The sequence below is a fragment of the Zea mays genome, chromosome 9, assembly GCF_902167145.1.
Source record: "Zea mays cultivar B73 chromosome 9, Zm-B73-REFERENCE-NAM-5.0, whole genome shotgun sequence".
Lineage (NCBI taxonomy): Eukaryota > Viridiplantae > Streptophyta > Magnoliopsida > Poales > Poaceae > Zea > Zea mays.
The window spans coordinates 48,153,461-48,210,829 of record NC_050104.1 but is presented as its reverse complement, the minus strand read 5'-3'; the positions used below and the strand labels follow the sequence as shown (position 1 = coordinate 48,210,829).

The window sequence follows — 57,369 nt, the reverse complement described above, 5'->3', positions numbered from 1 at the left end:
TGGGAACGAGAAGATGATTTGAAAGCGAACTACCCCAAACTCTTTGCTGGCTAACCTTGAATCTCAAGGCGAGATTCTTTTAAGGGAGATAGATCTGTAACACCATGAATTTTGTGATATAAAAATTTCTTTGCTCTATACTCAAAATTCAGGTGTTACTCTCTCCTTTCTTTGATTCTTTTCCCCTTTCTAAAATAATGGAGAGTTATTTTGTTATATAGTGAAGTGAGCCCTAGTGGTGCTTTAGTTGTTGCATCCATGCTGTTGAATAGTGTTCTAAGTGCAAGAAGTGTTTAAACATGTTAATATATCTTGTAGAAGTTTTCGGTAAATTTTTATATTTCGATGCATAGGGTTGTACCGAGCAAAACCTTTCTTCATTATTGGATACGTGAGTTCTTACACGAAAATCACCAGGGAATGGGTTTATAAGGACGGGCCCTACTGGGCTAGACCACAGATGGTGCCAGAGACCGGGTTTACATAGGCAGGCCTTATCGGGCCGGGACCCGAGCAGCTTGACTTAAGGGCAAGATTTTTTCTCTGTTGTCCCCTAGGTACTTTGATTTCCTATGAGGTAGTTTCAATTGTTTGAGGGAAACGCAAGACCAGAGGCTAGTCCTGAGCACGGCTTGGGATCGGAACTTAGCGGTGTACCCATGGGATTCTTATTTTGTTGTGCTTAATCCTTCGAATCATATATCCAAACCTTACTAAGCCTATTTTTAGGACCATCCCTTGAATCTGGACAAGGTTCAAAACCCTACTTACCTAGCCAATGGTACTTGGTCAGTTGTTCTGGGCCGGTGGAAGGTGTAGGCTTACGGTACAGAACCAGGCTAAGCGGCTACCTAGCTTCGGACCACCCCTGGGAACATGAACCCTTTCCCTTAGGTCGGGTTCCTAGTGATTCATTACTTATCCATCATCATGTAGGGCGTCAAAATAGGTGCAAGGTTGGATACATAACCCGGATTTCATGATTACAACAGAAGTTTGGAACTGCGGAAGGGGTGGAGGAGAGCATCTTGCCCAAACAGGAAAAGAAATCGATGGACGATAGTAAATCCTTCCTTTATTACCGGATACATGTGATATGCATGATGAACACCAGAGACCGGGTTTACAAGGGTGCCCCTACCAAGTTGGACCACAGATGGTGCCAAAGACCGGATTTACATAGGCGGGCCTTACCGAACTGGACCACAAATAAATGCTTATCCTATCACAAAGGAAGAGTTCATTCTCATGCTACTTTGTAAGTAGGGGATATAGGGCTAACCTAAACCTCCTAGGCTCCATTGCTTGTCGGATCCCAAGGGTAAGCAGCAGCCTGTTATGCCTTGTCGATAGCCAATGACAGAGCTTGACGGAGGCCGTTGGCTGCTACCCAAGACACCATGGAGCTTGTGGTCGACGAGTTAGGTGTTGGCACCTGTATCATATCACTCCGGAGCGTGTGGACTACCTTCGTCGTGGCGAGGTTGATGTAGGTGTAGCCGCCGTTGGCCCCCTTTTCAGCTTCACTGGGGTGTTGTTGCCCTTCATACTTGAAGGGTAAGCGGCACCCTAGGATGTCTTGGTGATAGCCAGAGGCAGAGCATGTTGGAAGTCGACGATGGCTACCTCGAATGCCATGAGTCCTGGGCTACTAGTTGACAAAGTAAACCCTGAATGCCATGGGTCTGTGCCGTGGCCGACGAGTTGAGCTTTCGCGATACAAATCCTAGCAGTAAGCCGACGTAGTAGACAATGCTGATCTTAGCACTGCCCTACCCTTGAAACACCACCGGTGTGAGTGGTGAGCCCCACTATGACCATCACTGATGGCTACCACTGGCGAGGTCATGGACAGAGCTTGGTTGAATGCGGCGGTCGCTGCGGGACAATGCAGACCTTGGCCTTGCCTTTGTAAGGCCCCTAGGCGAGTGGGAGTGATCTCCGCAGCCGGTAGACCACCTCCATCATGATGAGGTTGATGAAGGCACAACCTTTACTAGCTTGTTTGTCGGGCTCCTCCAGTACAGTTGGAGACTGAGCACGCCATAGGGCTCGGCCAGCGGCCAGCGAGGCCTCTTCACACACCAGCGAGTCAGGGCATAGGACAGCGCAGCAGACCACGCGATCCATGGTACAACCCATGGGATCCTACCAATGGATTTTTGTAAGGAGGCCATGTTAACAAAGGCATAGCCCTTGTCGTCATGGATTCCTGCAACCCATTGGTTGGTAGAAGAAGTCATCCCTGAGGTCGGGGGAGACAACTCCACATACCATGGAACATAGTGGCCGACTGATGGAGCCACTCTCGTCTATGCTTGGCTGCTGGCCGACGACGAGAGCCTCTAGCACTTCCATCTCAGACTGGAGCTCGATAGAGGTGACCTCAGGTAAGGTAGAGACTAGTGGGAAGGTGGCAGCGATAACCTGCTCTGTTGTGGGCGAGGCTCCTACCGACCTCCGCTTGATGGCAGCTGCACGCCTGTTGAGACGTCGTCTGAGGTTGATGGAAAACCTCTTGAGATGTCGCTTCTCCGCCTTGCACCAAATGTCGGCAGATTTGCCCTGGCCCCGATCTCCGGTGGATGAGTGGGATGTCATATCCATCAAGGGCCGGGCCTAGAACCCTGGCCCCCTACCTAGCGTGCCAAATGTCAGAGGGTAAATCCTCCGGCCGGATGGCAGAATGCACCCACCGCCCTTTGATGAGAAGGGGGCCTTGAGGTTCACCTGACCAAAATAGATGGACACAAGAACACAAGGGTTTAAAGTGGTTCAGGTCGCTGGAGCATAGTATCATACATCCATTGTGAGTTGTATTACTTGAGAGCTTGGGTGTTTTGGGTATGAATGTGAATCGACCTCCCGTCTGCATCGCAAGTTCCCTCCATTTTGTAGTCCAAGGGGGCACATTACAAGTGAACTAGGCCCCAACAAGTGGCCTAGGCGCTACTATTACACGAAGCATGAGGCATTGGGTAGAGCTAGCGATGCTAGTTGTTTTGGGTGCGCATCTTCCCTTGGTCGTCGTGCTGGATCCTGACATATTATTATCCTACCCAGTCTAATCGGGACACAGGCGTAGTTCTTGGTATAGGTTATGGTATAGCCTGATACGCTGTCGTGCGTAGGGGTGTATGGACGGCATCGTCCTGTCTTCTCCACCTGTCTCCTCATGCCTCAGTAACGCATGTGGAACAATAGAGGCCATAATGAAGGGCGCCCAAGTGGCGCATTGAGTCAATGGTCTTTCCTTGGCAACGCGCGGGTAATAGTGTATCCCATACGTTGCAGACTGGGCACATCGCACATTTAATCTGGGGGATACGTCGCTTGCCACTAGAGTGGATAAGCACACATCTTGCTCGCATCTAATGCTGGCAGTCCCCATGTCAGAGGCTTCATGTTAGGCGCCTCCTGGCGGCTTACATCAGGTGATCCTGGCCACGCGTCGGCACCGGACCTCCACTTGGCTAGGAAGCAGGATTGGGAACGTGTGGCGACGTGATACCCCTGGACCATATCTAATTAGGGATCCCAAACATGCTTTAGGGGTTCGAGCCCTAGGCATAATGGTCCAGATACATGGTGGTACCGGACCTCACTTGGCTTGAGGTCCGGATGGCACATGCAGGGACCAGAACTGATCCTGTAGCCATAAAGTACATTTAATCCTTCATCATGGAGCTCCTCTGCCCCCCTCTCCCTAGACCAGATGAGCCCATGTGAAAGTCCAAGATTCGCCTGTAGGGATCTAGACCTACGATCAAGGTTGATGATTACTCTGGGGCTTGTGGTGACTGTCACACCCGGTTTTAGAAGGCAAACCGAATGCGAACCATGCACGTGCCAGGATAAGCAATTCACGTACACAACAGTTACATAACTGGACATCATCACACAGTGCTCAAATAATAACATAAAAGGGTAATAATAGTCGATTACATCATATGTCTGAGACATCCACATAGTCTTTACAATAATCAATGTGCGAAAACGAAACGTAGATACACGCGGCCTTCACAGGCAGCCAACTGGGGGTTGCCGCTAACCCACGCCTAAAACTCGTCATAATCTTGGAATTCCTGGAAGTCTTCCTCCACAGCTTCATCTTCTCCTGAGTAGTGGTTGCAACGTGGACAACCTGGGGAAGGGGGGGTTTGGTGTGCAGAGCAAGGGTGAGTACACATCAACATACTCAGCAAATGTCCTGTTTTGGCTGTAGTGGACTAGCTTTATGTGGGGGGCAAGTCAAGCCGTTGCTTTTAGTTGGTCAGATTATTATTACTAGTAGAGAGAGCCAAGTTTTAGTATTAACCCACGTTGTTAACCCAAAAGTACCCTTTCCAAACAGAAAGAATACCACTTACCATTACCATAGTCAATACCAAAACCATCATTCTCATCACCACCTGTAATCCAAACATCTCTGATCAAGTATCTCTAATCAATGGAGCTCCCTTGGCCACTCATAACCGTGAGCACGGCTGATATATCAGTTTTCAAACACTCTGCAGAGGTTGCACACTTTACCCACAAGCTGTGATTCCCTTTCTGCCCGGAGATCATGTAGCCTTTACAAAGATTCCCCGAGGCTGTAGCCACCCGTTAGGTTTCCTAAATGCACCGCACTCCTCCCCAAGGGGCGAACCAACCTTGGTAGAGTGAGCCACATACACCGAGCCCCATTAACGGCACGACGGCTAAGCGATCTACACCCCGGTTCCTCTAATTATTAAGCTAAGGGCGTCCCATTCCACTCTCATGGTTGCACAGTTTTCCCAGGCGGTCATCCAACGAACAGGTCCTTACGGAGTGGCACTCGAGAAACCGCTCGAGTCCCCTTAAATACCACAAGTATATCCTCATAAATAAGAAGGAAAACAACGTATCATAGATAAATCTCATCATGTTCATTAATTAATGTTAAGCACTAGCATAAAGCTAAACCATAATAATCCAACCCAAATAGGTAAGCAAGGACATGGATAACAAAAGCTAGTCAATCCTTAAGTATAAACTGTATAAATGCGAAAAGTGAATTATAGAATTGTATAGGACATAGATGGGTCAAGGGACACTTGCCTCCACCAACCAGCTGCTGCTCAGGGGCTTCTCCTGTGAGTTCTTCGGACTTCTCAACCAGACCGTTATCTATGCGAGCGCAAACATACATCCATCCATTTGAATTAGGAAATAAACATTACACCATACAAGAGAGCATATAAGTCAAATATGCATAAAATATGACATACGATTTTGCATTCGCAACTGCTAGAAAGGGAAGAAGGAAGGTCTCACAGTGGTTAAAGCTATAGTCGAAGTGTATTACGGGTAGGTGTATAATTAATCATTACTTCATCTAGTTCTACCTAGCCGTACTAACAAGTATTAATCACATGCACTAATAGAGTTACAACTATTTCCAATTGGTTGACATTAAACAAAGTCAATGATTAACTACATGAGATAACTAACGTGATCAATTTCTAAGTAGAGTTCAATTTCATTAATATAAATAACATGATCAACGCGCATAAAATACATGGGGGGTAGACGGATGGCTAGGGGTAGACGGGCACGTCTAGGGGTAGACGGGCACGCCACAAACGTGGCAGGGCGCTACGCGTCGCGCCAAGAGCATGGGGAGCCGCGCCAAGACACCGCGCGCACCACGCGAGCACGCGTGCGCGCAAGGCCGCGCTGACACGCCGCGAATGAGTCGCGCACACACCGGGGTCGAGCCGCGCCACGCAGGGGCACCCCGGCCTCGCAAGCCAAAGCTGCGCTGTGCAGGGGCCACGTCGTGCAGGGGTGCCACGGTCGCGCTAGGGTCGCGCTGCGCAGGGGCGCGCGCGCAGGGGCGGGGGCTGAGCCGTGCCACGGCGAGGCCGTGCCGGGGCGGGGAATGGGGCCGGGGCGGGGAGCTGCACCGGGCGGGGGCGCATGCCAGGGCGGGGGATGCTGCGCCGGGGCGAGGGGGCCACGCCGGGCGGGGGCGCGCGCCGGGGTGGGGTAAGCCGCACCGGGGCGAGGGGGCCACGCCGGGCAGGGACGGGGCCGAGCCGCGCACAGGGGCGCCGAGGCCGGGCCACCGTGCCGGGACGGGCGAGCGCGCCGCGCTGAGGGGCGTCGGGGCCGGGTCGCGCCAAGGCCGGCCGCACCAAGGCCGGGCGAGACGGGCGCGCCGCGCCGAGACGGGGGCTGAGCCGCACGGGGACGGGGCCGAGCCACGCGCCATGGCCGCCGAGGCTGGGCCGCGCCATGGCCTCGCCGGGGAAGGGAAGGAGGGGGGCGAGGGGAAGAGGAGGGAGGGGGCTCACCGCGCGGGGGCGAGGGCGGCACTGGGGCGGGGTTCCGAGCGGCGGGCGAGCGGAGGAGGGAGACGAGCTGCGCGAGGGAGAGGGAGACGTGCGCGAGGGGGTAGAGGGGAGAGAGAGAGGGAGAGGGCGGTTTGGGGAGGGCTGGGGCTGACGGGCGGGCCCCACCAGGGGGTGGCGGCGGCCGTTCCGCCCACGCGCGCGGCGCGCGCAGGACGCGGGGAGGGGGCTTGGGGCGGTTGGGCCACCGCGGCGCCAAGCCTGCCCAAGACGGGGGTGGGCCACGCGGGGGGAGGAAAGGAGGAGGGGGATTGGGCGCGCACCTGGCGGGGCTGCGCGCCTGGCTGGGCCGCACGGGGCCCACGACGGGGAGGGGAGGGGCGCCGGCTAGGCCGCGGCTGGAAGCCAGCCCAAAAAAGGGGGAGAGAGAGAAATTCCCGCTTTTTATTCTTCTCCTAATTTTCCCATTTTAATATATTTTCAAATGCATGCTTTCACAAATTCACTCAACAAACAAAATAGATGCATGGACCGGTATGGTGCAACAACCAAAAGATTTAACTCTAGTGTTTTACTTACACGAGATCTCGAGCTAAATCTCGCTAGAATATTTGAAGAAGAACAAGGCATAGCGAGAAGAAAAAGAAAGAGGAACGGTAACACCCAAATTTGGTGAGTGTTGGAGAAAGAAAAATTCAACTCTCAAATTTGGGGTGTTACAAACCTATCCCCCTCAAAAGAATCTCGCCCTCGAGGATTCAAGGTTGGCTAGCAAAGAGCTCAGGATATTTGGCCATCAGATCATCTTCACGCTCCCAAGTTGCCTCTTCTTCGGAGTGATGACCCCATCCGACTTTGCACATTCTGATAGTCTTCCTTCGGGTGACTCTGTCTGCATTCTCAATGATTTGCGTTGGCTTCTCAATATAGGTCAAGTCTTCTTGGACTTCGAGACCCTCCACTGGCAACTGCTCTTCTGGCACACGCAGACACTTCTTCAACTGAGACACATGAAAGACATCATGTCCGAAAGACAAATTTTCTGGTAGGCTGAGCTGATAGGCCACTTCTCCACGCCTTGCGAGAATCTGATACGGACCGATGTAGCGGGGTGCTAGCTTGCCTTTGACTCCGAATCTTCTGACTCCTCTGATAGGCGATACTTTCAAATAGACAAAATCTCCAACCTCGAAACTCAACTCTCTTCTTCTTGTGTCTGCATAACTTCGCTGCCTTGATTGCACTATCTTCAGGTTCTCCCGAACCATCTTAATGTTCTCTTCAGCTTCAAGTAAAATGTCTGGCCCAAACACTTGCTTTTCCCCAGGCTGATCCCATTGCAACGGAGTTCTACAACTCCTTCCATAAAGCGCCTGAAATGGTGACATCTTCAAGCTGGCCTGGTAACTGTTGTTATAGGAGAACTCTGCATAAGGCAATCTCTTCTCCCATCTGGACTGATCTTGCAACACGCAAGCTCTCAACATGTCTTCGAGGATTTGATTAGTTCTTTCAGTCTGACCGTCTGTCTGTGGATGGTAGGCTGAACTGAAATTCAGATGTGTACCCAAGGCTTCATGCAACTGCTGCCAGAAATGAGAGGTGAACTGCGTTCCTCTATCTGACACTATCTTATTTGGCACACCATGAAGACAAACGATCCAGGACATGTACAACTCTGCCAATACTACACTGTTGTAGTTGGTCTTGATAGGTATGAAGTGGGCTGACTTGGTTAAGCGGTCCACTACTACCCAGATGGAATAGTAGCCGGCTCGAGTGCGAGGCAATCCGACTATGAAATCCATACCGATTTCATCCCATTTCCACTGAGGAATTCGCAACGGTTGCAACAACCCAGCTGGCCTCTGATGCTCTGCCTTGATCCGTCGACAGCTATCACACATAGCCACATGCTCTGCGATTTCCCTCTTCATTTTGTACCACCAAAATTTCTTCTTCAGATCTTGATACATCTTCTCACTTCTAGGGTATATAGAATAAGCTGTCTCATGAGCTTCCTTGAGGATCAATTCCCGAATAGACTGGACATTGGGAACACACAAGCGGTCCTTGAACCATATCACACCTTCTGCATCTTCTCGAAAATCTTTACCTCTGCCTTCTAGAATTAGTTGCCGGACTTCACTAATCTTCTCATCATTCTTCTGTGCTTCTTTGATTTCTCGCTCTAGGGTGGGCTCTGACTCAACTGTTACTCCTCGCATATTGTTCAGAAATCTGAGACTCAACCTGTCAAACTCTTTGGCCAACTCATAAGACATCGGATGAGCGACCATCATATTGACTTGACTCTTCCTGCTCAAAGCATCTGCCACTACGTTTGCTTTGCCTCGATAGTAATGAATCTCCAATTCATAGTCTTTGATCAACTCTAACCATCTTCGTTGCCTCATATTCAGCTCTGGCTGAGTGAATATGTACTTCAGACTCTTGTGGTCTTTGTAAACATCACATTTCTGCCCATACAGATAGTGCCTCCATGACTTCAGTGCGTGAACCACTGCTGCCAACTCTAGGTCATGAATTGGATAATTCTTCTCATGAACCTTCAGCTGTCGAGACGAGTAAGCCACAACTCTTCCCTCTTGAATTAACACGCATCCCAAACCAGTGTAACAAGCGTCGCAATACACCGAGAAGGGCTTGTGCACATCAGGCAAGACTAAGATAGGTGCCGTAGTCAACTTCTCTTTCAGCGCTTCAAAGGCTTCTTGGCATTTCTGGGTCCACTTGAACTCAACCTTGTTGCCTAGCAAAGCTGTCATTGGTTTCACAATCTTCGAAAACCTTTCAATGAATCGCCGATAATATTCGGCCATTCCAATGAAGCTCTTGATTCCTCGGGCATCTGTTGGCGCTTTCCAGTTCAAAATGTCTGCCACTTTCTTCAGATCCACAGCCAATCCTTCTTTGTTTATTATGTGACCCAAGAACAGGACTTCATCAATCTAGAACTTGCACTTGCTCAACTTTGCATATAGCTGGTGCTCTCGCAATCTCTGCAATACCATCCTCAAATGATCTGCATGCTCTTCTTTGCTTTGAGAGTATATAAGAATATCATCAATAAATACCACCACAAACTTGTCGAGATAATCCATGAATACACTGTTCATCAGATTCATAAAGAAGGCTGGTGCATTCGTTAGGCCCAAAGACATCACAGTGAATTCATACAACCCATACTTGGTAATGAATGCCGTCTTCGGAATGTTTGAAGGTCGAATCCTGAGCTGGTGATAACCTGACCTCAGATCTATCTTTGAAAACACGCTAGCTCCTCTCAACTGATCGAACAAATCTTCTATTCTGGGCAAAGGGTACTTGTTCTTGATTGTGACCTCATTCAAAGCTCGATAATCGATGCACATCCTTCTAGTGCCATCTTTCTTTTCCACGAATAGGACAGGGGCGGCCCAAGGCGAGGTGCTTGGCCGGATGTAACCTTTCTCTGACAGCTCATCGATCTGCTTCTTGAGTTTAACCAACTCTGGCCCAGATACTCTGTAAGCTCTCTTAAAGATGGGGGCGGTTCCAGGAAGAAGCTCTATGGCGAACTCAACTTTTCGCTTGGGTGGCATGCCTGGTAAGTCCTTTGGGAATACATCTGGGAATTCTGACACAACTTTTATAATCTCAAGTGGATCTGCTTCACTGCTATCAATAGCCATCTGATAACAACTTCATTTCCTTGGCTTAGGCGGGACTAACTCGGTCACCACTTCCTCTCCTAGTGGGGACATCAACTTGATTGTCCTCTTATCACAACTGATAACTGTCTGATACTTATCTAGCCAATTCATCCCTAGGATGACATCTATTCCCTGAGTACCCATTACTATGAGGTTAGCGGGAAACACTATCCCCCTTATTTCCACACTTACATTCAAGCAAATGCTATCGGCTCGAATTCTACCACCGGCTGAGTCAATTTGAATGGGTGTTGACATGGTAGTTATTGGAAGATTATATGCTTCTACCCATGATGCAGTTATAAAAGAATGTGTTGCTCCAGTATCAAATAACACTTCTGCAATATGGGAGTCGACTGGAAACATACCTACTATCATCCTGTGTGTTTCCTGAACTGCTTCAGCCTCTAAGTGATTCAATCTCCCATGGATGTAGCGCGGCTGGGAGCGGTTGCCTGCTCCAGGCTGGGGCACATTCTGCTTTGTTGGGGCACTGGGGCCTGACTGCTGCTGGGCTGACTTCTTCGGACATTGCATCACCCAATGGCCTTGCTCTCCACAATGGAAACATGCTCTGCTTCCGCCTTGAACTGGTGCTGCTTGACTGTTCTGTTGGGTTGCTGGGGCAGGAAGACGAGGTGCCTGCTGATTCTCCCTCTGGAACTGACCTCCTCCTGACTGATTGTTCTAGCGATTCTGTTGCTGGTGCTGAGGGTACTGCCTTTGGAACTGCTGCTGCTAAGGTGGGCGCTGGTTCTGCCTGAAGTGCTGAGGTGGGTTACCTGAGAAACGAGGGCGATTGCTGCTTCTAGGCTGGGGCCCACTGATCTTGCGCTTGCGATCCTCCATCTCTTTGTGCTTCCTCTCTGTCATGATCGCTCTATCAATCAGGTGCTGAAACGTGGGGAAAGTATGATTCATCAGCTGATACTGCAGAGGATCGACCAAGCCTCTCAGGAAATGATACTACCTCTTGGAGTCGGTGTTGACATCTTCAGGAGCATAGCGGGACAGCTGCAGAAACCTGTCTCGGTACTCACTAACAGACATTGACCCTTGCTTGAGTGCCAGGAACTCCTCCTTCTTCACTGTCATCAGACCTGCAGGAACATGGTACTGACGGAAGCTATCTCTGAATTCTTCCCAGGTGATGGCGTCGGGGTTGGCATGGGTGGCGAGGTAAGACTCCCACCAAGACTGGGCTGCTCCTCTCAATAGATGGGGACCATACAGAACTTTCTCCCTGTCATCACACTGAGCAGTGTGCAACTGCCGCTCCACAGTGCACAGCCAGTCTTCAGCATCCATGGGGTCAGAAGAGTGAGCGAACACTGGAGGATGACCTCTCATGAATTCAGCACGCTTGTCCCTGGGCATCTGAGGCATCTGAGGCTGAGATGGTGGCTGCTGCTGCTGCTGCTGAATGGCGGCCAGAGTCTGACCAATGGCTTGAACTGCCTGAGTCTGCATTAGGAACATCTGCTCGATGGTCATCGGGGGCGGTGGTGGCAGCTGCTAACGGGGTGCCTCATTCTGCGAGACTGCCTGCTCCTGCTGAGCACACCTTCCTCCTCTGTGCCTGTTTTCTGACGTCTGCAGAATGCAATCACACATCAGAACTGATCTTGCAACTTGCAACATAAGAAAAGAGTATAGAGTTCTTCCACAATACTGAACAGATGAACATCTTCACTGATCTCCAACATAGACCAACACAGCTTCTCAGATAAAGAGGAAATTGGAATAAAAAGGCTTCCCAACTAGATAGCTAACTTCATTAACATTTAACAGGTAAACCAAGGTGCAGGGGATGCCCACACTCTGGTGATAGTCATTACAAAGATCTAAATCCAACATAGTTCATCATGACAAACATAAAAGCACAGGATAAGCAAACTACCCTGTCTAACTAAGACTAACTAAAAGTAAGACTGAGACTAAGACTAAGACTTCTATATTAAGCATCTATTACAGGACCAAACACTGACGATCTATGGTTCTAAATGTATCTTGGTCCTGCAGTCGGGGTTGCCATAAGCATCGTGTCCACGTCGAGGTGAGCGATACGGGTGCTGAGTCCCGACAGGAGCGGGGGAGCCATCCTCCAGGTGACGATGCTCCGCTCGCTCAGCCTGCAGCTAGGCGATCTCAGCACGAGCCCTACTCAGCTCATCTAATGCATGGTCCAGCTCTGTGTTTAGCACGGCGGCTAGGTTGACTGTGCTGCTCAACCTAGGATTGTCCTCACCAACAGGTGAGACAATCACGCCTCCTGTGCTGCCAGATGGACGGCGGGGGTAATACTTCAAGTTAAGACCGTTGGCTACCCCACCGAGCACTGAGCAGTAGTGTGAAAGCGCACGCCGTGCGACATCTTGCATGGCCGCCTCGGCTAAGTCCCGCTCAGAGATGGAATAGTGCTCTGAGCAGATCTCTACACCACGGAGACTATTCTCCGGACGATGCACCAAGCAGGTCGCCTCCCAGCGGTTCGGGTAAACCCCGCGACTGTGCTGGAAGACCACACAGTGATACTCGATGGACCAAGTACGCCGGTCGAGTGCCTGGCGTAGCAGGGTGTCAAGCGCGTCGTGGAAGTGACACCCGCGAGCGGCGTCGCGAGTGATGGGTCGAGCGACCCATCCTTCCGGCTCCTGGTCGGTGGAAAGGTCGATGCTGAAGCTCGAGTTGTCGTCGCCGCCTCCATCATCAGGGTCTCCTCCAGCAGCTACTCCAGCGGCTGGGGCGCTCAGTGGTGGTGTAGGGGGCGCCTCCAGTGGGAGCACAGGGGAGAAGCTCCTCACGGACTCTATCTCCTACTAAAGCAAGAAAGAAGAGCCCTGCTGCTCCAGCTCTTGTCGTCGACGCTCCTGCTCCTCATGCAGGCAGTGGTGCAGCCTCTCCAAGTGGCTAGACTGACCAGTCACCAGACGATGAAGCGGACGCTCAGCGAGACGAGAGGGTAAGAAGGGGATGACAGACTTCCGTGCGGTGTGTCTAAGACGAGCCATCTACAAAAGACACCGTAAGCATAAGGGTGAGAACAGAACTAATATGACCAGCAAGTAAACCATAAATAAATAAATAAGGAATGAGAATAAACAAAAATTTTAGCAAGGTATAATATATATAGTAGAACATAAGTTTGGTCGATATGACCAACTTTTGAAGGGGTATAAAAGTCAAGGTGATAATAGGGGTCTATAATCCTTAGAACGACCATTCTACTCTAGGTTAGTGGTCCTACAGTCAGCACGGCTTTGATACCACCTATGTCACACCCGGTTTTAGAAGGCAAACCGAATGCGAACCATGTACGTGCCAGGATTAGCAATTCACATACACATCAGTTACATAACTGGACATCATCACACAGTGCTCAAATAATAACATAAAAGGGTAATAATAGTTGATTACATCATATGTCTGAGACATCCACATAGTCTTTACAATAATTAAAGTGCGAAAACGAAACGTAGATACACGCGGCCTTCACAGGCAGCCGACTGGGGGTTGCCGCTAACCCACGCCTAAAACTTGTCATAATCTTGGAATTCCTAGAAGTCTTCCTCCACAGCTTCATCTTCTCCTGAGCAGTGGTTGCAACATGGACAACCTAGGGAAGGGGGGGGGGGTTTGGTGTGTAGAGCAAGGGTGAGTGAACTAGCTTTTATGTGGGGTGTAAGTCAAGTTGTTGCTTTTAGTTAGTCAAATTATTATTACTAGTAGAGAGAGCCAAGTTTTAGTATTAACCCACGTTGTTAACCCAAAAGTACCCTTTCCAAACGGAAAGAATACCACTTACCATTACCATAGTCAATACCAAAACCATCATTCTCATCACCACCTGTAATCCAAACATCTCTGATCAAGTATCTCTAATCAATGGAGCTCCCTTGGCCGCTCATAACCACGAGCACGGCTGATATATCAGTTTTCAAACACTCTACAGAGGTTGCGCACTTTACCCACAAGCCGTGATTCCCTTTCTGTCCGAGATCATGACTCTCCATTGATCACTACCAAGGTGACCCAACAGATAATCACTACGTAGCCTTTATAAAGATTCCTCGGGGCTACACCCATTAGGTTTCCTAAATGCACCGCACTCCTCCCCTAGGGGCAAACCAACCTTGGCAGAGTGAGCCGCATACACCGAGCCCCATTAACGGCACGACGGCTAAGCGAACTACACCCCGGTTCCTCTAATTATTAAGCTAAGGGCGTCCCATTCCACCCTCATGGTTGCATTGTTTTCCTGGGAGGTCATCCAACGAACAGGTCCTTACGGAGAGGCACTCGAGAAACCGCTCGAGTCCCCTTAAATGCCACAAGTATATCATCATAAATAAGAAGGAAAACAACGTATCATAAATAAATCTCATCATGTTCATTGATTAATGTTAAGCACTAGCATAAAGCTAAACCATAATAATCCAACCCAAATAGGTAAGCAAGGACATGGATAACAAAAGCTAGTCAATCCTTAAGTATAAACTGTGTAAATGAGGAAAGTGAATTATAGAATTGTATTGGACATAGATGGGTCAAGGGACACTTGCCTCCACCAACCAGCTGCTGCTTAGGGGCTTCTCCTGCGAGTTCTTCGGACTCCTCAACCAGACCATTATCTATGTGAGCGCAAACATACATCCATCCATTTGAATTAGGAAATAAACAGTACACCATACAAGAGAGCAGATAAGTCAAATATGCATAAAATATGACATACGATTTTGCATTCGCAACTGCTAGAAAGGGAAGAAGGAAGGTCTCGCAGTGGTTAAAGCTATAGTCGAAGCGTATTACGAGTAGGTGTATAATTAATCATTACTTGCACTAATAGAGTTACAACTATTTCCAATTGGTCGACATTAAACAAAGTCAATAATTAACTACATGAGATAACTAATGTGATCAATTTATGAGTAGAGTTCAATTTCATTAATATAAATAACATGATCAACGCACATAAAATACACGGGGGGGGGGGGGTAGATGGGTGGCTAGGGGTAGACGGGCACGCCACGAACGTGGCAGGGCGCTACGCGTCGCGCCGAGAGCATGGCGAGCCGCGCCAAGACACCGTGCGCACCACGCGAGCACGCGCGCTTGCAAGGCCGCGCTGACGCGCCGCGAACGAGTCGCGCACACGCCGGGGCCGAGCCGCGGGGCAGGGGGCTGAGCCACGCAGGGGCACCGCGGCCGCGCTGCGCAGGGGCCACGCCGTGCAGGGGCGCCACGACCGCGCCAGGGTCGCGCTGCGAAGGGGCGCGCGCTAGGGCGGAGGAAGCCGCGCCGGGGCGAGGGGGCCGCGCCGGGGCAGGGGGAAGCCGCGCCGGGGCGAGGGGGGCTGCGCCGGGCGGGGGCACGTGCCGGGGCGGGGTAAGCCGGGCGGGGGCACGCGTCGGGGTGGGGTAAGCCGCGCCGGGCAGGGACGGGGCCGAGCCGCGCGCAGGGGTGCCGAGGCCGGGCCACCGCCCCGGGACGGGCGAGCACGCCGCGACGAGGGGTGCCGAGCCGCGACGAGGCCGGGCGAGACAGGCGCGCCGCGTTGAGAGGGGGGTGAGCCGCGCGAGGACGGGGCCGAGCCGCGCGCCATGGCCGGGCAAGGCGAGCACGCCGCGCCGGGGCCGCCGAGGCCGGGCCACGCCATGGCCGCGCCGGGGAAGGGAAGGAGGGGGGCGAGGGGAAGAGGAGGGAGGGGGCTCACCGCGCGGGGGCGAGGGTGGCACCGGGGCGGGGTTCGGAGCGGCAGTCGGGCGGAGGAGGGAGACAAGCTACGTGAGGGAGACGTGCACGAGGGGGTAGAGGGGGGAGAGAGAGAGGGAGAGGGCAGTTTGGGGAGGGGTGGGACTGACGGGCGGGCCCCACTAGGGGGTGGCAGCGGCGGCGGTTCCGCCCACGCGCGTGGCGCGCGCAGGACACGGGGAGGGGGGTTGCGGCGGTTTGGCCGCTGCGGCGCCATGGCGGCCCAAGGCGGGGGTAGGCCACGCGGGGGGAGGAAAGGAGGAGGGGGAATGGGCTGCGCGGGGCCCACGACGGGAATGGGAGGGGCACCGGCTAGGCCGTGGCTGGAAGCCGGCCCAAAAAAGGGGAGAGATAGAGAAATTCCCCCTTTTTTATTCTTCTCCTAATTTTCCCATTTTAATCTATTTTCAAATGCATGCTTTCACAAATTCATTCAATGAACAAAATAGATGCATGGACCGGCATGGTGCAACAACCAAAAGATTTAACTCTAGCGTTTTACTTACACGAGATCTCGAGCTAAATCTCGCTAGAATATTTGAAGAAGAACAAGGCATAGCGAGAATAAAAAGAAAGAGGAAAGGTAACGCCCGAATTTGGTGAGTGCTGGAGAAAGAAAAATTCAACTCTCAAATTCGGGGCGTTACAGTGACCATAGCCCAGCCTAGGATACGAGCCCAGGTGGCCCATGGCCACATATGGTGGGCCCTAACCTTGGTCAGGCTGGCCACTTGGTAATCCCATGGCTATGGGCAGCCATAAGGGTCTCACCTTGACCTAGCAGGAGTGGGTACCCCATATTTAGGGTACCGACAACAACCATTCTCAAGTGTGGAGAGTTGAGAAACACAGTGTATGTATTAGTTTAGTGAGACCGCTTCATTGTGCTTGCTCTAGGTTATACCTAGGTAATTAGAGTGGGGTAAGACACCCTCAAACCCCTCGATTCCTTCATGCGTTATTCTAATTGTACCGAGTGGGACGAGAGTCTTGCGAGACCACATCAACCGTGTTTGTGGTGTGGCCACCACCATGTACCGGAGGAAATGAGGCCCATAATATTTCAGCTAGAAGCTTGATAGTGAGACCTCGGGGAGCATCTGAGAGAGGACGGAAGTGGAGCACCAGTTGCACGTGGAAAAGCTTCGTGGCTATCTATGGAGTTACCTATCTAGGTGCTTGACCCTCGCATGAGATTCTCTTTGAGTAGAGGCACCAAAAAGGATTAGTAAAAACCTTACATGTTTCTTGATACCTCGATAAACATACTGGGGTATCTACAGGAGTTTGCATCTCTATCTCATTTAAGTTTCCACATTTATAATGCTTCCTTTAGTTGTGTGCTTTACCATTCCTAGGTTAGATTATTGGATAATTGGCAGGGCTAGAACTTAGGTTGTATAACTCCGCTTTGCATTAGAGATAGAAACACTTAGACAAAACCTTAGTAGCACTAGCTTGTTTGGTTATCTGTATAGGTTTTTGTTTAAGGGAGAAAATTTGAGGACTAGATTAGTGCGAGGAATAGAAGTCCTAATGCACCCCTCTCTTAGGCATCCACGAACCTTTCAGGAAAGAGCCAGGGAGGCATGCCAGGCCATGCCAGGGTGGCAACTATGAGAGCATGGAGCAAGAAACCCCTATCATGGAGTTTCCATCTCCTCACATTGCTTCTCATAGCTCAATAAAACTTGACTGAGAGGGTAAACCGCCCTCGCGGTATTATATTAATAGAAGGCCACGACAATGATCCCGATCGAGAAACCCCTAAGCTTTGGCCTGCTATCACTAATGGGTTGGGTCAAGCTGTCCACTCTGCAAAGGCCCACTCAGGCTTGAGGGTGGCGCATAGCCGAGTCATAACCCAATAATGGATGATAAACAATGAGGAGAATTTTTGCGCATAGCCAGAGATCAAACCCGTGATCTGGTGTCAGTTGATGTATGAATATTTCAAACTTTTTCAGGACTTTGGCAATCATTTCATACATCGGAAAACGAAGCCCATTCTGGAAAAAGCTTTTGAACACAACCACTTCATCATTGTTTGGGTCAGGAATGGTTTCACTACCAGCAAATCTGGTCATATCATCCTCTTTCTTACCAATATACCCAAACCTTTTTAGCACATCAAGATCCTTGGGTTTCATAGTGGATTCACCAAATTTAATGTGGCTCGACTTGTTTGGCCGAAGTATGCTGGGATCTTCTTTGTCGCTGCTAGCTTCAGCGTCAGAACCACTCCCCTTTGGAAATGAACTGGCACCGCGAGGGGCTAATGTTGGGGGCCTTCTTCTGAAGGTACTCAAAACACTAACTCTACAACTATTACTCTAGCTTGGCTCACATGTCGCAGGAGCAATGCTGAAGGTCAGCTTCAACTGAAGCCTGCTAACAAACGTGGGCACGAAGACAACAACTTCAAACAAACAATGTGCGTGCAAGATTGACGAAGCTGAGCAAGATTATGAGAAGTCTTCAAAACTTATTCATCAAGACATCAAGAGGAAAAGTAACATTACCCTCAATATATCTAAGAGCTTAAATGTATAGGCTTAATGGCATGATTGTAATTTCGTCGAAGATGTACCCCGTACCTATAATTAGAGGAAGATTGTTCACGCTTTTTGGCTGAGGGTGGAATTCATCGATCTACCTAAGAAGTTATACTTTCTTTACCTTCTTCTTGTAACCTTACAAAGTTTAAGGTATTCATGTAATCTTTATAATAAACATAGAAGGAGGAAATGAAAGTATTATCTGCTAAGTTTGAATCATATGATTTATGTTTAGCTTGTGTTTTATACTACCGTCAATGTTCTTTACAATTCATTTATTCATTTCCCTTCATCTTCATCATTTTACTCTATATTCTCTTTGGGGAGTGACTAAAAAATCTAATTATGTTGCTTTAACTCTTGGTGTACTAAAATCAAATGATTAACAATAGATATCAAATATGATTGTGTACCGTCGCAGACTCGCAGCGCACTATCATTGAATTAGTATTATTAAAATCCCAGATGTGCGCTGGGCTCGCCCGTACCGGGCCCCAAACTGGGCTGCTGCTCACATGTTCTCTCTATGCCGCTTCCTCACGCCAACCGATACTGATTTTTGGTAGTTAAAGGCTTAAAGCTGCCAGGCCCACTAAATGAAACACCAAAATATAGTCCAAGATATTGAAAACACTAGGACCTATCAGTGAACAGGTGATGTCGTTGTTGTATTTTTTTTCCCAAAATAATGTGGATTCTTTACTCTTGCTATAAATGCACTCACTGTCATAAAATGTTTGGTTTAGGTACTGCAAGGACCACGTGCAAATTACAAAATAACCCGTCTGAAAATTTCCCTTATGCGTAGTTCTAATTTTCCAAGCTCTAGCATTTCAAAAAAAAAAAACAAGAGAAAGATTCTAACCCCAATTCCTGTAAGTCAGGACCACTATAGTTTTGGTACACGTAGAGTCAAGGTAACAACTAGTTCAGAATTAGTGGGGTTCCATCATCTAAGTTTATTGATTTTAGACTTGGTGGGATTTTATCTTTTATTTGACATTATGGCACATCAACATATTTGAAATCTTGGCAGTTTAATCATAAAGAGAGTTTTATAGAGATACATCTAGATGAAACATGCTATCACGTACGTTTATCATACAAAAGTTAATACAATACTTTTTGGTAACAAGCGTCATGTCATTCACCATCGAGACTCTGACTGGCCTAGCAGTGTTCGGTTGGTGTCGCTTGTCATGTCTAACCTTAATAAACGGTGACTATCATAAAAGATGTGATGAGTAAAATCAAAGCTATTATGACATTATCTTGACAAATTTTTGAACACGAACCAAACACACCACGCCCCACGTATCTTTTGAACGTTTGAAAGGGACCGCTCTTCGTTTTGCAATATCTCACAACAGCTGGTTACTCTTGTGTCAAACGTGTGCTAAAGAAGTAGTGCAACACCGACGGACCTTGATCACTGGCCCCTGGTTTTGTTGTTCCCTGGCTGCCAGTCTTGGGATCCTCGCTGCACTCCTCCCGTCCCGCCTTTTGATTCCGTCGAGAGCACGAGAAAGTGTTAGTAGTAGTAGTGAGCTTGTCATTATGCTGCAGTAATTTATGCCGATTATAAATTTATAATTATAAACTGGCATCTGTCAGGGGCAGCGCGCAGTGGGGGGAAGTGGAATGCAGGCAACTCACTCGTTTTCAACGGTTGGTAAACAAAGCGCAAAACTGAACAACCGAGTGGCATGGCACCAGCCAGCTCCACGGAAAAGCAACTCCAGCAAGCAAGCAAGCTCCCTCTCTCTCTCTCATCGCGTGGTGTGTACAGTACAGTAGTGCCCTGTGCTCCTGCTGTCCCGCAGCCGCAGTGCTGGAGCTCAAGCACCAAGGCATCCAGCCGGCGCCCACAGGACACTGCTAGCCCCATTCAAGAATCTTCCAGCTTTCCCAAACAGAACCAACCTTCGGCCATGGCTTCTTCTTGATCTGTGGTGCGCGTGGGTCTCCGTCTCCCCTACCGGTGTCGCAATCTGCAGTATTTTTTCCCCTTCGGTGCTAGGGAAAAGAGAGAGAAAATCTCACATCTTTTGACTGCAGACATACTAGTTTGATGCAAGGTCAGTTTTTCTCTGTCCTCCATCTATTTTCTCTAGTCTGCTGGTGACATTTCTGGATTATATAGGCGCATTCTGATACGAGATTAGGTATATATATATATATATATCTCTGGATATATATGTGTTTCTTGAGATTGTTGACGCGGATCTAACTAGAACTCCAATCTCGAATATTCAACAATGTCCCAATCTGGGTTTTACATTAGGTTCTTGGTTTTTTCTATCGCAGCTTTGTAGATTGTCTTGGCTGCACTGTCCTAGAGCAAGTTTCTGTCACAAGTGAGATATTTCTGCGGGTTCCAAAAAGGAAGCAACGACGAATTGAACCATCTGCAGCTTCTTCCGTTGCATTGCCTCGTACTGCATACATCTGCAGCTTCTTCCGTTGAATTGAGCCAACAATGGGTAGGGGGAGAGGCAGAGGGAGGAAACAGCTCACCAACGGCAGGACTCACGCGGACAAGAGGAGCAGCGGCGAGGAGGTCGCCGCGCCTGCAAGGAAGAGGAGGGGGCGGCCCCAGAAGCGTGTAGCCGCTGAGAAGACCATTGAGGCAGAGATGAAAAAACTGGTGGAGGAGGCCGATGATGGCGACGAGGACTACGTGGTGGGAGCAGGGGATGGTGGTGCCAAGCCGAAGGGCTCCAGAACAGAGCATGCTTCCGCAGGAGCCGGTGGCACTGGCAACAAGAGGAACAGGGTGCACAATGAAGAAGAGGGCTCTAGTCTCCTTGACATGGACGAGAACAGCTCCAGCACTCGGTCCAGCAATGACGAGTCCACCAGATCCAATGGCTTCCGCCAGTCTGGAAGCCGCCGGAAGAGCACCCCACGGCGAGCGGCGGAGGCAGGGCTATAGTCAGAAGTTGGAGTTGGAATGCAGCAGATTCTTTGGTATCGTTTAGGCAGATGCTCTTCAGTTTTGTCGCACATTCATATTTTTAGTTGCAATGTTCAATTTTTTGTCGTCTTGGTGTTTGCTAGGCCTACATCTACATGAGTGTAAAAACATATATATAATACTGATTGCAAGCCATCTGAATTTTGTGCTTATGTTAATGAAGAAAATGTAAGAACAAACCACGAAGGGTGTGACTGGTTTGCTGAATATCTCTTGGATGGGAGATGACGGTCGGCGTTTGGTTCGCAGACGAGGTGAATACAGATAAAAATATTTTCATGCTGAATATCTGTGTCAAAAAGAATCGATCAGCGAGCTCATGCATATTTTTCTAATATTTATCATTAGTAAATAATTTAGTACTATTGGTGTGCTATATTATTGCTTAGATATTATGCTATCAAGATTAACTTTGATAAGTGCTAATATAATAATTAACAGATATTTTATTTGCAAATTACGATACTTATAATGTTTATTAATATATTTTACTTGTAATTAGTGATCGTTCGTGACATGATTAGTGTTAGATATAATTATTTAGTGTATACTTAATTATTATTTAAACAATATAAATACATTTAGTTAAATATTCTTGTCTAAACCGAAAAATAGGTTGTTCCACCTGTTCTATCTAGACAAACAAAATAAACATCCATAAATAACCTAATGTCACCTCTTCTTGTCCTCAAAGGCTCAAACCAAATCTATACTACTTATTAAGACTCTAAGGGGTAGGCTGCCTCATTCCTGGTTCTGCCATTCCCATTCCTGTTTCTACCGTTCTCATTCCCATTCCCGGTTCTTTCTCCACCCCGATGCCCCTTCCCCTCCCCCGTGTGATCCCCTCTCCAGATCGATGTCTGCCCCGGCCGTAACCCCCGCGGCTCACCGCAAAACCGCCGCGAGATCTTGGAGCTCGGCCTCTGACGATGACTACGACTACCTCGCCAACCTCCGCGAGCTCTGTCCCCCTCCCTCTCCTCCACCGGCGGCGGGGGATCCTCGGTCATGTTCCTCCCGAGGCGCCGGCCCACGCGCTTCGGCCTCCGCGTGGTCATCAAGGTCCTGCCATCGCCTCGCCTCCTCCTTGCCGCCGTGCGGTTGAGCGCCGACGACGTTCGGGCTCCGGCGGTTCCTGCAGGAGCAGCCGGCATTCCGCCCCGCCGTGCCGCCCGACTGCTTCATGCCCCTGGCCGACCGGATCCGGGACCTCGGGGTCGGCATCGCGTTCCTGCGGATCAACCTCGACGGCCTCGTGCCGCCCGCGCCGGCGCTGGCGCCGGCCAAGCGGGAGCCGGATGCGGCGCTGTCCGCGGCGAGCCTCACGGTGGAGGAGGCGCGCAAGATGCTGCGAGCCACGCAGATGGAGGCAGCGCACGCGCGGATTCGGGAGTCCGGCGTCGGCGCCGTGCCGTACGCGCGACTTCCTGCGCCTCTGCTGCGACGCCGCCGGCCCGGACGCGGGCCGCTCCGTCGCGCGCGCGCTCGACGAGTCCGGATCCTCTCCCTCCTCCACCTTGGCTTCGCGCGCGTCGCCACCCCCCCATCCCCTCACGAGCCGCCCCACCATCTCGGTCCTCGTCGGCGATATCCTCTCCCTCCTCCACCTCGGCTTCGCGCCGCCGCCGGCTCTTGCTCTCGCCTCCCTCCATTCCCCTAAAACGCACAACAGAGTCCAGATTGCAGTTCATTCGGCCCATTCGGTCGTCACATCAGCCCCGCGCCACGCCACCAGCCGCCTCACGACAGGACCCAGATGCCAAAGAAGATGGGCGTGAACTCTAAGGCAGAGGCGGTCTGCGAGCGCCGCTCCACCGTGGAGGTCGACTGGCGCGACCGCCGAGAGCGCGTCGTGGAGGAGCAGTACTGGGCCGCCTCCCCGCCTTCCTTGCTGTTGTATGCATAGATTTCTCCTCTTCCACTACCGACCCGAGCCATCCCATCCGCCCCGCATCCTTGCATCGGACCTCATAAGTTTGAACCAACAATCAGCTGCGGGGCCACCACCTCCTGAGGTCATACTCCTACGCTGTAGCCTGGGTAGTGGTCTCAACATCCACGGGATTGTCACAGTTGATTCAACTATGGTAAGTTGCCAGGCTAGGCAATCATTCAACCTCTTTTTTTACTTCACATCACAGTTTCATCTCTTACCTCTTCATTTTCAGGTGCCTGAAATTAGCAACTCAGCTGTGGAGCTCAATGGGGTTCTCCTAAATCATGCTTTAGTTACATTTCGTGAGCTACTTCTAAAATGCGCTCAGCACTACTCATGGTATGGTACATCTTTCCCATTTATTACATTGTCATCTGGTGAATCTTGATATCCCAAACTAATGATAACATTCAAGTAATCAATAGGTATGTATTAAGGGCAATTTATGTAACAAAGGGAAGCAAATTGCTTCCTCCATCTTTTGCCTCAATTTTTTATGACTCTGCTTCATCTGTTCTTGATGTCTTCTTCGACCCTTCTGATGGATCGCTCAACGTCCCTGGCCTTACCATAGGTAAACAATAAATATATGTTCAAATATTTGTAGGAATACTCCATGGTTATTGACTGTTAGGAAAAATACTCCATTGGAGCTCTGGTCTTGTAGTTTGGAAGATGTTCACTATGATAATTGTACAATAGTTATTAGTGTGTTCATTGATGTTGTGTTATTTGAACTACTGTAGTATTATGGCTATGGATGATCGGTTATCAGGTTGCATCTAAAAATAGGGACTTCTTTTCTCTGTTATAGATTTGAACTGTTTGTTTTACTTATTTCTGGATTATGCAGGCATGTTTAAATTTATAAGCAAGAACATGAAGTCGGGTGGTTTTTCTGGAACAAAACGGTACCTTGGTGATCTCGGGAAAACTGTGAGCTTCCGAAACATACCATCAATGTTTTCTTCCAACGGGTCAATATAATGTTGGGTCTTCTGTAGGTTAAAACTGCAAGTTCGAACGCTCTCTTTGCTGCTGTCACAGAAATTTCAGATAGTGTTGTTAGAGGAGCGGAAACAAATGGTTTGAATGGCATGGTATTACTCCTGTTTTAATTGATGAGTTCATGCCACTTTTCCTTTTTTTGGTTTCCTTATTTTAAACATACACGTGCAGTTAGACTAGGTGTAGGTGAAATGACTTCCTCTTTGCATTAAAACATTATGAAGCATTTTCCCCTTTTTGTATATAGGTTACTGGTTTCCCAACACTGTTTTTTTGCTATTTTTGCATGCAGATGCTCGAGGAGGATGTGGCAGTTCCAGTCTCATCTGCTAATGAAGCTCCAAAGGATACTACAAAGATGGACACAGATGATGCACCAAGTGATCCTGTCTCTGGAACTGATGTGAATGTGCATGAGCCTGATACTACTGAGGCTGCTCCTGCAGCTGAAAATGGAGCAGAAAATCCCGAGGAAAAATCTGTTCCAATGGAAACTGATGCAAAGGTGTGATATATTCTTCACAAATTTTGGAAAAATCATATTTTGTTTGCAGCATGCTGATGGATTTGATGATTTTTAGATTGTTGCGACCTTCCATAATGGGGGTTTTCTGTTTATTCTGACTGCTTGTCGTATCTTGAGATGGCATAGCAGGCGGGCTATCATTCTTGTTGTGATCATGTGTTAGAAATTTACGGATTAGTTTCATGCAAGTTATATACTTGCTCTCTTGTTAGGTTCATGAATGCTTTGGATGAGAAGTTAGTAATTTGTTGATTTGCTTCTTATATATATTTTATTTAGGTTGAGCCATCAGAAAGGAAAGTTAAGAGAACTTCTGTTCCGGTCCATGCATTGGTCTATGGTGCCTTGGCTGTAGCTGACCTGCAGAAGGCTGTAGAGAAAGAGTATGAGATGGCTCTTCAGGACAGAGTAATGGAAGAAACCAAAGAGAAGAAAAATGTTGTGGAAGCTTATGTCTATGACATGCGTAACAAGGTATGTGGAGATGCATGCCTTGATGGTTTTCCTTGTGAATATAAACAGTATCTAATGTTCTTTTTTATTGTATTTAGCTCTACGATAGATACAACGATTTTGTGACACCTGAGGAGAAGGAAGGGTTGATTGGAAAGCTTCGGGAGGTTGAAGATTGGCTGTATGAAGATGGTGAGGATGAGACAAAGGGAGTCTATGGGGCTGTTTGGTTGGTGGCTAAATATGCCACACTTTGCCTAAGGTTAGTCGTTCGAATTGAAAAACTAACCTTAGGCAGAAAAGTTAGGCAAAGTGTGGCAAGTTAGGCACCAAACCAAACATGCCCTATATTTCTAAACTGGAAGATCTTAAGAAGGTATTTCTATATGCACTGAATTACAGCATTGCTTGGTCAACGCCCGCGGAGACTTCTTGCATGCTTGTGAATTTAGATGACACAAGTTTTCTTCAATTGCAGATTGGTGACCCAATTGAGGCACGGTACAAGGAGTCAACAGAAAGGGGTTCCTCTGTAGATCAACTGGTCTACTGCATCAACAGTTTCAGAGAGGCTGCTTTGTCCAGTGACCAAAAGTTTGGCCATATCGACATATCTGAGAAACAGAAGGTAGGGCAGAGTGCCATTTAGTAATCTTCAGTTTCAGTAGCGCTAGACTGTTCCTTGTTATGGTCGTCATGCCCTGTGATTTATTGCCAAGCATGTGTTGTAGAAGAGGTAAATCTCTACTACTTATTAAGTTAGTAATCTCTACTACTTATTAAGTTAGTAAGGGGTAGGCTGCCCATTCTCTGTTCTGCCATTCCCTACCATTCACGTATGTAGAGATGCTATGATTAGGCTCAGAGTGAAAATAAGGTTTCAGAATTAGTTATTTTCAATCTCAAAGGTTAAGATAACTCAAAACATACCTGATGATTATAGAAATGAAGAACTCGTACAACAAACCAACTAGCATCTATATTATAAAAAAAATATTTCCTGTTTTAGTTGTTGATATTTATTATGCCTCATAAATATTAAATTTATTTTTATAGATATTTGATAAGTTTGATGTCATCATAATATCGTATTCTCTGAAGTGTGTGCCATTCAAATTGAGTATTGTTGTTTGAGACCTTTGGTACGTATTTATTTTATAAAAATGAGAGCAAAATTGTGTACCTGATGTTATATGCAGCTATGTTTAATATAGTCCTAATATCTTCAACTCGGCAACATGGCTATGATCAAGGTCTGGCACATGGTCAGCTCCTTCAAGGTCCTATACAATATAGTCCTGACAACATTGAAATATTAAATGTCAAGCAACCTATTTAATGCAGGTTTTATGGGCTAAGTGAGATAAGGAAGAATGATGAAGGTAAGTTCTCTTTGTAACGAGTTCAATCAGTGCATTCACAATTGAGCCAAGTTTGTCCAGTTAGCCTTCTTATCTGCTTGTTGTGCACTACAATCTGTTCTGTTCTGTGAACTCGATGTTATCTGGTCATCTGATGCTACCTATCCTGATTATTTTGGAAGTGCATAGGAGTTTTTCTCTCGAGTTTGGTATGGAGCCATGGATAGAGAATTCTCAAATAATTTTGAGCCATGGATAGAGAATTCTCCGAGACGCTAGACACGCCACCGCATCGTCTGCGCCGCGAGATCGAGAATGTCCATCTCTATGCGGCTCGCGATCCCTGCTCCTGCCGTCACCGACGCCGCGCCGACACGGCTGAGGGTGCGAGTGGCAGCGACGGGGAACGACGGCTCTCTCCCCGTCGCGCGCGCCGCCGTGCAGGCGGAGACGGGCGCGCTCAGGTGAGGCTGAGGCCGAGGGCGCGACGGCTGTGCGTTCTCGGCGAAACTAAACCTGCAACTTTCATGGGACCATTGATCAGACGCGCATTTCTGCAGGGGATGCGCCTCGCTGCCATCGAAGCCGCTGGGAGCGGCCCAGCCGTGCCGGAGCAGGGGGGCGCCGTCGTGTGTCACTCGTCGGCGCACCTCAGCGTGCGCACCATCCAGTGGATCTCCGCCGGAACCATCGCGTGAGTGCCTCACCTGCCTCCTATCCTGACACCCAAAACGTCCAAACCAAAAGTCCCTTTCTGTCCACTCCGCTCTCTCTCTTTTTTTAGGCATCGTGTGACTGTGATGGGCACGAGCTATCTTACACGTTCAGAAAATATGATTTATTGTTATTTTGCCTTCTTATTAAGGATCCTGAGCTATTTGCCTTCTTATTAGTCGAGTTTGGCATGTTGGTAGCTGTATACGCCTGTCAGATGTGTAATGTTGTGACATGTGGTCTCATTATTCATGTTGCAAGGGTAGTACATCAGGCGCTATATTTTTTTGCTGATGAATCTCAGGTGCTACATTGGCATATGCCGTCACCACTCTGGCAGTAGCTAGCACTTCCAACTCGTAGTGCTCAAACCAGTGAAAAACAAATGTCAACCTAATTAGGCCTTGTTCGATTATTCCTACGCCACGCCACATGGATTGGATGAGATTGGAAAAAATAGTAGAGATTTTGACTTGCTATAGATTTAAATCCACCAAATCCTCTTCAATCCACATGGATTGAGATGAAACCGCACGCCCTTATGGTATTCATTTCCCACATGGAAAGATACGAGTCCAATGTCTTCAAACATAATTTCATTTGGTCTTCCAAGTATTGTTTGTCCTCTTGGGGTGACCACTTAGCATGTGTGTATTTACCTCATGCTTGTGATCTTCCAAATATTAGACCTGCTCATACTGTGAAGAGGATGAACTAACATGTAAAAAGTGGAATTAATCATGATTCAGATCTTTGATGAGCTATCATATAGATATAGTTGGTCATGCGATTCATGCTGCCTTTCCCTAGCATGACACTGGACAGTCTTTTGAAAAGAAGGGAATCGCCACATACACTTCGAAATGTAACTTCTTCCTAACCATTTTAGGACTTCCAGGGAACACCTGGGATTATGGAACATATTCACTGCAAATAACAGCATAACTCTGCAGATTCTTATTTGAACAATGTTAACTATTCTTTATCTTTTGCAGAGTGCTATTAGTTGCTAAAGGCACTGCCATACACAAATCTTTCCTTGTGCCATTTTTTGCTCTTCAGACACCTTGCTGCATAATCTCATGGATCAAGTAAGATACTTCTACTTATGGAAAGAATTATTCGATGCATGTGTTTCTTATCTTCCTTTATCTAGAATACAATATATATGCTTCTTATTTTTGGTGAAAGTACTATACTGTTCCTAATTATAATATGTTACCAACAACCATATCTAGGGGTGACTATGGTCAGTGGACTGCTTTTCTTTCTCTGTTGGTGCGTCTATTCTTCTTCATTCCAGGTAGAGTAGCAAACATGGTTCATATAAGAGTACTTTTTAGATTCATTCTGTCTGCTAATAACCAAATGTGTACTTGTTTTTTGAGATAACTGAATACTATGTTTTTCGAAGGAACATAGTAGACTATGTGCCCAACCTGAACAAATTTTATTACTTCTTTGAAATCATTCATTTGTATGATTCAAGAAAAAAGGAAAATGGAGATTATAAAGTATCTATCGTAATCGTATGATAGCAAACTTGAAGGCAGTTCACCTCTTTGTAGCATCGGTTCTGAACCGATCTATGTTTAGGTCTACCCAGTTGTTTATTATTGTAGGTGAACTGGAGCTTCCACTGTCAACAATGCTGCTTGTGAGTGTTGCTCCTTACCAATTCATGGATCTGAGGTATGGAAGATTTTAACATTGGCCCTGATGCATATCATGATGAAGTTTTGTTTACACAACTTTTTATTAACTAACGTAAAGCCGGTTGTTTAGACTACTGCTGCTATAGAGACAAACATTGTAGAAGCAGTACAAGACGGTATGGATTAATGCCAAACGAACAGACTAAATACAAGAACATTTTGGTTAACGAAGTAGTAACCATTTTTTCATTGTAGTACTGAATTGTGTTATTGTGAATAGCAGGAAGCACTTATGTCTATATATCTGATCAATAATTGATATAGCACCAATCCACTTTTTTTTAAGTTGACACCCTGATCAGAAGCCATACAACATACCTTGAACCCACATTTTCTTCGATAAGGACTTTTAACCTACATGCCACTGAGACAATTTTTGGGGGGTGGGGTGGGGACACCCCGAGACTTGTAGTGGTAGCATACTTTGAAGTATTATCATGTTGACTTTCATATTCTCAAGTTCCCTTATGAAAACTGGTTGATTTTTCCCGGAAAAAATGCTTATTTTCATGAACTGAAAAATCATTGTTTTTTTGCTCATGTATACTGAATCCTCTGATTTCCAAATTGTGGTTACAGGGGAACTCAAGGTGGTGTCGTAATGTCACTGGTCATAGCTGCGTATCTCGCCTTCCAGCACTTCACTAGGGTGGGCGGCCCAGGCAAAGCCTTCGAGCAAGGATCCATTGTTGCGACCTTGGCCATCATTTGCATCATGATTGTGCCCTTGATGTTGCTATTCTGATTTGCAATGAGTTGGAATGAATTTGCTTCTCATTATGTGCATATATAAGGACAAATAAATTTAACCTTGTAATACAGCATTCGAGTTCTCTTTCCCAAAACGTATGCACTGATATATCCTTCCCTGTTAGTGCTCTTCGGTGGTTATTGAGTTCTCTCAGCGTGTTAATTCTCTTGTTGGTTTCTTGCATGGACTAATTTGGAAGCCACAAAACCACCGTAGGGAATTGATAGGGAATTGGAGGGCCTAAAATCTCATTCTTATTTAATTTTGAATAAGAAGAAAATTTTAGCCTCTACAATCCACTCCGGTTTTCTCATTCCATTAATGACTTCCGGTTTCATTCCCCTGTGTCCATTTCAAGATTCATGTGGACTTGACAATCAATTCTATGTTTTTGGCTCGAGGGCACTTTGCAATCGATGACCCTCAGTTGCATAAACAACTCCAGATGATGTAATCTTGCTATCGGAGGGTCTTTTATTTGTATACCGTTTCGTTGCCTCAAAACCTTTGTGTCCACCATAGCAAGCCAAAATGCCCACATCTGAAGTTCTGGACTCCATGCCATATTGCGAAAATGAGGTTTCTCCTGTTTCTATGTTTCAAAAAGCAAACAAGTTTCAGCTCCGTGTTTATGCGCGTCCGTATCACAGAAAAGGGCAACACCCCAGACATATTCAAAGCATTACACTCAGTCAAAGCGCTGGAGTCCGAATACTAAGCAGACAAGGCTTTGTAAAGTAAGATAAATGGGTCTACACGGTTTGAGCTTTATGGTTTGAGTTTAGTAAAGCGGTGTATTCCTTGTGTCGTGATGATTTGGTGGATTATACATTCACATTGATTTAGATGATTTTAACATAAACGAGACAATAAACGAAACATTTAGCGGCCAGAAGCCAATTCTGGCGGCAAGAAGCCGAAATAAACATGTGCCAAATAGCTCCAATTCTGAAGATGGAATTACCCAGGCTATGCCAAGGTATCTACAGAGGAGATGATGTTTTTAGGGAGTGTTTGGTTCCAGTAATTAAGTCCGTTGGAGACTCGCAATTTGTGTTCCGTGGCATCGCACGGGCACCCACCTAGTATATCCTAAAGCTTAAAAGCTCCACGTCCAGTGGTTGGTTGGGTACTATCCTGATTGATCAGCACCATGTTTTGCTTCACATCACATCAAGAAGCTGCCGCCACAAGCTCCTCCAACTTTCTTTGGCACCCATTAATATGCCTTTTCATTGCTATTTTTATTGTGCCTGCCCACCTATGCCAAGACATATGGATGTTTCCTTCTGCCATAGATCGTAAGTAGGGGTGGAATCGGTTCGCAAATGGTCTTGTACTATATTTGTTGTTATATTTTCTCTTGGATTCGAATATAGATATTATCGAGTTATATCGAATAAGATTTGAATGTTTATCGATATCTTAAATATCTAACTTGATACGAACCGAATAAATTAATAACCGGACTTGAATACGGATCGGATCTCAGTTCTCTTAGACAGGTCGCATTTGATGAACAGACATTTGACGAACAGATAATATTCGTACCATTTACATCCTTAGATGTAAGCATGAAATCTATGTTATGCCTTGATATATTGAACACGGAATAATCACTATGGTGACAAACATATATGAGCCAATTCTAGCGTCCTAAATAAATACAAACATATTTAAACTAGATTATAGTTTATCTTAGAATCGAAAAATCTATCTAATTACAACTCCTCGTCTTATACAATATCTCATAATAACCTATCTCAATCTAAATATTCTCTAGGTTTAGATTATGCTTAAAATTATCTAATAATCTTATAGAACACTTAAGTAAATTCGTAAACCACTTGATCCTTTGAAGAAATAAAATCAATCTCAAGCATTCTTCTAAGAACTTTTCTTGAACAAAATGATAAAAAATTTCTATATGCTTTGTTTTGACATGGAACATAGGATTAGATGATAGATACTTTGCTCCAATATAATCACACTACAATCTTGCCATCTTGGGACTAGGAATAGTAAGCTCTTTTAGATGAATTTGTAGCCACATAACTTCTACTATAGTGTTGGGGGCCTTCCCCTACTGAAGCTCCTCAAAACATGAGGTTGTTAATTGTTTTCTGCCTGTTTCAGGTGCTCCAAAGGGACAATAAATCACATATTCGTTTAGGACCTTCGCTTGAAAGGCGCACACGCATAGAGAAGCTAAATGCTTCGGCTCCATGATGAAGGCGGGTGCCAACAAGCCAACACGGAAGAAGGGGAAGAAAACTTGAAGGCTTGATCAGCACATTGACAAAAGAAAAGACGATGATACCGCCAGAAGATTTCGTGGTTTGTAGGCATATGAATTGAGCGTATATTTGTAATTGCGTACGAAGATGTATTGTGAGTCGACACTATAAATAGGTGTACAATGTTGTGCATGGGGTCACCTTTTTGCTGGTGGAGACCTGATTTGCTCCACCTACGAAGTTGTACCTTCTTCACATCTATACCTCTTCTTTTGCTTACAAAAGATATATTTGTAATTGTGCATAATGAAGAAGATGCAATGAAAATAATACAACATTAATTACACTTCTTAAGTTTCTTTACTTTATTTCAAGGTCTTTATACTTGCATAGCCTAATCTATCTTCCGAATAGATTAAAGGAACGCAGATTTCTTATCATTAACTATGTTGGCCCGTTTTGGTTCATTCTTGGAATCAGAGCAGGTGACCAACATTGGCGCCCACCTTCGGTGAACTCACGACTACAAGAATTTTCTCATCATGCCTCAGAAGAAGTCTACAACTCCCACTTTAGTTCTTTCTCCCATTGATCATAACCAGGTTGAACGACCACATCTTCTTGAAGTGCGGAAGGGGAAAATAAAGGTTGTGGATCCTCCATCGCAAGATGAACGAAATATGGAAATTGGAAATCTCAAAGCTATCCATCAACAAGTCGAGAAGCATCGGAAGAAAATGCTTTGGGTCTCTCAACTGCAACGATAAATTGATGAAGCATCAAAAGAATTGTGTCATATGACATAGCAAGAGGAGCAATTCCAGTGTTCATACCATCAAATAAACCTTCACTTCGAAGAACACAACTATGATGCTTCACTATACAATGACTCCTCTCTTTTAGCAGGTGAGTTGCAAGCTGCACCATGGCCACCACTCTACAGGCCACCTCAACTCCCAATCTACGTTGGTCTGTCAGATCCAAAACAGTTCCTTATGAGTTATGAAGCTACTATATCTTCATACGATGGCAATGCAGTAGTCATGACAAAATCTTTTATTATGGCAGTCAAGAATGTAGCGCAGACATAGTACTCTTCTCTTCGACCAGGGTCTATTTCGTCATGGCAAAAGCTTAAAGATATCCTCCTCACTAGTTTCTATGGTTTCCAAATGAAGCCCATAACTGCTCAAGCCTAGTTCCAGTGCGCACAAGAGCAAGATGGGTATCTTTAAGCTTATGTTCAAAGATTCCTTCGGCTAAGGCAAAAGCACCAAGTGTGCAAGACGACATTGTCATTGAAGAAATGATAAAAGGACTTCATCTAGTACTAGCAGCACAATATTGGCAAGAAAGCCTCCTCATTCCTTGGAAAAGCTGCTACAAAAAATGGATGAATACATCAGGGCAGACAATGATTTCCGCCAACGCAAGCAGGTGGCATAGAGATACATGGAAGCCGCTAGGGGCTTCAAAGGGAGATTTCATCCAATACATATTTGAAGCATCCATAATCCTTGTCAAAATGAAGATAATCAAGTTCAAGGGCAATAGAGTCAGCCTCAAGAATCGGGAACACATTAGCAATCCTCAGAAAGCAACTTTTGCCCACTAGCTTCAAAAGAAGGGAGGGGAGGACAAAGCTTTGGAGCAAGGTTCAACTCACAACCAAGAAAATTGTACTGTCTTTTATGGGGAAAATGAGGGCCACACTATGAAGACCTGTTACATAACTATACAAAAGCAGAAAAAAACTTGTTGGTGTCCAAACAGCTCAGCTGAAGGAAGTATTCAACACATCATCATATTATTCACCATATATCCCTCAGCATGTTCAACATCTAGAACCAAAGCCACAACCTTCGTGTTCTATTGCGTCAACCAATCCCTCTAGCAATTGGGTGCCCCTCGTCATTCATTCCAGGTCCTCCCCCATATGATTAGGTGCCTTTGGCACATCCTTAGTTCCCAATACAAGACTTACAACAATAGGACATAAGGGAAGCATCTGAATCACATACAGTGAACAACATGGTTCTATAAACCAAGCGCATATACTAGGCTCGAGGGGCTAGACTGCGGTAGCTGAAGCTGTTGAGGAAAAGAGATTTCTTATATACTGTTGCATTTTCTTGTTGTTTCTTTTCATTACAACAAACTACAAGGTTGTATTTCATGCCTAAATTTGTGAATATAACTCTAAGGATACACCTTCGAGTGTAACAAAAAAGATGAAAGAAAAGATCTCGAAGACCTTCGCATGAATGCAAGATCAATCACTTAGTAATGGTGGCAAGACTTTGAAGTCCTTCAAGTGGATGGCAGAGTCGGGAAAAGATCACCTAGTAATGGTGATAAGACTCTGAAGTCCTTTGGGCCACTCTAATTGTTGCAAAGTCAATACCTTCAAGTTCTTTTAACCTTTGGGCCACTCTAAACGTTGTGGCCCCCTTTGTGTCCCATTTTGGAGGCTTCAACGAGGGATTTTCGACATCATCCTGGAAGACCTTAAAGTCAGGCTTTCCAATAATTTTCACATGTTCGCAATCGACCTTCTCCAACATTGAAGCTGCGCTTCGAGCGCCTATCCATGCGCAGTAGTCCTCCCTGGTTGATAGAACTTCACCAAAAGCCACTACCTTGTCGTTGATCCATTTCACAACTCCAGTGGTATCACCATCGACATAGTCTTTTTCACTAGAACTAGTCCCAATTGAAACAAAAGTGTCCTTCAACCTATGATAGCATTGGGTGGGGCGGAGATGCAGTCTTCCCTTGAGCTTCGAAGTTCATCAACAATCTTCTAAAGCTGGTACTTTTCGTCACTAAATATTTCTCTTTTTACCTTTTCCACTTCAAAATTTACAATCATGTTGGCCAACTACTCCTTTAATTTAGCCACTTCGGTTTGTAGGCTTTGGCATTCCGTTTCATATCAGCTTCAAGCTCTTTAGAGCATTTTGTTTGCTGAAGGTTTTTCGCCTCGAGCTTTGAAATTCTGTTATCCTTGGCCTTTTCAACCTCCAACACATCACTCTTCTCCTCAATAACCTTCTAGAGATTAGTTCGATATTCAATCAAGTCATCTGCTAGAGTGGCAAGCATTTTTTCTTTTTCTTCATTATTGCTCCAAAGTTTGTCAACTTCTGAGATGAGCTTGTCTATCACATCTTGTGTGGCTCAGGTCTCGGAGTCTTTTCGGACCTTTAGTACCTTGCTCAGTATTAGCCCCTATAGACAAAAAGGCAATGTTTAAACTCAGTAGTTAAAAGTCAACTTACAAAAATCTATGGAACTGAAATAAAAATGATTACCTATAGGATTGTGTATGCAAGACAGTCCAAAAAGTCTTCGAATGGCATTGTGGATAAGCTGGCCTGAAGCTTATTCAAAAATCCGAATTGTCCATCATATAGCGACACACATCGATTTCCAGATTGTTCGGGCAGTAATAAAGAAAACTATCTTATCCACCGCAGAAGACAGTCGCCCCCTCTGGATAGCCCATCTTTTTGGCTTAACTAGGTCTCAGTAATTTGTTTCAGGGGTCATCTTCTTACGGACTGCATGGCGAATTACAAATCGCCTGGTGCCAGCTCCCCCCTTTTCCTTCGAAGGGGCATTTTCCTTAGGGGGGGTTCATTTGCTCTTTGGCCCCATGACTTGCACTAGTAGAAAAGAGCTCAAAGCCTGCGACACGTTCAACTTTTCACTGGCGGTTTCCGTTATCAAACGTCAGTGAAAGAAACAGGTGAGCCCGGCTTTAAAAACCGCCAGTGGAAACCTATTTCCACTGGCGGTTATCTTAACACAACCGCCAGTGGAAATAGGATGTTTCCACTAGCGGTTGTGTAACACCAACCGCCAGTGAAAATTGATTTCCACTGGCGGTTATCTTAACTTAACCGCCAGTGGAAACATCCTATTTCCACTGGCGGTTGTGTTAAGATAACCGCCAGTGGAAATCAATTTTCACTGGCGATTTTTAAAGCCAATCGTCAGTGAACTGTCTGTTATAAATACCCCTCTTCTTCCCCCGACAGTGAACTGTATGCTCGCAGCCAACTTCCATTGGAGGCGATTTTGGAGGTCCAGATTTCACAAAATACATGGGGAGAGGTTTTGATCTTCATTTTTTGGAAGAAGATTGCTAAGAAAGGTTGGTTTATGTTGCTAATGTCAATTTTTATTCATTTTTGCTCAATTTTAGCCACATTTTGGATCTAGGGTTTCACCATTTGAGAGAAAGTGTATCCTCTCTCAATTTTAGCCACATTTTAGCGACATTTTTGCTCTATTCCCTCAAATAAAGTTGTTTAATATGGTTAGATTTTGTCTATCCTCTCTCCTTTTTCATGTTTAGTTCTCAAATCAGTTTATCCATGACATATTAAGTTGTTTAATGAATGGTTCATGTGTTGTGTGGAGAGAGAAGAAGATAGGTTTGGTAATTAAGATTGTTTTTATTAGTTGCTATGAAAGGTTGGTTTAATTATGTTTTAATTGCCAATTATTGTTCATCTTTGCTCAATTTTGGAACTAGGCCTTCACCATGTGTTAGAGAGAAGAGTATGGCTAGGAAAGGTTGGTTTTATGTTCCTCTTGCCAATTTTTGTTCATTTTCCTTAAATTTAGCCACATTTTGGATATAGGGTTTCACCCCTTCATCCTTCCCGACAAGAACTATAGCTCGCAGCCCAACTTCCATTAGAGGGCCAGATTTCACAAAATACAAGGGGGGAGGTTTTTATCTTTATTTTTTGGAAGAAGGTTGCTAAGAAAGGTTGGTTCTTGTGTGTTTATGTTACTTTTTTACAGGTGGTGATGGAGAGGACATCCTGGATGTATAACTTATCAAGGCTAGATCCATCATACATATCCGAGGTCCATAGGTTTATTGATGTCGCTACGAACCATGCTTGGAGAACAAAGACAAAACACATATATTGTCCATGCATGGACTGCAAAAATGCTGCTGTATTTAATGACACAGAACAAATCATATCTCATCTGGTATGCCGAGGATTTATGAAGGATTACACAATTTGGACAAAGCATGGAGAGGGTAGCTCTTCGCCTTATACGACTGGAAACCCTGAGAACATCGACGACAGATTTCAGTTCGTTCACGAGACACACCAACCTCTTGCACAGAGCGAACATGTAGTGCAAAATGTTACTGATCATGGTTACGCTGGAGGAAATGAACATGATAGACCTCATGTTCTGCCAAGTGTTATGGATGAGGAAGATGCAGAGTTGCTAGAGGCAATGTTGCGTCGTCATACAGATCAATCGATGTTCTTAATGAAAGGTATGGAGTCCCTGAAGAAGGCAGCAGAAGAGCCTTTGTACGACGAGTCTAAGGGTTGTACCAAAGAGTTCACGACGCTCCGGTCTGTGCTAAAGCTGTTGATGTTAAAAGCTAAATATGGTGTGTCTGATGCTGGCTTCGATGCGTTCTTGAGTATTATCGCAGACATGCTTCCAAAGGAGAACAATGTGCCTGCTAACACGTACTATGCAAAAAAACTAATCAGTCCGCTCACTATGGGTGTGGAGAAGATCCACGCGTGTAGAAATCACTGTATCCTTTATCGAGGTGATGATTATAAAGACTTGGAGAGCTGCCCAAAGTGCGGTGCAAGTAGGTACAAGACGAATAAATACTATCGAGAGGAAGAGTGTGTTGCATCCGTGTCTAAAGGGAAGAAGCGAAAGAAAGCCCAAAAAAGACTTCAAAATCCACGAGCAAAGAAAAAGAAGTAGACTATTATGCGCTCAAAAAGATTCCTGCTTTGGTGATGTGGTACCTCCCCGTCGTCGATCGATTGAGGTGTTTGTTCGCTAATCCTGAGGATGCCAGACTTATGAGCTGGCATGCTTCTGATGAGCACAAAAATGATGGGAAGCTTCGACATCCAGCCGATGGGAAGCAGTGGCAAGATTTCAATGACAACCACCGAGACTTTGCCGATGAACCGAGAAATGTTAGGTTCGCATTGAGTACTGATGGAATGAACCCATTTGCTGAGAGGAGCAGCAAGCATAGCACATGGCCGGTGATCCTCACCATATACAACCTTCCTCCATGGTTGATGCAGAAACGGAAGTACATTTTGCTAACCATCCTTATTTCTGGACCTACACAACCTGGAGTTGACATGGATGTATTTTTGGAGCCCTTAATGGAGGATATGAAAATATTGTGGGAAACGGGTGTTCAAATGTTGGATGAGTATCGTAAAGGTTCATTCACGCTGAGAGCAATTCTTTTTGTTACGATCAACGATTACCCTGCTCTCTTCACATTATCAGGCCAGTTTAAGGGAAAGGTTGGTTGCACAGTATGCATTGATGGAACTGCTTACGTATCCCTTGCTGCATCTAGGAAGATAGTTTACATGAGGCACAGACACTTTTTATTGGAAGGACACAGGTACCGCATGCGAAAGATGGATAAGTACTTCGACAATAATGGTGAACTACATTCTACTGCTCCATCGGGTAACAATAGAGGTCATAGAGTTTTTGAAATAGTCAGGAATATCAAGTTTGTTTTCGGGAAGAAGACAAAAGACGGAAAAACAAGGAAGGATGCCAAACCAGCTTCGGGGGCTATATTCAAGAAGAAGTCTATTTTCTTCGAGTACTTGCCTTACTGGAAAGAGTTAGATGTGCGGCATGCGATCGATGGTATGCACGTTCAGAAGAACGTGTTTGAAAGCATAATGGGCACCTTGCTAGACATAAAGGGCAAAACAAAAGAAGGGCTCAATTCACGCATGGACTTGGTAGATTTAGGCATAAAAAAGGAACTACATCCCGTTCTTCAAGAAAATGGGAAGTACCATCTCCCAGCAGCAAGCTACAATCTCAATGTAGATGAGAAACATGCGATGTGTGTTTGGCTCAAGAATTTGAAAGTCCCATCCGGATTCTGCTCTAGCATACGAAGTATTGTGTCAATGAAAGACCTGACAATCACCAACTACAACTCACATGATTGCCATGTCATGCTGACTACATTCCTACCTATTGCCATCAGGGCTATAAATCCTTTGTTTTTAAAGATGGCAATCACACGGTTGTGCTACTTTTTCAACAGGATTTCACAAAAGGTAATTGGCCGTGATGAGTTGGCATCTCTTCAGGAATTCGCAGTGGAGACAATATCACAGTTTGAGATGTGTTTCCCTCCATCGTTCTTTGATATTATGGTGCACCTTGTGGTGCACTTGGTGCCACAAATAGAGGCATTGGGTCCTATGTACTTGCATGAAATGTGGACGTATGAGCGTTTCATGTCAATACTGAATGGCTATGTATCAACCTGTGCTCGTCCCGAGGCATCCATGATAGAGGGGTACTGTACCGAAGAGGCCATTGAGTCCGGAGGTCCATTCTGCAATAGTATCCTAAAAGACCAGGTTGCAATAGGTCTGCCTCCGTCACGACACGAGGGTAGACTGTATGGAAGCGGGAGGATGGGACAGAAATCTTTCATCCCACCGGATTACGATATAGTACTTGAGGCACATCAGAGCATCCTACATCAGCTAACGATAATGGAGCCATTTATCCAACAACACATCAATGAGCTTCGCGAGCAAAATCCTGGGCATACGGATGATTGGGTAATGAAGCAACATAAGCAGCGGTTCAACACATGGCTAATGGTGAAGGACATTCCACGTGGAGAAACAATAGAAGAACAAACCATCAAGGGCTTGGCATCTGGACCATCACGCCAGGTCACAACATGGCAAACCTATGACATTAGTGGATTCACATTTTGTACCAAGTCCAAGGACAAAAAGAGCATGTCACAAAACAGTGGTGTTCGATGCGAGGCCATAGATGATGAAACTGGTGAGATTATTACATATTTTGGCTTTATTGAGGACATATGGGAACTAGACTATGGTACATTTCAGATCTCGGTTTTCCGATGTCAATGGGTTGAAGACAAACATGTCACGGTAGACAACTATGGGGTCAGAGTTCTTGATCTAAGTAAGGTAGGCTACAAAGATGACCCATGGATCCTTGCTAATCGTGCTGCACAGGTCTTCTATGCTGAACAGATCATTTCTAACAATGAGAAGAAAAGCACCGACAAACCGAAGCATGTAGTTTTTCCTGGAAAACAACAAGCTATAGGAGTTGATGGTGTATCTGATTTAGAGGATTTTAACCAGTTCAACGACATGTGTCTTTTCATAGACCATCCAACCAAGATAAGGAACGTTGAGCGAAGCATCCCACGCAATTTGTTGCCCTGGGTACGCCACGATGGACAAGGCAGAACAATAGCTTCCTAGATTATATACTTGTCATGTAATTGATTATTGTTAGGACTTGTCATGTAATTGATTATTGTTAGCGACAAACCGAAGCATGTAATTGTCTTCATTCAATTTTCGTGGCTACCATTTACAATTTTACATGACTTTCTATTGACTTTATAGAGAGGAGTGAGGTAAATGGAGAGAGAGGAGAGGGAGAGAGAGAGGAGAGAGAGGAGAGGGAGAGGAGAGAGAGGGAGAGGAGAGAGAGGATGGAGAGAGAGGAGAGAGAGAGAGAGGAGAGAGAGAGGGGATGGAGAGAGAGAGGATGGAGAGGGAGAGGGGAGAGAGAGTGGAGAGGAGAGAGAGGATGGAAAGAGAGGAGAGGATGGAGAGAGAGGAGAGAGAGAGGGGATGGAGAGAGAGGATGGAGAGGGAGAGGGGAGAGAGAGTGGAGAGGAGAGAGAGGATGGAGAGGGAGAGGGGAGAGAGAGTGGAGAGGAGAGAGAGGATGGAGAGGGAGAGGGGAGAGAGAGTGGAGAGGAGAGAGAGGATGGAAAGAGAGGAGAGGTAGAGGGAGAGAGAGGATGGAGAGAGAGGAGAGAGAGAGGGGATGGAGAGAGGTAAAAGTATACTAAACAATATATAAAAGTATACTTAATATAATATATAAAAAGTGAAGTAAAACAATATATAAAAAACTATGTTAAATAATAATAAAAAACAATTTCTACTGGCGGTTGTCATAGAGAACCGCCAGTAGAAATGGTTTCTATGACAACCGCCAGTAGAAATAGTTTCTACTGGCGGTTCTCGTTGTCAACCGTCAGTAGAAATGGCGCCTATATAAAGGGTGGCGCGCGGGAGCCGTAAAATTTACAAGTCCCCTGGCGCCAGTTCACTTCAAGACGCCATCAGGCTGCTGGATTTCGACCCCGAGGGTTTCGCCGGTGGTCGTCCCCGCGCCCGTCCCCACGCCGCCATTCCCGCCCCGCGCCCCCGCACCGCCATCAGGTTTCTTTCTCTTTCCCCTCTTCTGCCGTACCGCCGCCGTCTACCGCGCCGGCAGCCGCCGCCGCGTTTAGTAAACCCTAGGGCACGCGCCGCCGTCGAGAGGGAGGAAGAGAGAGGAAGGAGAGGGAGAGGGAAGAGAGAGGAGGGAGAGGGAGAGGGAAGAGAGAGGAGGGCACGCGCCGCCGCCGCTGAGAGGGAGGAAGAGAGAGGAAGGAGAGGGAGAGGGAAGAGAGAGGAGGGAGAGGGAGAGAGATAGAGGGAGGGAGAGGAGGGTGAGAGAGAGAGAGGAGGGAGAGGAGAGAGATAGAGAGAGGGAGAGAGATAGAGGGAGAGGAGAGAGATAGAGGGAGGGAGAGGAGGGTGAGAGAGAGAGAGGAGGGAGAGGAGAGAGATAGAGAGAGGGAGAGGGAGAGGGAGAGAGATAGAGAGAGGAGGGAGAGGGAGAGAGAGGAGAGGAGATGAGAGTATTCATACAATACTTATTTTTATTCATATGTGTGTTCATATGTGTTCAAATGTATGTGTTCAATATATATATGTGTGTGTTCATATGTGTTTAAATGTATGTGTTCAATATATATATGTCTTTTCATATGTGTTCAAATGTATGTGTTTAATATATATATATATATATATATATGTGTGTTCATCTAGTTGAATATATACATAAAAATCAAGAGCTAAACTCGATAAAAATCATCGGGTTGAATATATACATTGTAATTTTATCCGTCACAACTCGATAATATATGTATCCGATCCGATCCGAATTCGATCTGAACTCGATAATTTCCATACGACTCTCCCTCTCTCCCTCTCTATACGTCCTATGCGACTCTCCCTCTCTCCCTCTCCTCGTCCTATACGACTCTCCCTCTCTCCCTCTCTATACGTAACTCGATAATATCCATACGATTCTCCCTCTCTCCCTCTCTATACGTCCTATGCGACTCTCCCTCTGTCCCTCTCTCCCCGTCCTATACGACTCTCCCTCTCTCCCTCTCTATACGTAACTCGATAATATACGTAACTCGATAATATCCGTAACACGATACTATACGACTATACGATAATATATGGTTAGGGTTTAGGGTTAGGGTTAGGGTTAGGGTTATGGTTAAGGGTTAGGGTTAGGGTTAGGGTTAGGGTTAGGGTTAAGGGTTATAGTTAGGGTTAGGGTTAGGGTTTAGGGTTAGGGTTAGGGTTAGGGTTATGGTTAAGGGTTAGGGTTAGGGTTAAGGGTTATAGTTAGGGTTAGGTTTAGGGTTAGGGTTAGGGTTAGGGTTAAGTGTTGGGGTTTTGGGTTAGGGTTAGGGTTAAGGGTTTAGGGTATTTGTTAATATGAATTTAATTATTGCTTACGTTAATATGTGTTAATATGTATTTAATTATTGCTTATGTATTTGTATATATATAGCTCAATGAGTTCTCCGATCAAGGACCAAGGATTAGTGCCCGAGCACATGGACAAGAGTGTTGCTCAAGAACAATCCAGCAGTGAAGGATATGAAACGCATAGCGACCCTTTTCCTACCACTAGCATAGATAGGGCCGCTCTCCGTGAGTTGCAACGTGACCCTACTTATGATCCACGAGAAGCTGAGGTAAAAGTACGCATCTTTAGCTTCGTATGTGTACCCTACTGATTTCACATGCATGATCTCTTGTGCATTTTATTACATGAATAGGAGGTCGTGTCTGAATTTCGTGCGATACTCGAAGAAGCCATGGCACGATACGAAGACGTACCGGAGCCGACCCAAGACGCACCGGAACAGACCAAGACAACAACCGAGACGTCAAGGAAAAGGAAGCAGAGCGATCGAAAAAGAGGTGACAGGGGGCTGAACAAGTTTCCCGACAAAACATACAAAATCTCAGACGTGAGCCCGAAAGGTCAGCCCCTAGCTCCAGAAGAGGCACTACCTAAGTTCCGGAATGCACTTGGGTTTTTAGTTAGAGATAATCTTGACATAACAATACGACAGTGGAGAGATGTGTCAGATGATGTCAAGAATCAAATATGGAATAAGCTATTAATGAGGTTCGTTCTGCCTCGGGGTTCAGAAGAACTCGTGAAGGAATACACGATGAAGAAGCTTGCAATCAATTTCCGAAACTGGAGGTCTGAGATGAACACAAAGTTTGCAAAGAAAGGTCTGGACCCGACCAAAAAATATAAAATCTCAGCAGGTCAGTGGGCAGTATTTCTAGAGCAGAGGAGCAGCCCTGATTTCATATCTCTAAGTGAGGCAAATTCGGAACTATCAAAGAAGAACAAGTACCGCCACCACCTAGGCACAGGTGGTTACAAGCGTCAGGTTCCTAAATGGACACAAGAAGACGCCGAGAAGAAGGCCGCAGGGTTGCCGATGCTGTCCGAGCAACTTGGTGAAAGGGCGGCAAATTGGCTTCGTGCTAGAAAACCAAGGGAAACCGAGACCGGTGTATCTTTTGATGATCCCATTGTCGAAGAAGCGGCAAAAAACATATATACAATGGCAGCTAAGCAGAGCCAAGGAACTTTTAAGCCACAAAGGGAAAGAGACATCCTAACGGCTGGTCTCGGTAACCCTGAGCATCCTGGTCGTGTACGAGGAATCTCGTCTAAGGAAGGATGGAAGGAAGGATTCAGACCACAGTGGGAAGGTCTGTACAAGAAACATGATCGATACAAGGAAGAGATGGCGGATTATTTTAAGGAGGAGGCCAAGAAAGAGTTCAAAGCCATGATGTCTCAAATGCTATCGAATCCTCCTCCAGAATTGATGCAACAGTTGGCGAGTGCGATGTCTGTTCAACAGATGACCACTCCACAGATACAAATAATTCCAGCAGCTCAACCGCCGGCTTCCACAGATTGCACGACATTACCAAGCTCTGTTGCTTCAACGGGAAATAAGGTCTGTTATCCAGTTGATGACATCACAAGGCCTGTGGCGTGCACACTGGTTATAAGATATGGTATTAACAATAAACGTACAAAGAAAGTAGCCACAGGCCTTGCGATCCCAGGACGCAAGTTCCATGGAAACGATATTCCAGATGATTATTGCAAAGTAGAAGTGACGACGGTCGTCCAAGGATCCGAGGACGACATGCTAGACATCCCTGGGCCCGAAGGTATCGAGAAACTTGGACAAGCTATCAAGAATTTTATCCTTTGGCCTCGAAGGGATGTCGAATTGCTTGATTGGTCGAATTCGTCGCAGGCGTCGCAGGCCCAACCGTCTCCGCCTTCTCAAATTGCTGTTCCTATTGTACATCCATCATCACCTCCTCAAACTTCACATGCTGCTCCTCATCCTTTTTCTGACCCACCGTCTCCGCCACAAGCATCACCATTTAGGGCTCCACCACCTTCTCCTCCCCATCCTCTTGGTGACCCACTGTCTACGCCACCATCAAGGGATCCACCTTCTCCACAGCCATCAAAGGATCCATGGCCATCAAAGAAATCTAAACTTCCTATACCAAAATTGGTGTCCCCGTATCAGAAAAAGAAGAGTAAAGCTAGTACTGCTGGCACAGCTCGGTTTTTGAAAGGGATTGGACGGAGCCTCACGTCACAAACTGTTGATTTGGCCGAGCACGAGGAGTCTGCAAAAAAGGCTGAGGCAATGGCCGCAAAGATAAAGAAGCCAACTAAGGCAGATTACAAAAACGTGCCTAAAAAATATGTGCCGGGCAGACCTCTGCTACCTCTTGAGAAACTAAGAAAGGTCTCGGCTGGTGTTAAAAGGTTGCATGACTGGTACATGCGGGCATCATCGGTTGGCATCGACACCATCAGTGTGCATATACCAGACCATGCTTTTATTGGTTCGGACCAAAAGGCCGTTGTTACATTCGAGGACATGTGGTTAATGATGAACCTTCAGAGACTCGACGTGCAACTTGTAACGATGTTTGCATTGTAAGTGTCGCTCATACTTCCACATATGTGTGTTATTATTAGTGAGCTGTATAAAATTTCAATATCTGACATGCACGTGTGACTTGCAGAATGCAACATGATCAGCAGGAGATCCTTTATGGTACCAAGCCCAATGCTAGTGCCAGTAAAAGGGTTGGGTATCTCAACCCAATACTTATATCCGAGGAAAGCCACACTTTTAGAATCGGGAAAGACAACGATGAAATACGGGGAAAGACGGATGAAGAAGTTGAGAAGCGTATAAAGGATATGAAGAAGGATTTTGAAGCTCGATACGCCACCTACATAGGACATGCAATGCTTCAATTTCAAGACAGGGAAGCCATAATGGCCCCGTACAACTTTAAGTAAGTGTGATTTTGCATAAATAAAATTAATAATTTCAATACACATGCATCACAAATTTGATTCGTACAGGGACCACTGGATATGCTTCCTCATTTATCCTAAGGTTGGAAAGGTGCTGGTGCTCGACTCCTTGAACTTCGACCCTTCGACATATGCAGAATTCCTCAGCATCTTAGAGCTGTAAGCCTTTTCTATGCATGCATACTTTTATCGATTAAAATTTGAGAATAACATGGTGATTCTATTTGAGATCACAGGGCTTATAGATTCTATAAGATGAGAGGTGGAAAGTACGACCTGTCGAAACAACGCGTGCCACTAGACATCCATCATCACTGGCCGGTAAGTATGTGATTTTATGAATACATATCATACACAATGTTGCAACTAAATAACCAATCTCCCGTTATGTAGTGCCACAAGCAACCACAAGGATCGGTCCTATGTGGATTCTATGCGTGCGAGTTCATGAGAGTGAACGGACGATACATCACGAACCCTGACAAGGTATTATTAGTAATAGTCAAGTATGTATTTATGTCATTAAAGATGCAAATGTGTTATTATTGAGTATAAATAGATGATGTTTATAAAATTCCTTTACAACAATTTCAACGAGGAAACCCGGAGAACTTGACCGAAGCTGCATTGTATGGCATAGTCGAGGACCTCTGCACATTCATATTGAAAGAGGTCATTCCCGCAGAAGGAAAATATCACGATGCTTCCGGAACATTAGCTTTGCCAGAGTTTAGAATACTAACAGAAATTAGTAGATTATCTCTTAGCCGAGATAGTTATTAGAGCTCAGGTGAAAACTTATGATGTATAGAATGCATGAAGCATATATGGTTGTAAACAGAATACTTTGATGTATATAAATGTATGATAGAATTTAATTTCATGTTGCTTTCAATATCAATATAGATCTATATATATATATATGTTTGTGTGTGTGTAAATAAATATATATATATAATTCAGTATTGTTTGAAATTTTGAAAAAAGGCGGGAAAACTTCCACTGGCGGCTAAATAAAGAAAACCGCCAGTGAAAAGTGCATTTCCACTGGCGGTAAAACCGCCAGTGGAAATGCACTTTTCACTGGCGGTTTTCTTTATTCAGCCGTCAGTGGAAATGCACTTTTCACTGGCGGTTTCCTTAAGAAAACCGCCAGTGAAAATGCACTTTTCACTAGCGGTTCCAAAATAACCGCCAGTGGAAATGCTGATTTCCACTGGCCCCTAGCACTGGCGGTACTGAAAAACGCCAGTGTAAATAGGTTTAGAACCGCCACTATAGAGCTTCTGTGTACTAGTGTTGGTCGCCCTCTTTATTTTTAGGGATAACTTCCTGTTCTGGAACATTGTCCCTGCCTTTAGTCACCGCCAATGGCACAATTGCTAGTGCAACTTCGGATCCTCTTGGCACTGTAAGCGATGTGGCACCGTGTGGCACTTCAGCTACCATTAATGGAGAAATTACCATACAAACATTAGTCTTGTTGGGGACTTGTTCTCAAATGCTATGAGTTAAGAACAAGACAACAAAAAATGTTAATAGCTAAAGACCTTCGTTCTTCGAAGCATTATCTCCCTTAGGGTATAATGATCTTCAGACGAAGGTTATTGAAAGGGAATTAGGCTTACACCTAGTTCCTAAATAATTTTGGTGGTTGAATTGCCCAACACAAATAATTGGACTAACTAGTTTGCCCAAGTGTATAGATTATACAGGTGTAAAAGGTTCACACTCAGCCAATAAAAAGACCAAGTTTTGGATTCAATAAAGGAGCAAAGGGGCAACCGAAGGCACCCCTAGTCTGGCGCACCGGACTGTCCGGTGTGCCACCGGACAGTGAACAGTACCTGTCCGGTGCACCAGGGGACTCAGACTCCAACTCTTCACTCTCGGGAATTCTCGGAAGCCGGCGCGCTATAATTCACCGGACTGTCCGGTGTGCACCGGACATGTCCGGTGCTCCAAGGAAGCGCGGCCTCCGGAACTCACCAGCCTCGGGTTCGCGTGGCAGCCGCTCAGCTAAAATTCACCGGACTGTCCGGTGTGCACCGGACTGTCCGGTGTACCAGCGGAGCAACGGCTCTTTTCGGCGCCAACGGCTCCCTGCGGTGCATTTAATGCGCGCGCAGCGCGCGCAGACGTCAGACATGCCTATACCGGTGCACCGGACATCAAACAGTACATGTCCGGTGTGCACCGGACACCCAGGAGGGCCCAGAAGTCCAGGAGCTCCAACGGTCAGAATCCAACGGCAGTGATGACGTGGCAGGGGCACCGGACTGTCCGGTGTGCACCGAACTGTCCGGTGCGCCATCGAGCAGACGCCTCCAGCCAACGGTCAAGTTTGGTGGTTGGGGCTATAAATAACCCAACCACCCCACCATTCATTGTATCCAAGTTTTCCACTTCTCAACTACTACAAGAGCTCTAGCATTCAATTCTAGACACACTAAATAGATCAAATCCTCTCCAATTCCACACAAAGCCCTAGTGACTAGTGAGAGTGATTTGCCGTGTTCATTTGAGCTCTTGCGCTTGGATTGCTTCTTTTCTTTCTCACTTGTTCTTGAGATCACAACTCCATTGTAATCAAGGCAAGAGGCACCAATTGTGTGGTGGCCCTTGCGGGGAAGTTTTGTTCCCGGCTTTGATTTGAGAAGAGAAGCTCACTCGGTCCGAGGGACCGTTTGAGAGAGGGAAGGGTTGAAAGAGACCCGGCCTTTGTGGCCTCCTCAACGGGGAGTAGGTTTGCAAGAACCGAACCTCGGTAAAACAAATCTCCGTGTCTCACTTGCTCATTCGCTTGGGATTTGTTTTGCGCCCTCTCTCTCGGACTCATTTATATTTCTAACGCTAACCCGGCTTGTAGTTGTGTTTATATTTGTAAATTCAGTTTCGCCCTATTCACCCCCCCTCTAGGCGACTATCAATTGGTATCAGAACCCGGTGCTTCATTAGAGCCTAACCGCTCGAAGTGATGTCGGGAGATCACGCCAAGAAGGAGATGGAGACCGGCGAAAAGCCCACTACAAGCCATGGGAGCACTTCATCGGAAGAGTCCCGCACCAAGATGAAGGAGAAGAAGGACTCCTCCAAACGGAAGGAGAAAAAGGCTTCCTCTTCTCACCACCAAGAGAAGAAGGAAAAATCTTCTTCCCACAAGCCGCATCGGAAAGGCGACAAGCACAAGAGGATGAGGAAGGTGGTCTACTACGAGACCGACACTTCATCAACCTCTACCTCCGACTCCGATGCGCCCTCCGTCACTTCTAAGCGCCAAGAGCGCAAGAAGTATAGTAAGATCCCCCTACGCTATCCTCGCATTTCCAAACATACACCTTTACTTTCCGTCCCATTAGGCAAACCACCAACTTTTGATGGTGAAGATTACGCTAGGTGGAGCGATTTAATGCGATTTCATCTAACCTCGCTCCACAAAAGCATATGGGATGTTGTTGAGTTTGGTGCGCAGGTACCATCCGTAGGGGATGAGGACTATGATGAGGATGAGGTGGCCCAAATCAAGCACTTCAACTCTCAAGCAACAACAATACTCCTCGCCTCTCTAAGTAGAGAGGAGTATAACAAAGTACAAGGGTTGAAGAGCGCCAAGGAGATTTGGGATTTACTCAAGACCGCGCATGAAGGTGATGAGCTCACCAAGATCACCAAGCGGGAAACGATTGAGGGGGAGCTCGGTCGGTTCCGGCTTCGCAAAGGGGAGGAGCCACAACACATGTACAATCGGCTCAAGACCTTGGTGAACCAAGCGCGCAACCTCGGGAGCGTAAAGTGGGATGACCACGAAGTGGTTAAGGTTATTCTAAGATCACTTATTTTCCTTAACCCTACTCAAGTTCAATTAATCCGTGGTAATCCTAGATATACCAAAATGACCCCCGAGGAAGTTATCGGGAATTTTGTGAGTTTTGAATGCATGATCGAAGGCTCGAGGAAGATCAACGAGCTTGATGATGCCACCACATCCGAAGCTCAACCCGTTGCATTCAAAGCAACGGAGGAAAAGAAGGAGGAGTCTACACCAAGTCGACAACCAATCAACGCCTCCAAGCTTGACAATGAGGAGATGGCGCTCGTCATCAAGAGCTTCCGCCAAATCCTCAAACAAAGGAGGGGGAAAGACTACAAGTCCCGCTCCAAGAAGGTTTGCTACAAATGTGGTAAGCCCGGTCATTTCATTGCTAAATGTCCTATATCTAGTGACAGTGACCGAGGCGACGACAAGAAGGGGAGAAGAAAGGAGAAGAAGAGGTACTACAAGAAGAAGGGCGGCGATGCCCATGTTTGTCGCGAGTGGGACTCCGACGAAAGCTCAAGCGACTCCTCCGACGACGAGGACGCCGCCAACATCGCCGTCACCAAGGGACTCCTCTTCCCCAACGTCGGCCACAAGTGCCTCATGGCAAAGGACGGCAAAAAGAAGGTTAAATCTAAATCCTCCACTAAATATGAATCCTCTAGTGATGACAATGCTAGTGATGAGGAAGATAATTTGCGTTCCCTTTTTGCCAACCTTAACGTAGCTCAAAAGGAAAAATTGAATGAATTGGTTAGTGCTATTCATGAAAAGGATGACCTTTTGGATTCCCAAGAGGATTGTCTAATTAAAGAAAACAAAAAACATGTTAAGGTTAAAAAGGCTTATGCTCTTGAAATTGAGAAATGTGAAAAATTATCTAGTGAGCTAAGCACTTGTCGTGAGATGATTGACAACCTTAGAAATGAAAATGCTATTTTAAGTGCTAAGGTTGATTCTCATGTTTGTAATGTTTCAATTCCCAATCCTAGAGATAATAATGATGATTTGCTTGCTAGGATTGAAGAATTAAACATTTCTCTTGCTGGCCTTAGATTAGAGAATGAAAATTTGATTGCTAAGACTAAAGATTTTGATGTTTGCAAAGTTACAATTGCCGATCTTAGAGATAAGAATGATATACTTCGTGCTAAGATTGTTGAACTTAATTCTTGCAAACCATCTACATCTACCATTGAGCATGTCACTATTTGTACTAGATGTAGAAATGTTGATATTGATGCTATTCATGATCATATGGCTTTAATTAAACAACAAAATGATCATATAGCAAACTAGATGCTAAAATTGCCGAGCATAACTTAGAAAATGAAAAATTTAAATTTGCTAGAAGTATGCTCTACAATGGGAGACGCCCTGGCATCAAGGATGGCATTGGCTTCCAAAGGGGAGACAATGTCAAACTTAATGCCCCTCCAAAGAACCTATCTAACTTTGTTAAGGGCAAGGCTCCCATGCCTCAGGATAACGAGGGTTACATTTTGTACCCTGCCGGCTATCCTGAGAGCAAAATTAGGAGAATTCACTCTAGGAAGTCTCACTCTGGCCCTAACCATGCTTTTATGTATAGGGGTGAGACATCTAGTTCTAGGCAACCAACCCGTGCCAAGTTGCCTAGAAAGAAAACTCCTAATGCATCAAATGATCATGCCATTTCATTTAAAACTTTTGATGCATCTTATGTGCTTACCAGCAAATCCGGCAAGGTAGTTGCCAAATTTGTTGGGGGCAAACACAAGGGCTCCAAGACTTGTGTTTGGGTACCCAAAGTTCTTGTTTCTAATGCCAAAGGACCCAAAACAGTTTGGGTACCTAAAGTCAAGAACTAAAATTGTTTTGTAGGTTTATGCATCCGGGGGCTCAAGTTGGATACTCGACAGCGGGTGCACAAACCACATGACAGGGGAGAAAAGGATGTTCTCCTCATATGAGAAAAACCAAGATCCCCAACGAGCTATCACATTCGGGGATGGAAATCAAGGTTTGGTCAAAGGATTGGGTAAAATTGCTATATCTCCTGACCATTCTATTTCCAATGTTTTTCTTGTAGATTCTTTAGATTACAACTTGCTTTCTGTTTCTCAATTATGTCAAATGGGCTACAACTGTCTTTTTACTGATGTAGGTGTCACTGTCTTTAGAAGAAGTGATGATTCAATAGCATTTAAGGGAGTGTTAGAGGGTCAGCTATACCTGGTAGATTTTGATAGAGCTGAACTCAACACTTGCTTAATTGCTAAAACTAACATGGGTTGGCTCTGGCACCGCCGACTAGCCCATGTTGGGATGAAGAATCTTCATAAGCTTCTAAAGGGAGAGCACATTTTAGGATTAACAAATGTTCATTTTGAGAAAGACAGGATTTGTAGCGCATGCCAGGCAGGGAAGCAAGTTGGAGTTCATCATCCACACAAGAACATCATGACGACCGACAGGCCGCTTGAGCTACTCCACATGGATCTATTCGGCCTGATTGCTTACATAAGCATCGGCGGGAGTAAGTATTGTCTTGTAATAGTGGATGATTATTCTCGCTTCACTTGGGTATTCTTTTTACAGGAAAAATCTCAAACCCAAGAGACCTTAAAGAGATTCTTGAGACGAGCTCAAAATGAGTTCGGCTTAAGGATCAAGAAAATAAGAAGCGACAACGGGACGGAGTTCAAGAACTCTCAAATTGAAGGCTTCCTTGAGGAGGAGGGCATCAAGCATGAGTTCTCCTCTCCCTACACGCCACAACAAAATGGTGTAGTGGAGAGGAAGAATCGAACTCTATTGGACATGGCAAGAACCATGCTTGATGAGTACAAGACACCGGACCGGTTTTGGGCCGAAGCGGTCAACACCGCCTGCTACGCCATCAACCGGTTATATCTTCACCGAATCCTCAAGAAGACATCATATGAACTCCTAACCGGTAAAAAGCCCAACATTTCATATTTTAGAGTTTTTGGTAGCAAATGCTTTATTCTTGTTAAAAGAGGTAGAAAATCTAAATTTGCTCCTAAAACTGTAGAAGGCTTTTTACTTGGTTATGACTCAAACACAAGGGCATATAGGGTCTTTAACAAGTCTACTGGACTAGTTGAAGTCTCATGTGACGTTGTGTTTGATGAAACTAACGGCTCTCAAATAGAGCAAGTTGATCTTGATGAGATAGGTAATGAAGAGGCTCCATGCATCGCGCTAAGGAACATGTCCATTGGGGATGTGTGTCCTAAGGAATCCGAAGAGCCTCCAAATGCACAAGATCAACCATCCTCCTCCATGCAAGCATCCCCACCAACTCAAAATGAGGATGAGGCTCAAGTTGATGAAGGGCAAAATCAAGAAGATGAGCCACCTCAAGATAATAGCAATGATCAAGGGGGAGATGAAAATAATCAAGAAAAGGAGGATGAGGAAGAACCAAGACCGCCACACCCAAGAGTCCACCAAGCAATCCAACGAGATCACCCCGTCGACACCATCCTCGGCGACATTCATAAGGGGGTAACTACTCGATCTCGTGTTGCTCATTTTTGTGAACATTACTCTTTTGTTTCCTCTATTGAGCCACACAGGGTAGAGGAAGCACTTCAAGATTCGGATTGGGTGGTGGCGATGCAAGAGGAGCTCAACAACTTCACTAGAAATGAGGTATGGCATTTAGTTCCACGTCCTAACCAAAATGTTGTAGGAACCAAATGGGTCTTCCGCAACAAGCAAGACGAGCATGGTGTGGTGACAAGGAACAAAGCTCGACTTGTGGCCAAAGGATACTCCCAAGTCGAAGGTTTGGATTTCGGTGAAACCTATGCACCCGTAGCTAGGCTTGAGTCAATTCGCATATTATTAGCCTATGCTACTTACCATGGCTTTAAGCTTTATCAAATGGACGTGAAAAGTGCCTTCCTCAATGGACCGATCAAGGAAGAGGTCTATGTTGAGCAACCTCCCGGCTTTGAAGACAGTGAGTATCCTAACCATGTTTATAGGCTCTCTAAGGCGCTTTATGGGCTCAAGCAAGCCCCAAGAGCATGGTATGAATGCCTAAGAGATTTCCTTATTGCTAATGGCTTCAAAGTCGGCAAGGCCGATCCTACACTCTTTACTAAAACTCTTGAAAATGACTTGTTTGTATGCCAAATTTATGTTGATGATATTATATTTGGGTCTACTAACGAGTCTACATGTGAAGAGTTTAGTAGGATCATGACACAGAAATTCGAGATGTCGATGATGGGGGAGTTGAAGTATTTTCTAGGATTCCAAGTCAAGCAACTCCACGAGGGCACCTTCATTAGCCAAACGAAGTACACTCAAGACATTCTAACCAAGTTTGGGATGAAGGATGCCAAACCCATCAAGACACCCATGGGAACAAATGGGCATCTCGACCTCGACACGGGAGGTAAGTCCGTGGATCAAAAGGTATACCGGTCGATGATTGGTTCATTACTTTATTTATGTGCATCTCGACCGGGACATTATGCTTTCCGTTTGCATGTGTGCAAGATTCCAATCCGACCCTAAGGAATCCCACCTTACGGCCGTAAAACGAATCTTGAGATATTTGGCTTATACTCCTAAGTTTGGACTTTGGTACCCTCGGGGATCCACGTTTGATTTGATTGGTTATTCGGATGCCGATTGGGCGGGGTGCAAAATTAATAGGAAGAGCACATCGGGGACTTGTCAGTTCTTGGGAAGAACCTTGGTGTCTTGGGCTTCAAAGAAGCAAAATTCGGTCGCTCTTTCCACCGCCGAAGCCGAGTACATTGCCGCAGGTCATTGTTGCGCGCAATTGCTTTGGATGAGGCAAACCCTGCGGGACTACGGTTACAAATTAACCAAAGTCCCTTTGCTATGTGATAATGAGAGTGCAATCAAATTGGCCGACAATCCCGTCGAGCACAGCCGCACTAAGCACATAGCCATTCGGTATCATTTTCTTAGGGATCACCAACAAAAGGGGGATATCGAGATTTCTTACATTAATACTAAAGATCAATTAGCCGATATCTTTACCAAGCCACTTGATGAACAATCTTTTACCAGACTTAGGCATGAGCTCAATATTCTTGATTCTAGAAATTTCTTTTGCTAGCTTGCACACATAGCTCATTTGAATACCTTTGATCATATCTCTTTTATATGCTATGACTAATGTGTTTTCAAGTCTATTTCAAACCAAGTCACAGGTATATTGAAAGGGAATTGGAGTCTTCGGCGAAGACAAAGGCTTCCACTCCGTAACTCATCCTTCGCCATCGCTCCAAGAAAAGGACCTGGTCTTTGGGGGAGAAAGTAAAAGCCCAAAGCAAAAGGACCGGATTTCGTCTTTGGTATAATCTTAACTCATTCACTTATGACCAAAGGGGAAGAAATTACTTCGAGGGCTCTAATGATTCCGTTTTTGGCGATTCATGCCAAAAAGGGGGAGAAATGAGCCCAAAGCAAAAGGACCGCACCACCACCACCAAATTCAAAAACTTAGTGCTTTCCAAAAGTATTTATCATTTGGTATCCTATTGTGTTCAAAAGGGGGAGAAAGTAGTATTTCAAAAATGGTATATCAAAACCCTCTTGAACACTAAGAGGTGGATCTCTTTTAGGGGGAGTTTTGTTAAGTCAAAAGAAAAGCATTTGAAACAGGAGGAGAAAAATTTCAAATCTTGAAAATGCTTTACAAATTCTTATTCATTTACCTTTGACTATTTGCAAAAGATCTTTGAAATAGATTTACAAAAAGAATTTGCAAAAACAAAACTTGTGGTGCAAACGTGGTCCAAAATGTTATATAAGAAAGGAACATTCCATGCATATCTTGTAAGTAGTTATATTGGCTCAATTCCAAGCAACCTTTACACTTACATTATGCAAACTAGTTCAATTATGCACATCTCTGTTTGCTTTGGTTTTGTGTTGGCATCAATCACCAAAAAGGGGGAGATTGAAAGGGAATTAGGCTTACACCTAGTTCCTAAATAATTTTGGTGGTTGAATTGCCCAACACAAATAATTGGACTAACTAGTTTGCCCAAGTGTATAGATTATACAGGTGTAAAAGGTTCACACTCAGCCAATAAAAAGACCAAGTTTTGGATTCAATAAAGGAGCAAAGGGGCAACCGAAGGCACCCCTAGTCTGGCGCACCGGACTGTCCGGTGTGCCACCGGACAGTGAACAGTACCTGTCCGGTGCACCAGGGGACTCAGACTCCAACTCTTCACTCTCGGGAATTCTCGGAAGCCGGCGCGCTATAATTCACCGGACTGTCCGGTGTGCACCGGACATGTCCGGTGCTCCAAGGAAGCGCGGCCTCCGGAACTCACCAGCCTCGGGTTCGCGTGGCAGCCGCTCAGCTAAAATTCACCGGACTGTCCGGTGTGCACCGGACTGTCCGGTGTACCAGCGGAGCAACGGCTCTTTTCGGCGCCAACGGCTCCCTGCGGTGCATTTAATGCGCGCGCAGCGCGCGCAGACGTCAGACATGCCCATACCGGTGCACTGGACATCAAACAGTACATGTCCGGTGTGCACCGGACACCCAGGAGGGCCCAGAAGTCAGGAGCTCCAACGGTCAGAATCCAACGGCAGTGATGACATGGCAGGGGCACCGGACTGTCCGGTGTGCACCGGACTGTCCGGTGCGCCATCGAGCAGACGCCTCCAGCCAACGGTCAAGTTTGGTGGTTGGGGCTATAAATAACCCAACCACCCCACCATTCATTGTATCCAAGTTTTCCACTTCTCAACTACTACAAGAGCTCTAGCATTCAATTCTAGACACACTAAATAGATCAAATCCTCTCCAATTCCACACAAAGCCCTAGTGACTAGTGAGAGTGATTTGCCGTGTTCATTTGAGCTCTTGCGCTTGGATTGCTTCTTTTCTTTCTCACTTGTTCTTGAGATCACAACTCCATTGTAATCAAGGCAAGAGGCACCAATTGTGTGGTGGCCCTTGCGGGGAAGTTTTGTTCCCGGCTTTGATTTGAGAAGAGAAGCTCACTCGGTCCGAGGGACCGTTTGAGAGAGGGAAGGGTTTGAAAGAGACCCGGCCTTTGTGGCCTCCTCAACGGGGAGTAGGTTTGCAAGAACCGAACCTCGGTAAAACAAATCTCCGTGTCTCACTTGCTCATTCGCTTGGGATTTGTTTTGCGCCCTCTCTCTCGGACTCATTTATATTTCTAACGCTAACCCGGCTTGTAGTTGTGTTTATATTTGTAAATTTCAGTTTCGCCCTATTCACCCCCCCTCTAGGCGACTATCAGTTATGAAGGACGTACCTTCATCATCTCAGTATATAATAAAGTAAGTAGAAGCATATGAAACATGGAAAATAACATGAATAATTGTATGACATTATCAGAATATTTTTATTATTTTATCATGAATAAACATGAACAATATCGAATTACATTTATACCTTCGGCTTGACAGAAGATAAAAATCCAAGCGTGACGTGCGAATGAATACAAGTCAGCGTGAACAGTACGGTGTTACTGTTCATCTATTTATAGGCACAGGACGCAGCCTGTGTAAAATTACATCCATGCCCTTTATGTTTACTGTTGATCTAAGGACAAACTATCGAAGACTAGATAGCCTTTTCCTCTTTAACTCAGTTCCATTTTCCGCTGATAAGCCGAAGCTTCCCTACCGTAGCTTCGGAATTGGTTCAACCTTCTTCCTGACCATGCTTTTCATATCGTGTACAACTTCATTCCGAGGCCGAAGGTCCCTGTGACTGTATTATACTTGGGAAACATGTTAGTTGTGTTTTTGAAGACCTTCGGAGGACGAAGGCCCCCAACAGTAGTCCCTCGCAGTATTAATTTGTTATAACAATAAATTCAGACTGCGACGTGAACGAAGGCCTTAAGCCGAAGGTTCGAAAAAACACCTTCCC

General features: G+C 45.9%; 1 protein-coding gene and 2 pseudogenes across 4 annotated transcripts; all 3 read left to right on the top strand.

The window, feature by feature from the left end:
* Positions 1-19,964: 19,964 nt before the first annotated feature.
* On the top strand, positions 19,965-21,601 carry LOC100272593 (uncharacterized). 2 transcript variants are annotated; one of them, XM_008660013.4, is made up of 2 exons: positions 19,965-20,423; positions 20,653-21,601. In XM_008660013.4, the coding sequence occupies exon 2, from the start codon at positions 20,825-20,827 to the stop codon at positions 21,278-21,280; it is 456 nt and encodes a 151-aa protein (XP_008658235.1). In that variant the 5' UTR covers positions 19,965-20,423; positions 20,653-20,824; the 3' UTR covers positions 21,281-21,601. The 2 variants fall into 2 exon arrangements, with proteins under 2 accessions (XP_008658235.1, NP_001140528.1); NM_001147056.1 differs by having other exon boundaries at positions 20,258-21,527.
* Positions 21,602-23,220: 1,619 nt separating this feature from the next.
* Positions 23,221-25,915, top strand: LOC103638334 (heat shock 70 kDa protein - vacuolar sorting protein pseudogene; annotated as a pseudogene). The gene is made up of 9 exons (NR_161179.1): positions 23,221-23,600; positions 23,687-23,835; positions 24,115-24,197; positions 24,266-24,361; positions 24,517-24,774; positions 25,075-25,269; positions 25,347-25,462; positions 25,594-25,624; positions 25,727-25,915. The product of NR_161179.1 is annotated as a heat shock 70 kDa protein - vacuolar sorting protein pseudogene (transcript).
* A 596-nt stretch (positions 25,916-26,511) lies between these two features.
* On the top strand, positions 26,512-29,921 carry LOC103638335 (cold-regulated 413 inner membrane protein pseudogene; annotated as a pseudogene). The gene is made up of 6 exons (NR_161180.2): positions 26,512-26,630; positions 26,792-27,303; positions 28,319-28,414; positions 28,562-28,626; positions 28,946-29,015; positions 29,618-29,921. The product of NR_161180.2 is annotated as a cold-regulated 413 inner membrane protein pseudogene (transcript).
* Positions 29,922-57,369: the final 27,448 nt, after the last annotated feature.

Coding starts and splice junctions, on each gene's coding strand:
- LOC100272593 (XM_008660013.4), top strand. CDS start 20,825: ATGGGTAGGGGGAGAGGCAGAGGGAGGAAACAGCTCACCAACGGCAGG.